General features: G+C 43.8%; 15 non-coding genes and 61 pseudogenes across 15 annotated transcripts; all 76 read right to left on the bottom strand.

Moving 5' to 3' along the window:
- Nucleotides 1-14,275: 14,275 nt before the first annotated feature.
- On the bottom strand, nt 14,276-14,390 carry LOC136739947 (U5 spliceosomal RNA). Its single transcript, XR_010813020.1, has one exon. It is a non-coding gene; the product is annotated as a U5 spliceosomal RNA (small nuclear RNA).
- A 6,493-nt stretch (nt 14,391-20,883) lies between these two features.
- LOC136739718 (uncharacterized) lies at nt 20,884-21,002 on the bottom strand (annotated as a pseudogene).
- Nucleotides 21,003-21,223: 221 nt separating this feature from the next.
- Nucleotides 21,224-21,342, bottom strand: LOC136739837 (uncharacterized; annotated as a pseudogene).
- Nucleotides 21,343-21,551: 209 nt separating this feature from the next.
- Nucleotides 21,552-21,670, bottom strand: LOC136739910 (uncharacterized; annotated as a pseudogene).
- A 206-nt stretch (nt 21,671-21,876) lies between these two features.
- LOC136739756 (uncharacterized) lies at nt 21,877-21,995 on the bottom strand (annotated as a pseudogene).
- A 216-nt stretch (nt 21,996-22,211) lies between these two features.
- On the bottom strand, nt 22,212-22,330 carry LOC136739885 (uncharacterized; annotated as a pseudogene).
- Nucleotides 22,331-22,543: 213 nt separating this feature from the next.
- On the bottom strand, nt 22,544-22,662 carry LOC136739904 (uncharacterized; annotated as a pseudogene).
- Nucleotides 22,663-22,878: 216 nt separating this feature from the next.
- On the bottom strand, nt 22,879-22,997 carry LOC136739916 (uncharacterized; annotated as a pseudogene).
- Nucleotides 22,998-23,220: 223 nt separating this feature from the next.
- Nucleotides 23,221-23,339, bottom strand: LOC136739726 (uncharacterized; annotated as a pseudogene).
- A 210-nt stretch (nt 23,340-23,549) lies between these two features.
- LOC136739968 (5S ribosomal RNA) lies at nt 23,550-23,668 on the bottom strand. The gene has a single exon (XR_010813040.1). It is a non-coding gene; the product is annotated as a 5S ribosomal RNA (ribosomal RNA).
- Nucleotides 23,669-23,883: 215 nt separating this feature from the next.
- Nucleotides 23,884-24,002, bottom strand: LOC136739802 (uncharacterized; annotated as a pseudogene).
- A 224-nt stretch (nt 24,003-24,226) lies between these two features.
- LOC136739872 (uncharacterized) lies at nt 24,227-24,345 on the bottom strand (annotated as a pseudogene).
- A 210-nt stretch (nt 24,346-24,555) lies between these two features.
- On the bottom strand, nt 24,556-24,674 carry LOC136739821 (uncharacterized; annotated as a pseudogene).
- Nucleotides 24,675-24,890: 216 nt separating this feature from the next.
- LOC136739656 (5S ribosomal RNA) lies at nt 24,891-25,009 on the bottom strand. The gene has a single exon (XR_010812977.1). It is a non-coding gene; the product is annotated as a 5S ribosomal RNA (ribosomal RNA).
- Nucleotides 25,010-25,233: 224 nt separating this feature from the next.
- LOC136739908 (uncharacterized) lies at nt 25,234-25,352 on the bottom strand (annotated as a pseudogene).
- A 222-nt stretch (nt 25,353-25,574) lies between these two features.
- LOC136739699 (5S ribosomal RNA) lies at nt 25,575-25,693 on the bottom strand. Its single transcript, XR_010812986.1, has one exon. It is a non-coding gene; the product is annotated as a 5S ribosomal RNA (ribosomal RNA).
- Nucleotides 25,694-25,933: 240 nt separating this feature from the next.
- Nucleotides 25,934-26,052, bottom strand: LOC136739725 (uncharacterized; annotated as a pseudogene).
- Nucleotides 26,053-26,262: 210 nt separating this feature from the next.
- On the bottom strand, nt 26,263-26,381 carry LOC136739967 (5S ribosomal RNA). The gene has a single exon (XR_010813039.1). It is a non-coding gene; the product is annotated as a 5S ribosomal RNA (ribosomal RNA).
- Nucleotides 26,382-26,585: 204 nt separating this feature from the next.
- LOC136739801 (uncharacterized) lies at nt 26,586-26,704 on the bottom strand (annotated as a pseudogene).
- Nucleotides 26,705-26,928: 224 nt separating this feature from the next.
- Nucleotides 26,929-27,047, bottom strand: LOC136739871 (uncharacterized; annotated as a pseudogene).
- Nucleotides 27,048-27,257: 210 nt separating this feature from the next.
- On the bottom strand, nt 27,258-27,376 carry LOC136739788 (uncharacterized; annotated as a pseudogene).
- A 216-nt stretch (nt 27,377-27,592) lies between these two features.
- On the bottom strand, nt 27,593-27,711 carry LOC136739760 (uncharacterized; annotated as a pseudogene).
- A 224-nt stretch (nt 27,712-27,935) lies between these two features.
- Nucleotides 27,936-28,054, bottom strand: LOC136739907 (uncharacterized; annotated as a pseudogene).
- A 222-nt stretch (nt 28,055-28,276) lies between these two features.
- LOC136739686 (5S ribosomal RNA) lies at nt 28,277-28,395 on the bottom strand. The gene has a single exon (XR_010812985.1). It is a non-coding gene; the product is annotated as a 5S ribosomal RNA (ribosomal RNA).
- A 241-nt stretch (nt 28,396-28,636) lies between these two features.
- LOC136739717 (uncharacterized) lies at nt 28,637-28,755 on the bottom strand (annotated as a pseudogene).
- Nucleotides 28,756-28,979: 224 nt separating this feature from the next.
- Nucleotides 28,980-29,098, bottom strand: LOC136739925 (uncharacterized; annotated as a pseudogene).
- A 209-nt stretch (nt 29,099-29,307) lies between these two features.
- On the bottom strand, nt 29,308-29,426 carry LOC136739778 (uncharacterized; annotated as a pseudogene).
- Nucleotides 29,427-29,650: 224 nt separating this feature from the next.
- On the bottom strand, nt 29,651-29,769 carry LOC136739815 (uncharacterized; annotated as a pseudogene).
- Nucleotides 29,770-29,980: 211 nt separating this feature from the next.
- On the bottom strand, nt 29,981-30,099 carry LOC136739651 (5S ribosomal RNA). Its single transcript, XR_010812972.1, has one exon. It is a non-coding gene; the product is annotated as a 5S ribosomal RNA (ribosomal RNA).
- Nucleotides 30,100-30,308: 209 nt separating this feature from the next.
- Nucleotides 30,309-30,427, bottom strand: LOC136739749 (uncharacterized; annotated as a pseudogene).
- Nucleotides 30,428-30,647: 220 nt separating this feature from the next.
- On the bottom strand, nt 30,648-30,766 carry LOC136739819 (uncharacterized; annotated as a pseudogene).
- A 558-nt stretch (nt 30,767-31,324) lies between these two features.
- LOC136739784 (uncharacterized) lies at nt 31,325-31,443 on the bottom strand (annotated as a pseudogene).
- Nucleotides 31,444-31,649: 206 nt separating this feature from the next.
- LOC136739932 (uncharacterized) lies at nt 31,650-31,768 on the bottom strand (annotated as a pseudogene).
- Nucleotides 31,769-31,989: 221 nt separating this feature from the next.
- On the bottom strand, nt 31,990-32,108 carry LOC136739640 (5S ribosomal RNA). The gene has a single exon (XR_010812962.1). It is a non-coding gene; the product is annotated as a 5S ribosomal RNA (ribosomal RNA).
- A 209-nt stretch (nt 32,109-32,317) lies between these two features.
- On the bottom strand, nt 32,318-32,436 carry LOC136739851 (uncharacterized; annotated as a pseudogene).
- Nucleotides 32,437-32,650: 214 nt separating this feature from the next.
- LOC136739899 (uncharacterized) lies at nt 32,651-32,769 on the bottom strand (annotated as a pseudogene).
- A 219-nt stretch (nt 32,770-32,988) lies between these two features.
- Nucleotides 32,989-33,107, bottom strand: LOC136739897 (5S ribosomal RNA). The gene has a single exon (XR_010813007.1). It is a non-coding gene; the product is annotated as a 5S ribosomal RNA (ribosomal RNA).
- A 546-nt stretch (nt 33,108-33,653) lies between these two features.
- On the bottom strand, nt 33,654-33,772 carry LOC136739736 (uncharacterized; annotated as a pseudogene).
- Nucleotides 33,773-33,978: 206 nt separating this feature from the next.
- On the bottom strand, nt 33,979-34,097 carry LOC136739865 (uncharacterized; annotated as a pseudogene).
- Nucleotides 34,098-34,317: 220 nt separating this feature from the next.
- Nucleotides 34,318-34,436, bottom strand: LOC136739705 (uncharacterized; annotated as a pseudogene).
- A 209-nt stretch (nt 34,437-34,645) lies between these two features.
- Nucleotides 34,646-34,764, bottom strand: LOC136739810 (uncharacterized; annotated as a pseudogene).
- A 215-nt stretch (nt 34,765-34,979) lies between these two features.
- LOC136739884 (uncharacterized) lies at nt 34,980-35,098 on the bottom strand (annotated as a pseudogene).
- Nucleotides 35,099-35,323: 225 nt separating this feature from the next.
- On the bottom strand, nt 35,324-35,442 carry LOC136739779 (uncharacterized; annotated as a pseudogene).
- Nucleotides 35,443-35,666: 224 nt separating this feature from the next.
- On the bottom strand, nt 35,667-35,785 carry LOC136739729 (uncharacterized; annotated as a pseudogene).
- A 209-nt stretch (nt 35,786-35,994) lies between these two features.
- Nucleotides 35,995-36,113, bottom strand: LOC136739874 (5S ribosomal RNA). The gene has a single exon (XR_010813005.1). It is a non-coding gene; the product is annotated as a 5S ribosomal RNA (ribosomal RNA).
- Nucleotides 36,114-36,334: 221 nt separating this feature from the next.
- On the bottom strand, nt 36,335-36,453 carry LOC136739859 (uncharacterized; annotated as a pseudogene).
- A 559-nt stretch (nt 36,454-37,012) lies between these two features.
- On the bottom strand, nt 37,013-37,130 carry LOC136739663 (uncharacterized; annotated as a pseudogene).
- Nucleotides 37,131-37,350: 220 nt separating this feature from the next.
- Nucleotides 37,351-37,469, bottom strand: LOC136739776 (uncharacterized; annotated as a pseudogene).
- A 220-nt stretch (nt 37,470-37,689) lies between these two features.
- Nucleotides 37,690-37,808, bottom strand: LOC136739661 (5S ribosomal RNA). The gene has a single exon (XR_010812982.1). It is a non-coding gene; the product is annotated as a 5S ribosomal RNA (ribosomal RNA).
- Nucleotides 37,809-38,028: 220 nt separating this feature from the next.
- Nucleotides 38,029-38,146, bottom strand: LOC136739909 (5S ribosomal RNA). The gene has a single exon (XR_010813008.1). It is a non-coding gene; the product is annotated as a 5S ribosomal RNA (ribosomal RNA).
- Nucleotides 38,147-38,355: 209 nt separating this feature from the next.
- Nucleotides 38,356-38,474, bottom strand: LOC136739709 (uncharacterized; annotated as a pseudogene).
- Nucleotides 38,475-38,698: 224 nt separating this feature from the next.
- On the bottom strand, nt 38,699-38,817 carry LOC136739823 (uncharacterized; annotated as a pseudogene).
- A 210-nt stretch (nt 38,818-39,027) lies between these two features.
- LOC136739708 (uncharacterized) lies at nt 39,028-39,145 on the bottom strand (annotated as a pseudogene).
- A 224-nt stretch (nt 39,146-39,369) lies between these two features.
- On the bottom strand, nt 39,370-39,488 carry LOC136739822 (uncharacterized; annotated as a pseudogene).
- A 210-nt stretch (nt 39,489-39,698) lies between these two features.
- Nucleotides 39,699-39,817, bottom strand: LOC136739743 (uncharacterized; annotated as a pseudogene).
- A 220-nt stretch (nt 39,818-40,037) lies between these two features.
- Nucleotides 40,038-40,156, bottom strand: LOC136739830 (uncharacterized; annotated as a pseudogene).
- Nucleotides 40,157-40,370: 214 nt separating this feature from the next.
- On the bottom strand, nt 40,371-40,489 carry LOC136739806 (uncharacterized; annotated as a pseudogene).
- A 218-nt stretch (nt 40,490-40,707) lies between these two features.
- LOC136739723 (uncharacterized) lies at nt 40,708-40,826 on the bottom strand (annotated as a pseudogene).
- A 225-nt stretch (nt 40,827-41,051) lies between these two features.
- Nucleotides 41,052-41,170, bottom strand: LOC136739696 (uncharacterized; annotated as a pseudogene).
- A 227-nt stretch (nt 41,171-41,397) lies between these two features.
- On the bottom strand, nt 41,398-41,517 carry LOC136739780 (uncharacterized; annotated as a pseudogene).
- A 211-nt stretch (nt 41,518-41,728) lies between these two features.
- LOC136739682 (uncharacterized) lies at nt 41,729-41,847 on the bottom strand (annotated as a pseudogene).
- Nucleotides 41,848-42,057: 210 nt separating this feature from the next.
- On the bottom strand, nt 42,058-42,176 carry LOC136739712 (uncharacterized; annotated as a pseudogene).
- Nucleotides 42,177-42,381: 205 nt separating this feature from the next.
- On the bottom strand, nt 42,382-42,500 carry LOC136739828 (uncharacterized; annotated as a pseudogene).
- Nucleotides 42,501-42,715: 215 nt separating this feature from the next.
- On the bottom strand, nt 42,716-42,834 carry LOC136739898 (uncharacterized; annotated as a pseudogene).
- Nucleotides 42,835-43,049: 215 nt separating this feature from the next.
- Nucleotides 43,050-43,168, bottom strand: LOC136739710 (5S ribosomal RNA). Its single transcript, XR_010812987.1, has one exon. It is a non-coding gene; the product is annotated as a 5S ribosomal RNA (ribosomal RNA).
- A 210-nt stretch (nt 43,169-43,378) lies between these two features.
- Nucleotides 43,379-43,497, bottom strand: LOC136739730 (uncharacterized; annotated as a pseudogene).
- Nucleotides 43,498-43,707: 210 nt separating this feature from the next.
- On the bottom strand, nt 43,708-43,826 carry LOC136739704 (uncharacterized; annotated as a pseudogene).
- Nucleotides 43,827-44,035: 209 nt separating this feature from the next.
- Nucleotides 44,036-44,154, bottom strand: LOC136739689 (uncharacterized; annotated as a pseudogene).
- Nucleotides 44,155-44,372: 218 nt separating this feature from the next.
- LOC136739863 (uncharacterized) lies at nt 44,373-44,491 on the bottom strand (annotated as a pseudogene).
- A 216-nt stretch (nt 44,492-44,707) lies between these two features.
- On the bottom strand, nt 44,708-44,826 carry LOC136739762 (uncharacterized; annotated as a pseudogene).
- A 220-nt stretch (nt 44,827-45,046) lies between these two features.
- LOC136739840 (uncharacterized) lies at nt 45,047-45,165 on the bottom strand (annotated as a pseudogene).
- Nucleotides 45,166-45,375: 210 nt separating this feature from the next.
- Nucleotides 45,376-45,494, bottom strand: LOC136739745 (5S ribosomal RNA). Its single transcript, XR_010812990.1, has one exon. It is a non-coding gene; the product is annotated as a 5S ribosomal RNA (ribosomal RNA).
- Nucleotides 45,495-45,718: 224 nt separating this feature from the next.
- LOC136739839 (uncharacterized) lies at nt 45,719-45,837 on the bottom strand (annotated as a pseudogene).
- A 210-nt stretch (nt 45,838-46,047) lies between these two features.
- Nucleotides 46,048-46,166, bottom strand: LOC136739886 (5S ribosomal RNA). The gene has a single exon (XR_010813006.1). It is a non-coding gene; the product is annotated as a 5S ribosomal RNA (ribosomal RNA).
- Nucleotides 46,167-46,381: 215 nt separating this feature from the next.
- LOC136739735 (uncharacterized) lies at nt 46,382-46,500 on the bottom strand (annotated as a pseudogene).
- A 216-nt stretch (nt 46,501-46,716) lies between these two features.
- Nucleotides 46,717-46,835, bottom strand: LOC136739812 (uncharacterized; annotated as a pseudogene).
- Nucleotides 46,836-65,679: the final 18,844 nt, after the last annotated feature.

The raw sequence follows: 65,679 nt of genomic DNA, 5'->3' as shown, positions 1-65,679 counted from the left end.
CTTGGTTGTTGTGTACAAAACGATACATAGAAAATGGGAAAACGTGTTACTGTGTGGGAACAGCTCTAGTAAGACGGGCGACCCGCCACTTAAAGGTACACATGTAAGGTACATGTATGATAACTATGGAGTGAAGCGGTGCGTTTGACTGGACAATAGGTGACAGAAAATTAAGGTTTCCAGAAGATGGGACTTTTGATTCAGATAGACTTGAGCACCTAAAAACGGTTTTGCAAAATAGGAATACAAAGCATTAAGAAATGAGAAACCAAAGCTAGCTATCTTAAAACATTTGTTAGAGAAAAGAAAGAAAAGACAACAGGCATAATTCAATCTGAATGCCCCGAAGACAAATTAAAAATATATATATACAGTGAGGGAAAAAAGTATTTGATCCCCTGCTGATTTTGTACGTTTGCCCATTGACAAATAAATGATCAGTCTATAATTTTAATGGTAGGTGTATTTTAACAGTGAGAGACAGAATAACAACAACAAAATCCAGAAAAACGCATTTCAAAAAAGTTATAAATTGATTTGCATGTTAATGAGGGAAATAAGTATTTGATCCCCTATCAATCAGCAAGATTTCTGGCTCCCAGGTGTCTTTTATACAGGTAACGAGCTGAGATTAGGAGCACTCTCTTAAAGGGAGTGCTCCTAATCTCAGCTCATTACCTGTATAAAAGACACCTATCCACAGAAGCAATAAATCAATCAGATTCCAAACTCTCCACCATGGCCAAGACCAAAGAGCTGTCCAAGGATGTCAGGGACAAGATTGTAGACCTACACAAGGCTGGAATGGGCTACAAGACCATCGCCAAGCAGCTTGGTGAGAAGGTGACAACAGTTGGTGCGATTATTCGCAAATGGAAGAAACACAAAATAACTGTCAGTCTCCCTCAATCTGGGGCTCCATGCAAGATCTCACCTCGTGGAGTTTCAATGATCATGAGAACGGTGAGGAATCAGCCCAGAACTACACAGGAGGATCTTGTTAATGATCTCAAGGCAGCTGGGACCATAGTCACCAAGAAAACAATTGGTAACACACTACGCCGTGAAGGACTGAAATCCTGCAGCGCCCGCAAGGTCCCCCTGCTCAAGAAAGCACATGTACAGGCCCGTCTGAAGTTTGCCAATGAACATCTGAATGATTCAGGGGAGAACTGGGTGAAAGTGTTGTGGTCAGATGAGACCAAAATCGAGCTCTTTGGCATCAACTCAACTCGCCGTGTTTGGAGGAGGAGGAATGACCCCAAGAACACCATCCCCACCGTCAAACATGGAGGTGGAAACATTATGCTTTGGGGGTGTTTTTCTGCTAAGGGGACAGGACAACTGCACCGCATCAAAGGGACGATGAACGGGGCCATGTACCGTCAAATCTTGGGTGAGAACCTCCTTCCCTCAGCCAGGGCATTGAAAATGGGTCGTGGATGGGTATTCCAGCATGACAATGACCCAAAACACACAGCCAAGGCAACAAAGGAGTGGCTCAAGAAGAAGCACATTAAGGTCCTGGAGTGGCCTAGCCAGTCTCCAGACCCTAATCCCATAGAAAATCTGTGGAGGGAGCTGAAGGTTCGAGTTGCCAAATATCAGCCTCGAAACCTTAATGACTTGGAGAGGATCTGCAAAGAGGAGTGGGACAAAATCCCTCCTGAGATGTGTGCAAACCTGGTGGCCAACTACAAGAATCGTCTGACCTCTGTGATTGCCAACAAGGGTTTTGCCACCAAGTAATAAGTTGAAGGGCTCAAATACTTATTTCCCTCATTAACATGCAAATCAATTTATAACTTTTTTGAAATGCATTTTTCTGGATTTGTTTGTTGTTATTCTGTCTCTCACTGTTAAAATACACCTACCATTAAAATTATAGACTGATCATTTCTTTGTCAGTGGGCAAACGTACAAAATCAGCAGGGGATCAAATACTTTTTTCCCCCACTGTATATGTTTTTCAGTATAAATGACAGTCCTCAAGATACTGAAGGAAAATTACTAGATAAGTAATAAATAAGGGTAGTTTGAGACACTGCAGGTCAATATAACATGCCAACCAAAACCATGGTATCTGAATTTACTATGGATATAAATTAATATGTGTCTCTTTGTATGTTTGTACGTTTTCAGTTTGCGCAAGGTAAATGTCCATATTTTGACTTTTTCATGTACTGTATAGTCCAGAATATGACTAAGAGAGTCATAAGTCACAAATAGTTACAGAATGATAGCTAAAAAACGCCAGTTAAATATGTTGTAATAACAGACCTACAAGAAAGTCAGCATTTAACTGTACACAGAATGCTATTGCAAACAGAAATAATAATACAAAATTAAGTTATTTAAATAGGTCTTACGAATACAGAAGTTAAAAGTAACATGTTAGAAATGGAATTAGAGCCAAATTTAGAAATAGGAATCCGAGGCAACCACAAACATTCGGTGAAGGTTTCTTACATATTGATAAATAGATAACCAGATACTCCAGGAAATTAACGATGTGCTCATTTGGAAGCTATGAGTTCCACAATGAAGAGTTTTTAAATCCCTAGTAATAGATCCCTAAATACAATGTGTAGGTAAGAAATTAACTATTGATCAGTTCAATCTGGATTCGGGAACAGTTCTTCTGAACCTGTACTGGTGTAGATTGGACTTCAATAGGAGGAAGTGACACAATAAAGACATGAGCCGCGCAGGAGGACAGTCTTAGTGCCCACGCAGGTTCTTAGTTGGGGAAATCATTGACTGAACACATTTTTTGAAAATGTGCTTTCCTGAAGTACCTGGACATCATTATTGAGATCAATGAAAAGGCTTATTTTCCAAAGATTAAATACATTCATTAACTACAATAATGTAGTGAAATGTATATAAATAGTAATAATACAAATCGATCAAATATAACTTGCATTTTCTTGTAAGAAATTAGGAATAGGAGAAAGAACAGCTGTTGGGATGCAGTGCGATGTTATCCAAAATTGAAAGCGGTTGAGAAAGGAGAGTTTGTTCTGTGTGAGACAAATGTACTGCCACGAGAGACTCTGATGGTGATTGACTGGAATATGAGGGAAAATAATGAAGTTACTACAGGTATAACTAAAGGTGTAACATAACTAATTTAATGAAACATAGTCATGGCAAGTTATAAAACTGTTTGGAAATAGTCCTTTCACAAACAGAAATACCCTATCAATTAGGAAGAGGGGGGCAGGGGGCAAGGGCCGTATGTGCTCCTCTGCTCCCCCTGTTCGCCTGAGCAGACAAGCAGCCTGAGATGAGAGAGAGAGAGAGAGAGAGAGAGAGAGAGAAGTCAGAGACAAGGCAGAGACTGTAAGTACGTGTAAGGGTTCATAACTTATTACAAACAGAGCAAGAGTGTAATGAATGGTAATTTACACTGCTTGTATTAATAATGATAATAATATTGATGTTGATACAGACGAATACGTCACATACTAGATGACAACCGCATAAAACTAATAATAATGAAAATAGGAATAATAGGAGTATGGAAATAATTTCAAATTATGGTTTATTGGTAAAAAATGAATTGAGAAACAAAGATTAATAACTGCCATCATTTACCCAACTACTATTAACTATGGTGTTGAAGGAGCTGCTGTAATAGTTATTGTAATGGTCTCAGGTATTTAAGTTAGATAAAAGGACAAAGATAAGCACATTGTTTTGAAACTTTGACAACTCCACACAAAAAGAGTATCTACACTAGGAAGTAAAGCTGATTCAATAAACACAGGAGATATGATGCTGCTGACGACAGCTGAGTGCTGTACTGAAATAATTTGATAAATGAGATAAATTGGAATCAAGATTATTATTATTTTGAATTGTCCCTTTACTAGAAACCTTATAGATTGTGCGACTGTCAACTAATGTGATAGAGATGCCTTTTATAAGGACGATCTCTGATGTTGTGTGAACCACACATTGTGTCTTCAGACTGATTTATTCCACATGGCAGATATGCATATTATGAATCGTGTCCTGAAGGAACCGATGTCTGACCCATATGGAGAAGATGCTGGTGTTCTTGTTGAGACACAGTAGGCCGAGGGCGCGGCTTTAAAGACAGCCTCACAGCAACTTGAACAGACCAATGCTGAGGTCCACTACGCTGAAGTGATGCTTGACTCAGTGGAGAAATAAGTTAAAATACTATAATTAAAGGTTTTCCAGATTATAGGAATCTACAATATATTGTGAAACTGCTCAGATGACGTCCGCAGTAGCACATATTCTTCTATTGATAGTTTAATTTATAATGTACTATTAGTGGAGATGTCACATTATTCAAATGAATAGAATGACAGCCATGAAGTCAGAATCAGTCCATTGCCCTTCACTTAAGATTTGTACAATGTATAATGTTTATAAATCAAAACGCAACAAATATATGTACAATACAGTTTACAAACTGAATTTGTAAAAAAGAATGTTTTGCTGACTTTTGTATTCTCTTTGAAGCAACAAAATGTATGTGTTATGTATGTCGTAACTAGGGTTTGACTTTTATGACCTGGGGCTGGATGAAATTTAATTTGAGATGCACTGTAAAAGCTCCAGGAAATTGCAACTGGCCACTGCACCTTCCATAAGAGAGCTCAAACATTTGCTAATGCATTGGTTGCCTCACAGGCACTCTTTCCCTGGTTTGCCCATGTGGCGCATGGTGTTGGCCACACGGGCAAAGGGGGGATGTGTGCATCAGTCTTTTAAATTGGTTTGCCCCAGGTTTTATAGTAACAGCTTAGCAATATTGTAGAACTTGCCACATTTGTCAAGCTCATAATCCTGCAATATGCAAATAGATTGTGTTCAAGAGCTTAAATGTTGTGGATATGAATATATACTTGTAATAATATATAGGTGTTCTAAATGGGTTGAAGCCTATCCCGTAGGAAGGCTGAAGTAGTAAAAGTAGCAAAAATACAGTTAAGGGATGTTATATGTAGATTTCGCATTCCAGGGAAATTTCCAGTGATAGGAACACTCACTTCACTGGGACAATAGTGCAGGAACTATGCAAAGCCCTGCGAGGTAAACAACATTTTCACTGCCCCATCAGGCTCAGTCAGCTGGAGCAGTGGAGAAACAAAATGGGATATTAAAGAATAAGCTGTCTAATATATGCAAACAAACAGGACTCAAACGTCCAGATCCCCTTCCTATAGTCCTAATGACAATGAAATCGTCAGCAAATTGAGAAAAACAGGTCTTTCTCCGTGTGAGATTATTATGGGATGACTTATGAGACTCTCCATCACTCCTCCATTGTCTGTAAGGGAAATGGACATCCACTTGATGGATGATGCTATGTTGTCTTTTTGTATGGGACTAACACGTGCTTTCGAAGCTGTCCATTCACAGATGAAAGCCGCCCAGACTGAACCATCCCAGCAGGTTTACCACCCCTTCCAGCAAGATGACTGTGTATATCAAAGCACACAAGAGAAAGTCCTCCCAACAGCCCAGGTGGACAGGGCCCTACCAGGTGCTCCTGACCACCCACACAGCTGTGAAGTGCCTAGGAACGACGACATGGATCCACTCCTCACACTGCAAACTTGCCAATCGAGGCGATCAGCACAACCCTGGTGGAGAACAGAGGGATAAAGGAATTGTTCTTCCACATCAGATTTGACATTACTGTATGTATGCAGGCCCTTGTAATTGCTTTTCCAATACTGCCAACTGGTTATTGATGATTGATTTCACATTGTGGTACGAGTATCGAGTGAAATGCGTGCTATCCACCTCAACAACACAGCGATAACATGGAGCCGGCAGGTGATCCAGGTCACAATAGAGGTCAAGCAGTGGGAGGAGGAAGACGTGGTGGTCAAAGGTGTAGCGTAAGGTACACTTATAAAATTCAATTAAAGAAGTGAATTTATAGTATCACCTTATCACGAATCCTGGAATCTTGTAGAACTCATTTTCTGTAATAATTGGATGCAGACACCAATTCCAAAGATATAAATTGTCAAATTTATTCAAAAACAAAGACTAAATGTAGCACTACACTAATTATACAAAAGGGAAAAACTAATTAAAATTCAACTCTAGATCAACAAATCAAAGACAAATCACTTCCGTGACCAAATCAAAGACCATGGGATCGCATATGATAACACACAAATCATTAAACAAAAAAGGTTATAAACACATTGACTACAATACCGGTTAGTAAGACGAAGGCGAGTCTCTCATTAGTATTGTTAGTCAGACATTCAATAACTATGCAGGTTAGTATTTATGTCAGGTAACTTCTCGTTATATATATATCAGTCTCATTAACGTTTAGGTGGAGAGAAAGATCCTATCATTACTTGTTACCACAATTTCCCTTAACTGATTATTATTCAATGATTAAGGATAGGCAGGGCCACCTATAATCTGGTGTCTATTAACTTGTGTCAATTTCAGACTAAACAGTTAAACAGGAATGAGAAGATATTTCTCGGCGTTGACAGATTTTATTTCAAAAATTATCAACAAAACAGTTGAATGCAACACACATTTATGTTTAAGAAAACTAAATGATATTACACATTCTAGAGTTATGAATCACAGATTAACATTTCTAATTGATTTCTCAAATGTCATGAATCACAAACTCCAAACTGTTAAACTTATGTGAACTTCGTCGCAGAGAGGCCTCTCTGGCTTCGGGCTCAGATAACAGCACACGGCACGAGGTCCGTGTGGTTTGGAACAAAGGCAGTCCGGTTCGGCTTTGTCCAAGAACTTCCACTCAGTCGATGCACCTGGAAGTTGGGGTTTCGCGAATGTAGAGTCTTTTCCAAACAGATTTTCCACTGGTTTGAAGGCTCCAAGGTTGTGCACAAAATCTTCTTTGTAAGCAGGGTTCCACCGTAGTTACTTGAAGACAAAGTCTTTGAGGAAAGCAGGGCCCTGTTCGTTCCAAGGGTCAAGTTTCTTAAGACTCAAATAGCTATTTAAATGACTTTCGTATTCAATCGACTTAGTCAATTGTCCAGCTGGATGGCTGGGCACAGGCGGGCAGCGCAGTCTGTAAAGTTCTTTATTTAATAAAGTCCTTTAAAAGAATTCTTCGTACGGCTCAATCTCCTTCTCCCAGTTTAACCCTTCTGTTGCTGGTAAAGACTTAGTTGGTTTCTGGTTCCGGTTCTGGCAACAGAGATACAAGTTGAGCTGTGGCAGCGAGTTACTGGTTTAGGTGAGAGAGAGAGAGAGATGCCGTGCATTACCCTTTATACGCCTGTCAGATCAATAGGTGATTGGTTCTTTAGTTTGTGAGATTGGATTTCGGCTTCAGCCCCCAGTGTCCTATTGGAGGGGGGCTTGATTTATGACTGATGTCAATCCATGCCATCTTTTGGAAATGCCGGTTGGCACGGGTTCGTAGCTCTGTGTCGGGATTTCGGCTCTCGTCCATTTCAAAGAGTTTTTATTTCCTACAGGCCCCCTTCCCCAGACATCTCACAGCAGGGATTCCAAGCTATTTGGCCCATTCTTGGTGCCATCCTCCCAAGACTGTCACTTTGATGTAAACCAGTTCACATGCTGATGAGTTAAGGAAATCTGATAAATTTGGGGGGGAGAGGTCTTCTTTAGATCAGTGCTTCAGCTCAGAGCTAAAATGCTCTTATCAGAATACACCCAACATAACGCTACACTGGTTAATTCTGTTCTGGGAAAACCACAATCCTGCAGGTTTAATAAGTCTCTCTACACATCAGTCCCTGAGTACCTTCAACCAATGGTCATTTTGACCAATTAAGCCCAAGAATTGAGTCAATTAAGTTGTCATGGACTACCCAGTGAAGACGTGAACTCACGACTAGGTCACACTGTGAGCTCACCAGAGCAGACATTACACTGAGCTCACTGTGAGCTCACTTAGCGCTTTTCCAGCGACATGGTGCCGGTGCTGGAGCCGGAGCTGCTGCTCGGCCTGGGATCCAGCTGATCTTTTTTGAACCGGCCCGCTTTTCCACCGGTTTTGACGTCACTGGATGTGGGCGTTCCCAAGCATGGAGTAGAAGTGGAGAAACACAGCAATAGTAATCAGCACCGAGGCGACTGCGTCTTTAAACCCCATTTAACATCACAATCAAACTCATTCCGCGTCTATGGCAAATCGTAACCCTAATGTTACAAATGTTCCCTAAACACCTATTTTGCAGGATCAATAAAAAATTATTAGGATTTTTTAAACTTTTACTGACACACATAGTTAATAGCAATGTGTTATAACTTTACCGAAAATAATAATCTGTATATCTGTAATTGTTTAGACGTTATTAAGATATAATGCATCTTTCACATAGGGATCATTTGTAACATGTTAGGAAAAACAAACAAATGATTTGAAAATATTCATAATTACAGCATACAATTTGTCAGGCTTCATAACAATGGTATTTATAACATACTCTGTAAAAATCAAGCAAATAGCATTTGTGGTTCACGAGAAAATATATATATATATAATCAAAGCTATCAGACTATAGCAGCCGGTGTATGAAGACACATACGATTATACAGCATTATTTGGCAGCTTCGCAAGACCTAATTTTAAACGTTGTTGGTAAGTTAGATAATTAGTGGGGACCCGCTATTTGCAGTTCTTCCCCTCCATAATTGCTAAAATAAAGTTTTACTGACATTTTATTGACCCTACCACTGCATAGGGCACATCTGTAACATGAACGCTACTGAATGGCACATACATTGAAAACTACGGAGAACTGAGACAAATCCACTTTACACTTCATAAATAATCTTAAAACGTTTCCAACCAAGGCAACACCCACTTGAAATACGTTCATTCTCATTTTTGGTAAACAAAAAGAGAGATTGTTACATATGTTCCCTATGATGCATCTACAGAGAGAGAGAGACAGACAGACACTAACTCTCTCTCTCTCTCTCTCTCTCTCTCAGCTGGGAGTGTGTGGGAGGGGTCTGCAGTGAGCGGGAGTGCTGCTGAGAGCTCTGTCCTTTGGCTGCGTTTTTTTGTTGCTTTACTTTTTTCAGTTTGTTTATTTTGTCTTCTGTTTTCAGTGCTTTTCTTATTGTGGGGGAACAGGGGAGGGGAGGGGGGAGTACCGGTAGTTCTTCCCGGGTCGGGGGGTCGGACCCCCTGAATGCGTCTTTTGAAAAACTGACCCGACGCCATGGAGTCAAGATCGCTCCGGTGCAGTTCTGCCCCCTAGAGCAGTGTGTGTTAGCGGTTGGGGAGGTAGCAGGGTGTGAAAATATCAAGTCTGCTGCCATTGTTATCTTCTTAAAAACCACTGATCTGCTCAATCAGCTAGTGGCTAATGGCACAGTGTTAGACGACACTTTCACCCCGGTGTTGCCGCTCGCTGCTCCTGCCCGGAAGGTAACGCTGTCTAACGTCCCTCCGTTCATCCGCACCGGCTCGGGCAGCTGATGTCCGGCATTAAGAGGGTCCCGCTGGGCTGCAAAGCCCCGCAACTGAAACACGTCGTGTCCTTCCGAAGGCAGCTGTATATGATCCTCAATAACATCAATGAGGATCTTAATGTCTCCGAAGTTGGATCTCTCTTGCTGCCACCACCACGAAGATTGCTCTTTAGTAATGTTGGAAAGTCAAAGACAGCAACCGTCAGGGTTCTTGCATATGACGTATTCGTGCTGCACCTCTCTGCAAGGATCCAGGACAGTTTGTCAATGTAAACTCCAGTGCCTGGGAATATTTCCACCTAAAAGACAATGGTAAATAAAAAACAAGTTTATCCCCAAACTATTCTTATATTATGTTAAGTGGAATACATTATCAGTAAGGCTGTGATTTTGTTACAGAAATGTGTTATTAAAGACCACAGTATGTCTCAATTCTAAGTTTATTAATTTACAGACATAATAAAGTCAGTGAATCTGTGACACCCATAATTCAATTACATTCTTATTATCAACTATAACTATGAATATAACTGATAATGTAGCATCATTAGATTGTTTACAACCAATATTTGTTTTCAATATATATATTTTTACCTTGTCTTTGTAATATTGTAGACCAAGAGTGTTATACCTGTTTTGGTGATTCTTTGTCAGATTCAGAACAATTTGCTGTGGGGCTGTCAGAACCACTTGATGGTGACACACTTTTGTCTTCATTGCTGATAAATGTGGCTTTTGTTACAATTTTTTTCAGATTGTCCAAAAGGTCTGGAATCTCTGGAGAAAAAAACCTTAGTATTAAATGATAATCATTTCTAGTAATATATTTAATACAAAGTGAAAACAAAACCATCAATGCCTGCAATTATACTTGAGAGACTTGCTCTATGTTATTGGCAAACTGACCTTTTTGTGGGTCATTAACATTATCTACGAAAAAAATAAAAGAGATAAAATACAAGAATTACCAGGTCTAATGTAATGCATATAGTCATTAATGTAGGATTATGAAGTTATGTTGAAAAACTTTATTTAATAATCAGTATTATTAAACTATTAGACAGTGCACATTAAGAGTCTGTATTGTGGTTCTAGATTACTTCAGTATGATCAACTATAATACATTACTCTGGAATCTAAATTACTGAAGAATAACATTTATCAAGGTAAGGAATTATTTGCTATAAATAAAAAAACTTACCATCAACCATACGGTTTCGAAGACATTGGTTTTCATTTTTAAGTCTTGTGTTTTCCTTTTCGAGCTGCTTAACGTTTTGCTGTAGCTCAACTTCACTGGACTCTTTAAATGTCTGTAGAATATGACGGGATCTAATTCTTGAAGCTCCATCGGTTTTCTTTCTTATTTTGTGCTGTATTCAGAGAGAAAAAGAGTTTAAAATGAATATATATATATATATATATATATATATATGAAAATGATTTAAAAAACACAATCCTGCAATACATTTATTATCGTCACTGTAATTATCTCACCGGTAACTGTGGTTCATCAAGGTCACTATCATCTGAAATTTGAAGTTTTTTGTTTGGTTTAGGTACTGTCTTCATTTTAGGACAGGGCATTTTTGTTAGGTCATTAAGTTTTCTTCTTAGTTCGCCTTCTTTTCCTAAAATAAAAATAAAATAAATAAAACCCTGCATTATGTCCACAGATATTTGGGGATTATATTTATTTGTCATAAAAATACTGTGCTTTGACCATACAAATTAAGATGAACAGCCAACAGTGAATCAAAACTGAAGTTAAATTATATCTGGTTTAATTTATTTTGTGATTTGGGGGATTTTATTGTAAAGCACAACACACAATAAATCGTTCTTACAAATGCCAGTCAAGTATGACGAGTTTTTAGCGCCCTCACCACCACCTACCATGTTATAAGAGTATGTTAGAAGTACAACACATTAATAACTTAAACATTCATTTCAAATATACTGTGATTGTATATATCAAATAGCATGTAAAGACTTTAATGTTTTTTTTTTTAAATAAACATTGTTACCAGTCATAATGATCTGCGCTTCATGGACAGGCCATCCACCTTTTGGAGGTTTGTTCGTGTCTCTCCACTCTGCTCTGAAGTTTCGAGTCGTCTCTTCGTCATCATCAGCAATGCTGAATAAATCAAAATTGCGAAAGCAAGCAGTGGGAATCACGCTGTAAGAGTCTTTGTCGACCCCGCTTTCCCACTTCACCAACGCGTGCATCACCGCCATACTACCTTCACCTTCTCGTCCGTTTTTTCTGCGCGTTTTTCCCCCGACAAGTCACGGCACAAAAAACAGTCCCGCTCTGCATTCTGGTACTTGGCGTTCTTAATAACACCAACAGGGTGTAATCGCATAGACCACTCGAGTATAAAGTACTACATATCCCATCTGTTACAGTTTTTTTTCTTCTTCTGAAACTGCAAGCGCACTACATAAAGTTTGGCAAATGAAGAAATTTGGATGATGAGTTTACAATCTTATAAACAGTATTTAAGTAAACCTAGATATGCAATTCCAAAAAGAACAGCATCGAGATGGAGAAACAGGATACAAAAATAATAATACAATGTTTATACTTTTTGTATTTTAATTACAGTATGTAATTATTGCCTTTTGATTTACATTTACAGAAAAAGAACGGCGGCAAACGTGGACTACCCAACAAGAAGCAACAAAGTTACTAAAATATCAGATTCTCAGGTAAGCTTCATGCAGCCATACATGTATAATTATAAAATCAATCCAAAAAATAGACCTTGTTTACCCTACAACTGATTTGAGTGTTAATTCTATTTAAGATATAAAAAAATATTTTGTTTTCTGAACTAATAATCTGTGAACATTCTATTATCTCTATAATTTTAATTAATACATTTATTTTATTATTGGTGGAACATTATATTTTTCAGCTCAGATGATTTCACGTACCATCAATTTTTCTGTTAATAAATGTGCAAAAACAAATCAGATGGATAGGCCCCTACATATGAACATTAAGTTAAAGGCCTAGAGTGAGTGTTCTTCACTTCCAGTCATGGCGGGCCACAATCCAGCTCTTTGTAACTCATCAACAACCAAAGACCTGGGAAAAGGGTTAAATGGCTTCAGTTAAGCCAATTAGGTAATTAAGAGCTCAACTGGAAAAAAAACAGCAGGCATAGGGGTACTTTAGGACCACAGTCACTGATATAACCTACAATGTTGTTGTAATGAAAATCAGCAGACAGTGGGCCTCCTCCAGGACTAAGGTTGAGAAGCACTGGTCTTGAAGACCACAATAACAATCGACCTCAAGGGCTAGGGATATTCGAGGTGATGCTAAACCAGTCCTGAATGTTTAAATATAATGTTATTTTCTTGTAGTGTGCCGTTGCTGTTAATGCAACCAGTTATATTGAGCCATCAAATACAGAAGCTGACGAAAGACATCAACATGTAAATTTAGTTGTAAATTTAAAGTGTGTGTGAAAAGTATTTTGTATATGGAGATTAACCCATAGTTTCACAGATAAATTGTGGACCAGTGATATTCAGGATCTTCAAAACAAGTCCTGAATGCTCAAACTTAACACTTATTTTTTTAGAGTGTCGTTGCTGTCAATCCAGCCAGTGATGTGGAGCCATCAGATACAGAAGCTGATGAAAAACAACATGTAAATTTCCTAAATTAATATGGTGCATCAAAATACTTATTTAGCACTTTCAACTGTTTCTTTGTGATTCCTAAAATTACTTTACAGGCTGGGGCTGGGGGAAGACACTGCGCCCGCCTGGAGAAGCCTGTACAAGCCCCCCTCAATAAGAGAGCTGGCAATCTGCAGTGGAGGGTGTTACACACCATTATTGCTGTCAATTCTTTTATTACTGTTCTTAACCCTGCTGTGTCCGACGCCTGCCCATTCTGTGCTCAGAGAGAGACCGTGTTTCACTGTTTCAGCACTTGCTCTCGGTTGTCACCCATTTTTAGTCTTTTAACTCGTCTTTTTACTGATCTTAACCTGATTTTTAACACAAAGGTTTTTATTTTAGGGGCGCGATACACCAGAAGGACCAAACATGTGGACCAGCTGGTAAACTTCTTGCTGGGCCAGGCTAAAATGGCCGTCTATAAGACTAGGAAGAACAGAGTGTGTGGGGAGGGCAGTGAGGATGCAGTGAGAGTGTTTGCCATGCTGGTCAAGTGCAGAGTCAGACTAGAGTTTAACTATTACAGGCTGATGAATGATTTGGAGAGTTTTGAACAGGTCTGGTGTATTAATGATGCCCTTTGTGAATTGTATGACGGGGAGTTGGTTTTTATTATGTAATTCATTTATAGGGTTTAGTATTTGATGGTTGTTTTGTTGTGTGTATTGGGTTGCTTTCTTTAAAAGTGTACAGATCAGTGGCGGAGTTAATGCTTGTTGGGGGGAGACAAACAAAGGGGAACACTATTTTTTATTTATTTATTTATTTTCTTTTGTATGAATTATTGCGTGTTGCAAACAGGCAATGAAGTCTGATAAAAGTCAAAAAGTCTCTCTCTCTCTCACACACACACACAGAGACACACAGAGCCAGCCAGCTCAGCGATGACATCACAAACATCTCTCTCAGGTGACTCCTATGACATCACAGAGCACGTACATTCCGTTGCTTGCCGTCTGTCAACCACTCAGTCACTGCCAGCCAGACTGGCTGGCTGACTGGATGGTGGGGCTGCTTGCTGCTGCTGCGTACCTTAGCAAGCTTATTTGCTTGACCGGCCTTCCTCCTCCGCCCACATGCCCACCTATGTCCGATCTGCTGTTCACCTGGATCACAGCTCCGCCCCAACAAGGCAGAGCCTCCCAAGAATGGTACAAACTCACCCACGATCCCCTCCACGGAAAGCTATAGCAAAAGGCAAAAGCATTATACGTAATGAAGAGGAACCCGAGTCCAAGACGCATCCGACCAGCCATACATATTTGTGTGTATTAAAGATCACATTTTATTACATTTAGATTTTCTGTACTTTATTACATCTTTTTGTGATTTTTAAATGTATTGTTTCTTTTCCTTATGTATGTATGTATGTATGTATGTATGTATGTATGTGTGTGTGTGTCTGTGTGAAAGTGTATGTGTTTGTGTGTCTCTGTGTGAAAGTGAGTGTGTGTGTGTCTGTCTCTGTGTTTGTGTGTCTGTCTCTGTGTGAAAGTGAGTGTGTGTGCGTGTGTCTGTCTGTGAAAGTGTGTGTGTGTGTGTGGGTGTGACAGTGTGTATGAGTGTCTGTCTGTCATGTAACTCGCACATCTGTGAGGGCACCATTTTTGCAGAAAGAGATGTACACATTTTGGAGCAACATATGCTGCCATCCAGACATCGTCTTTTCCAGGGACGTCCCTGCATTTTTCAGCAGGATAACGCCAAACCACATTCTGCCCAGATTTCAAGCGCATGGTTGCATAGGCAGAGAGTGCGGGTGCTAGCATGGCCTGCCTGCAGTCCTGACCTGTCTCCGAATTGAGAATGTGTGGCGCACTATGAAGTGCAAATTAAGACAACGAAGGCCCTGTGCAGTTGCGCAGCTGAGGAAATGCATAATGGATGAATGGGGGGAAATCCCACTTGCTAAACTTAACCAAGTGGTGTCTTCAGTGCCCAAGTGCTTAATAAGTGTTATTAAAAGAAAAGGTGATGTTACATAGTGGTAAACAGTCGACTGTCCCAACTTTCTTGGTTTCTTTTCACTGCTAATGAGATGCTGTAGAGTGAGTTAGTTATATTGCTTTCAGGAGCTCTAATCGTATTGATGAGTTCATGCAGCATTTGTAATTGAATTTCAAAAAGAAATCCTTGCTGTCTGGCCTGTGTGTATGAGATGTACTCTGTCAATCTTTGGCTAACAACTGAAACATTGGTAGAACAGAAATGGCAACATAAAAAAGAAAAGTACATTTTAAAAGAGCACATTAAATAGGATGAATATACAGTTTTTTACAATCACTTTGTCACTAATTTCAGAACCTTGATGTCATTTTTCAAAACTCTAGACACAAAACTCAAAACGGTCATCACTTGTAACACAGGCTGTCCAATGTTCAAAACATTGCATTGTGCATTCATATCTTTAAAGAAACCTTGCACTTGCAGACTTGTTGGTTCAAATAATTCATTTATCATGAAATACCATAGTAACATTTATTTAGATCACCCACACAGAAGATACCGATAGTTTCACTGTGTAGTTGTTCGTACAATCATTAAATATTGTAGTACAAAATATGTGATACATGTTTCATTATGGTACTACACATAAATACATCACTGTAAAAGGACTAGTAGAGAGAATACTACAGACACAGTGGAATCATTGAACAAAATCTGAAATGTATTGATGCAATACAATCAAATCACACCATAGGTTTCTTTGAAGCCATGCAACAATAATTAGCTACAAAAAAGAACAAAACTACAGTAAAATGTCAACTGCAGTGTTCCTCACCTGGCTTAGTGTAAAACAAAGGATTGATTACTGTACTTCTGAATTTCCATCAGCCCTGTGTTCAGGTTCAGGTTCTCACAACCATTTTTCACAAGAGGCATCTTGAAACTGAACATACCTGAACATACTCAGTCATCAGCTGCTTCACTCTGTCTGCATTTCTTTCAAAAGGCACACTATACTCTGTGCTACACATTGGTATGCAGTATACAGTCATTTGACAATTGAGAGTAGCCTAATGTTTAGTGCATGCTGAAGACTTGCCGCTTCTCAGTACGGAAATTTCTGATGATTGAGGCCACAGTTGATCCTGAGTTGATTCTGAGGTTTGATTGAATCATTGTAGCTGCCTCAGTCATGGTCATGCCATGATTTACAACATGCTCTACAACTATTTCTCGGATTTCACTGGACACTATTTGCTGTTGCTGCCGCTGTCTGGTCCGTGGCCTTGTCCTCTACCACGTTCCCCCAACACCTCTCAAATGAGGCCCATGGCTGCCTCTCTGGTGAGGCCTAAGCCCTCCTCTATGACGAGGCCCACGACCACCTCTCAGAAGGGGTGCATGTCCCCTTCCATTCCTTTGACCACCACGTCTTCCTCCTCCCACTGCTTGACCTCTATTGTGACCTGGATGACTTGCCGGCTCCATGTTATCACTGTGTTGCTGGGGTGGATAGCACTCATTTCACTCGATACTCGTACCACAATGTGAAATCAATCATCAATAACCAGTTGGCAGTATTGGAAAAGCAATTACAAGGGCCTGCATACATACAGTAATGTCAAATCTGATGTGGAAGAACAATCATCTTCAACCAGGTTGGAGCGTTAGTTGCAATGCCTTTAATACACGCAGCGTGGAGAGGAACAGTGACTCAAGTAGATCCCAAAGTCGCTCTGCCTTCATTTTAACAGTCAGAGCTTTTATACACAAAAATCAAAGAGCTGGTTATAATCAGAAAGTCATTACTATGTTATCTTAAAAGTTAGCTAAGCAGAATTTATATCATTATAGGACAGAGTTCATAGATCAACACATGGATTAGGGAGCAGGCACTTCAATCATACTGTTTGACATTGTCTCCAAGATTCTCATCGTAAATAACAAACAGAAATCAAACTACCTTCTGGCCTGACCTTCTAGCTTGACCTTATCTTTCTTAAGTATACAAGAGAGAAAAACAGGTATTAGAGAAAAAAATTCTAACTTTCCTTCCACACTGCAAACATGGTGTGGAAAAGTGCTACATGATGATGAATGATGATGAAATATTACATCCATAGATAATGTAGTCCAACTGGTTCATGCTCCTCGTTTATTGATGTCAATGGATCTCATTATCCTGAAACTTTCATGATCGAAACATGGAATATTGTTTGTCAGTTTCCATAAAATTATGCATTAAGAGTAATGCAACAGTCACTTATCATTTTGAGCAGCTGTATCAATTGATAGTTAGATCTTTGTAATGAAATGAATAGACAGTGATCTCAGATGTAATGTGTGAATTGCATTTTGAAATGGTAATACTTTGATGTTAAGTTGTGTCATTTTAGTTCAATGAACAAATGATCTGAGGTTGATGTGTATTGTATCCAAGCAATTGTAAAAAAGTGTTAGAGTTTTGAAAAATGTGCATTTTGATCATCGGGTGTGAGTTTAGTGTCTAGAGTTTTGAAAAATGACATCAAGGTTCTGAAATGAGTGCCAAAGTGATTGTAAAAAAGTGTAATATCAGGGGACAGTGGCTATTAGTGATCTGGCCTTCCGTGGCCTCTGTATTAATGTAACAGGTCACATTGTATGTGTACACTGATACTTGATAGTATAATATAGTACAAGTAAAAAACATACATAGGTATCATAGAAGTATTTTGCAGAAATGATTATGGATAGTTATCAAAATGGAGAGGAAATGCTAAATCCAGTCTCCCCAGGCTGAGCTTCTATTGCTGCACCTGCTAGCCCCACTATATGGATAGAGCCACACCAAGTACAAGAGTCTCCCCATTGCTATTTATATCTCCCTATCCAGTCTTCTTTCTGTCAGGGTGGGGTGCCTATTCCCCTGCATGCTTTGAAACCTATAGCACCTGGGACGCACACTTGGGATCCGGTTCCTCTGCCCCTCACATACACATGAGGAATCCTAGGTGCTCAACACGTCATACTGTCTCTTTCATCTCATGTGTAAACTATGGACAAATACATGACTAAACGTGTTTAGTTGCTTTTCCCAGAATGCTTTGCGCCACGATATGCAAATAACGGGGACTATGATTGGCTCCCTGACATTACCCACACTGCGACTGATGCTACCCATTTCACTACCCAACAAAGACCCATAATATGCGTGTGTCTGTCTGTCTGTCTGTCAAAGTATGTGTGTGTGTGTCTGTGTGTGTCTGTGTCTGTCTGTCTGTGTGTGAAAGTGTGTGTGTGTCTGTCTGTCTGTCTGTCATGTAACTTGCACATCTGTGAGGGCACCACTAATGCAGAAAGAGATGTACACATATTGTTTATTTTCCATATATATGTATGTATGTATGTATGCATGTCCAATTGCTTTGACAATACAAATGAATTGAATTGAGAGGGAGAGAGAGAGAGTAAGAGAGAGAGAGAGAGAGACAGACAGACAGACAGAGAGACACACACACACACACACACACACACAGAGAGCCAGCCAGCCAGCTCAGCGATGACATGACGATCCTCTCTCAGCTTACTGCTATGACATCACAGAGCACGTAAATTTCGTTTAACAAATCGTTAAACAAAAAAGGTTATAAACACATTGACTACAATACCGGTTAGTAAGACGAAGGTGAGTCTCTCGTTAGTATTATTAGTCAGACATTAAATAACTACGCAGGTTAGTATTTATGTCAGGTAACTTCTCGTTATATATATATCAGTCTCATTTACGTTTAGGTGCCGAGAAAGATCCTATTTGTTACCACAATTTCCCTTAACTGATTATTATTCAATGATTAAGGATAGGCAGGGCCACCAATAATCTAATGTCTATTAACTTGTGTCAATTTCAGACTAAACAGTTAAACAGGAATGAGAAGATATTTCTCGGCGTTGACAGATTTTATTTCTAAAATTATCAACAAAACAGTTTAATGCAACTCACATTTATATTTAAGAAAACTAAATGATATTACACATTCTAGAGTTATGAATCACAGATTAACATTTCTAATTGATTTCTCAAATGTCATGAATCACAAACTCCAAACTGTTAAACTTATGTGAACTTCGTCGCAGAGAGGCCTCTCTGGCTTCGGGCTCAGATAACAGCACACGGCACGAGGTCCGTGTGGTTTGGAACAAAGGCAGTCCGGTTCGGCTTTGTCCAAGAACTTCCACTCAGTCGATGCACCTGGAAGTTGGGGTTTCGCGAATGTAGAGTCTTTTCCAAACAGATTTTCCATTGGTTTGAAGGCTCCAAGGTTGTGCACAAAATCTTCTTTGTAAGCATGGTTCCACCGTAGTTACTTGAAGACGAAGTCTTTGAGGAAAGCAGGGCCCTGTTTGTTCCAAGGGTCAAGTTTCTTAAGACTCAAATAGCTATTTAAGTGACTGACACTTTCGTATTCAGTCGACTTAGTCAATTGTCCAGCTGTAAAACTCCACTGATCAGGTGGGTCTGTGAAGTTATTTATTTAATAAAGTCCTTTAAAATAATTCTTCGCTCAATCTCCTTCTCCCAGTTTAACTCTTCTGTTGCCGGCAAAGACTTGGTTGGTTTCTGATTCCATCTCTGGCAACAGAGCTACAGGTTGAGCTGTGGCAGCGAGTTTCTGGTTCAGGTGAGAGAGAGAGAGAGAGAAAGACTGTCCGCTGTTCCTTATAGTCTGTCAGATCAGTAGGTGATTGGTCCCTGAGTTCTTGAGATTGGATTTCGGTTTCAGCCCCCAGTGTCCTATTGGAGGGAGGCTTTATTTATGACTGATGTCAATCCATGCCATCTTTTGGAAATGCCGGTTGGCCTGGGTTCGTAGCTCTATGTCGGGATTTCGGCTCTCATCCACTTCAAAGAGTTTTTATCACCTACAGGCCCCTTTCTCCAGACATCTCATAGCAGAATTCCAAACTATTTGGCCTCTTCTCGGTGCCATCCTCCCCAAAACTGTCACTTTGATGCAAACCAGTTCCAAGCTGATGAGCTAAGGAAATCTGATAACTTTGGGGGGGGGAGAGGTCTTCTTTAGATCAGTGCTTCAGCTCAGAGCCCAAATGCTCTTATCCAAATACACCCAACATAACGCTACATATGTATGTATGTATGTATATATGTGTAGAAGGAAAATTAGAAATTATTTTCTTACACCTGTTTTTCTCTCTTGTATACTTAAGAAAGATACGGTCAAGCTAGAAGGTCAGCCCAGAAGATAGTTTGATTTCTGTTTGTTATTTACGATGAGAACCTTGGAGACATTGTCAAACGGTATGACCTACGTGCCTGTTCCCTAAAACCATGTGTTGACCTATGAACTCTGTTCTATAATGATATATGTTCTGCTTAGTTAGCCTTTAAGATAACATTGTAATGACTTTCTAGCATGTATGGATGTATGTATGTATGTATATATATATATATATATATATATATATATATATGTATGTATGTATGTCCAATTGCTTTGACAATACAAATGAATTGAATTGAGAGGAAGAGAGAGAGAGAGAGAGAGAGACAGACAGACAGACAGACAGACAGACAGCTCAGCGATGACATCACGAGCCTCTCTCAGCTGACTGCTATGACATCACAGAGCACGTACATTCCGTTGCTTGTCGTCTGTCAACCACTCAGTCACTGCTAGCCAGACTGTCCCTAAGACAAAGTGTACAATACTTCAATTATATCTCCTCCAGACAGATAAAGAGTATTAAGAGTTACGATGAAGTTACCCAGGAGACGTAAAAAGCTTGCATCACCTGGTATTTCCTGGAGGTCACCCATCCAAGTACTAACCAGGCCCTGGCCCGTTTAGTTTCCAAGGTCTGACGAGATCGGGCACGTTCAGGACGGTGTGGCCGCAAGCCGAGATGCCTGGCTGCATGATGTCTCTTAAAGGCTGGCGGGTATTGACGGAATTTCCAGCAAAAAATAAAAAATAAAAAAATAAAAAAATGGAGGGAAAAATAACAGTGCAGGAAAGGGTGTTGAAAGTAGCCGGGAACGTGTACAATTCTTCAATTATATCTCCTCCAGACAGAAAGAGAGTATTAAGAGCTACGATGAAGTTACCCAGGAGACGTAAGAAGCTTGCAGCACCTGGTATTTCTAGGAGATCTCCCATCCAAGTACTGACCAGGCCATGCCCCGTTTAGCTTCCGAGATCTGACGAGACGGGGTGCGTCCAGGACGGTGTAGCCGCAAGCCGAGAGGCCTGGCTGCATGATGTCTCTTAAAGGCTGACGGGTGTTGACGGAACTTCCAGCAAATAAAAAAAGAAAAATGGAGGGAAAAATATCAGTTCAGCAAAGGGTGTTGAAAGTAGCCGGGTACGTGTACATTTCTTCAATTATATCTCCTCCAGACAGAAAGAGAGTATTAAGAGCTACGATGAAGTTACCCAGGAGACGTAAAAAGCTTGCAGTACCTAGTTTTTCCAGGAGGTCACCAATCCAAATACTGACCAGGTCCTGCCACGTTTTGCTTCCTAGATCTGACAAGATCGGGCGCGTTCAGGACGGTGTGGCCGCAAGCCAAAAAGCCTGGCTGCATGATGTCTCTTAAAGGCTGGCGGGTATTGACGGAACTTCCAGCAAAAAAAAGAAAAATGGAGGGAAAAATACCAGTGCAGCAAATGGTGTTGAAAGTAGCCGGGAACGTGTACAATTCTTCAATTATATCTCCTCCAGACAGAAAGAGAGTATTAAGAGCTACGATGAAGTTACCCAGGAGACGTAAAAAGCTTGCAGCACCTGGTATTTCCAGGAGGTCTCCCATCCAAGTATTGACCAGGCCCTGCCCCGTTTAGCTTCCGAGATCTGACAAGATCGGGCACGTTCAGGTCAGTGTGGCCGCAAGCCTAGAGAGCTGGCTGCATGATGTCTCTTAAAGGCTGGAGGGTATTGACGGAACTTCCGGCAAAAAAAAAAAGAAAAAAGAAAAATGGAGGGAAAAATATCAGTGCAGCAAAGGGTGTTGAAAGTAGCCGGGTACGTGTACAATTCTTCAATTATATCTCCTCCAGACTGAAAGAGAGTATTACGAGCTACGATGAAGTTACCCAAGAGACGTATAAAGCTTGCAGCACCTGGTATTTCCAGGAGGTCACCCATCCAAGTACTGACCAGGACCTGCCCCATTCAGCTTACGCGATCTGACGAGATCGAGCGCGTTCAGGACGGTGTGGACACAAGCCGAGAGGCCTGGCTGCATGATGTCTCTTAATGGTTGGCGGGTATTGACGGAACTTCCAGCAAAAAAAAAAAAAAAAGAAAAACGGAGGGAAAAATATCAGTGCAGCAAAGGATGTTGAAAGTAGCCAGGTACGTGTACAATACTTCAATTATATCTCCTCCAGACAGAAAGAGAGTATAAAGAGCTACGATGAAGTTACCCAGGAGACGTAAAAGCTTGCAGCACCAGGTTTTTCTAGGAGGTCTCACATTCAAGTACTGACCAGGTCCTGCCCCGTTTAGCTTCCGAGATCTGATGAGTTCGGGCGCGTTCAGGACAATGTGTCCGCATGCCAAGAGGCCTGGCTGCATGATGTCTCTTAAAGGCTGGAGGGTATTGACGGAACTTCCAGCAAAATAAAAAAGAAAAAAGAAAAATGGAGGGAAAAATACCACTGCAGCAAAGGGTATTGAAAGTAGTCGGGTACGTGTACAATACTTCAATTATATCTCCTCCAGACAGAAAGAGAGTATAAAGAGCTACGATGAAGTTCCCCAGGTGACGAAAAAAGCTTGCAGCGCCTGGAATTTCCAGAAGGTCTCACATTCAAGTAATGACCAGGCCCTGCCCAGTTTAGCTTCCGAGAGCTGACGAGATGGGGCGCGTTCAGGACGGTGTGGCCGCAAGCCAAGACGCCTGGCTGCATGATGTCTCTTAAAGGTTGGCGGGTATTGACGGAACTTCCAGCAGAAAAAATAAATAATAATAAAAATAAAAAAATTGATGGAAAAATATCAGTGCAGCAAAGGGTGTTGACAGTAGCTGGGTACGTGTACAATACTTCAATTATATCTCCTCCAGACAGAAAGAGAGTATTAAGAGCTACGATAAAGTTACCCAGGAGACGTAAAAGCTTGCAGCACCAGGTATTTCCAGGAGGTCTCACATTCAAGTACTGACCAGGTCTTGCCCCGTTTAGCTTCCGAGATCTGATGAGATCGGGCGCGTTCAGGACGGTGTGGCCGCAAGCCGAGATGCCTGGCTGCATGACGTCTCTTAAAGGCTGGCGGGTATTGACGGAACTGCCAGCAAAAAAAAAAAAGAAAAATAGAGGGAAATATACCAGTGCAGCAAAGGGTGTTGAAAGTAGCCGGGTACGTGTACAATTCTTCAATTATATCTCCTGGAGACAGAAAGAGAGTATTAAGAGCTACGATGAAGTTACCCAGGAGACGTAAAAAGCTTGCAGCACCTGGTATTTCTAGGAGGTCTCCCATCCAAGTACTGACCAGGCCCTGCCCCGTTTGGCTTCCGAGATCTGACGAGATCGGGCGCATTCAGGACGGTGTGGCCACAAGCCGAAAGGCCTGGCTGCATGATGTCTCTTAAAGGTTGGCGGGTATTGACGGAACTTCCAGCAAAAAAAAAAAAAAAAAAGAAAAATGGATGGAAAAATATCAGTGCAGCAAATGGTGTTGACAGTAGCTGGGTACGTGTACAATACTTCAATTATATCTCCTCCAGACAGATAGAGAGTATTAAGAGCTACGATAAAGTTACCCAGGAGACGTAAAAGCTTGCAGCACCAGGTATTTCCAGGAGGAATCACATTCATGTACTGACCAGGTCCTGCCCCGTTTAGCTTCCGAGATCTGACGAGATCGGGCGCGTTCAGGACGGTGTGGCCGCAAGCCGAGATGCCTGGCTGCATGATGTCTCTTAAAGGCTGGCGGGTATTGACGGAACTTCCAGCAAAAAAAATAAATAAAAAAATAAAAAAGAAAAATGGATGGAAAAATATCAGTGCAGCAAAGGGTGTTGACAGTAGCTGGGTACGTGTACAATACTTCAATTATATCTCCTCAAGACAGATAGAGAGTATTAAGAGCTACGATAAAGTTACCCAGGAGACATAAAAGCTTGCAGCACCAGATATTTCCAGGAGGTCTCACATTCATGTACCGACCAGGTCCTGCCCCGTTTAGCTTCCAAGATCTGACGAGATCGGGCGAGTTCAGGATGGTGTGGCCGCAAGCCGAGATGCCTGGCTGCATGATGTCTCTTAAAGGCTGGCGGGTATTGACGGAATTTCCAGCAAAAAAAAAAAAGAAAAATAGAGGGAAACATACCAGTGCAGCAAAGGGTGTTGAAAGTAGCCGGGTACGTGTACAATTCTTCAATTATATCTCCTGGAGACAGAAAGAGAGTATTAAGAGCTACGATGAAGTTACCCAGGAGACGTAAAAAGCTTGCAGCACCTGGTATTTCCAGGAGGTCACACATCCAATTACTGACCAGGCCCTGCCCCGTTTAGCTTCCGAAATCTGATATGATCGGGCGCGTTCAGGACAGTGTGACTACAAGCCAAGAGGCCTGGCTGCATGATGTCTCTTAAAGGCTGGCGGATATTGACGGAACTTCCAGCCAAAAAATAAAATAAAAAGAAAAATGGAGGGAAAAATATCAGTGCAGCAAAGGGTGTTGAAAGTAGCCTAGTACGTGTACAATTCTTCAATTATATCTCCTCCAGACAGAAAGAGAGTATTAAGAGCTACGATGAAGTTACCCAGGAAACGTAAAAGGCTTGCAGCACCTGGTATTTCTAGGAGGTCTCCCATCCAACTACTGACCAGGCCCTGCCCCGTTTAGCTTCAGAGATCTGACGAGATCGGGCGCATTCAGGACGGTGTGGCCGCAAGCCGAGAGGCCTGGCTGCATGATGTCTCTTAAAGGTTGGCGGGTATTGACGGAACTTCCAGCAAAAAAAAAAAAGAAAAAAAGAAAAAAGAAAAATGGATGGAAAAATATCAGTGCAGCAAAGGGTGTTGACAGTAGCTGGATACGTGTACAATACTTCAATTATATCTCCTCCAGACAGAGAGAGAGTATTAAAAGCTACGATAAAGTTACCCAGGAGACGTAAAAGCTAGCAGCACTAGGTATTTCCAGGAGGTCTCACTTTCATGTACTGACCAGGTCCTGCCGCGTTTAGCTTCCGAGATCTGACGAGATCGGGCGCGTTCAGGACGGTGTGGCCGCAAGCCGAGAGGCCTCGCTGAATGATGTCTCTTAAAGGTTGGCGGGTATTGACGGAACTTCTAGCAAAAAAAAAAAAAAAAAAAAAAAAGAAAAATGGATGGAAATATACCAGTGCAGCAAAGGGTGTTGAAAGTAGCCGGGTACGTGTACAATTCTTCAATTATATCTCCTGGAGACAGAAAGAGAGTATTAAGACCTACGATGAAGTTACCCAGGAGACGTAAAAAGCTTGCAGCACCAGGTATTTCCAGGAGGTCTCCCATCCAAGTACTGACCAGGCCCTGCCCCGTTTAGCTTCCGAGATCTGATGAGATCGGGCGCATTCAGGACGGTGTGGCCACAAGACGGTTTGGCCACAAGCCGAAAGGCCTGGCTGCATGATGTCTCTTAAAGGTTGGCGGGTATTGACGGAACTTCCAGCAAAAAAAAAAAATAAAAAAAGAAAAAAGAAAAATGGATGGAAAAATATCAGTGCAGCAAAGGGTGTTGACAGTAGCTGGGTACGTGTACAATACTTCAATTATATCTCCTCCAGACAGAAAGAGAGTATTAAGAGCTACGATAAAGTTACCCAGGAGACGTAAAAGCTTGCAGCACCAGGTATTTCCAGGAGGTCTCACATTCAAGTACTGACCAGGTCTTGCCCCGTTTAGCTTCCGAGATCTGATGAGATCGGGCGCGTTCAGGACGGTGTGGCCGCAAGCCGAGATGCCTGGCTGCATGACGTCTCTTAAAGGCTGGCGGGTATTGACGGAACTGCCAGCAAAAAAAAAAAAGAAAAATAGAGGGAAATATACCAGTGCAGCAAAGGGTGTTGAAAGTAGCCGGGTACGTGTACAATTCTTCAATTATATCTCCTGGAGACAGAAAGAGAGTATTAAGAGCTACGATGAAGTTACCCAGGAGACGTAAAAAGCTTGCAGCACCTGGTATTTCTAGGAGGTCTCCCATCCAAGTACTGACCAGGCCCTGCCCCGTTTGGCTTCCGAGATCTGACGAGATCGGGCGCATTCAGGACGGTGTGGCCACAAGCCGAAAGGCCTGGCTGCATGATGTCTCTTAAAGGTTGGCGGGTATTGACGGAACTTCCAGCAAAAAAAGAAAAATGGATGGAAAAATATCAGTGCAGCAAATGGTGTTGACAGTAGCTGGGTACGTGTACAATACTTCAATTATATCTCCTCCAGACAGATAGAGAGTATTAAGAGCTACGATAAAGTTACCCAGGAGACGTAAAAGCTTGCAGCACCAGGTATTTCCAGGAGGAATCACATTCATGTACTGACCAGGTCCTGCCCCGTTTAGCTTCCGAGATCTGACGAGATCGGGCGCGTTCAGGACGGTGTGGCCGCAAGCCGAGATGCCTGGCTGCATGATGTCTCTTAAAGGCTGGCGGGTATTGACGGAACTTCCAGCAAAAAAAATAAATAAAAAAATAAAAAAGAAAAATGGATGGAAAAATATCAGTGCAGCAAAGGGTGTTGACAGTAGCTGGGTACGTGTACAATACTTCAATTATATCTCCTCAAGACAGATAGAGAGTATTAAGAGCTACGATAAAGTTACCCAGGAGACATAAAAGCTTGCAGCACCAGATATTTCCAGGAGGTCTCACATTCATGTACCGACCAGGTCCTGCCCCGTTTAGCTTCCAAGATCTGACGAGATCGGGCGAGTTCAGGATGGTGTGGCCGCAAGCCGAGATGCCTGGCTGCATGATGTCTCTTAAAGGCTGGCGGGTATTGACGGAATTTCCAGCAAAAAAAAAAAAGAAAAATAGAGGGAAACATACCAGTGCAGCAAAGGGTGTTGAAAGTAGCCGGGTACGTGTACAATTCTTCAATTATATCTCCTGGAGACAGAAAGAGAGTATTAAGAGCTACGATGAAGTTACCCAGGAGACGTAAAAAGCTTGCAGCACCTGGTATTTCCAGGAGGTCACACATCCAATTACTGACCAGGCCCTGCCCCGTTTAGCTTCCGAAATCTGATATGATCGGGCGCGTTCAGGACGGTGTGACTACAAGCCAAGAGGCCTGGCTGCATGATGTCTCTTAAAGGCTGGCGGATATTGACGGAACTTCCAGCCAAAAAATAAAATAAAAAGAAAAATGGAGGGAAAAATATCAGTGCAGCAAAGGGTGTTGAAAGTAGCCTAGTACGTGTACAATTCTTCAATTATATCTCCTCCAGACAGAAAGAGAGTATTAAGAGCTACGATGAAGTTACCCAGGAAACGTAAAAGGCTTGCAGCACCTGGTATTTCTAGGAGGTCTCCCATCCAACTACTGACCAGGCCCTGCCCCGTTTAGCTTCAGAGATCTGACGAGATGGGGCGCATTCAGGACGGTGTGGCCGCAAGCCGAGAGGCCTGGCTGCATGATGTCTCTTAAAGGTTGGCGGGTATTGACGGAACTTCCAGCAAAAAAAAAAAAGAAAAAAAGAAAAAAGAAAAATGGATGGAAAAATATCAGTGCAGCAAAGGGTGTTGACAGTAGCTGGATACGTGTACAATACTTCAATTATATCTCCTCCAGACAGAGAGAGAGTATTAAAAGCTACGATAAAGTTACCCAGGAGACGTAAAAGCTAGCAGCACTAGGTATTTCCAGGAGGTCTCACTTTCATGTACTGACCAGGTCCTGCCGCGTTTAGCTTCCGAGATCTGACGAGATCGGGCGCGTTCAGGACGGTGTGGCCGCAAGCCGAGAGGCCTCGCTGCATGATGTCTCTTAAAGGTTGGCGGGTATTGACGGAACTTCCAGCAAAAAAAAAAAAAAAAAAAAAAAAGAAAAATGGATGGAAATATACCAGTGCAGCAAAGGGTGTTGAAAGTAGCCGGGTACGTGTACAATTCTTCAATTATATCTCCTGGAGACAGAAAGAGAGTATTAAGACCTACGATGAAGTTACCCAGGAGACGTAAAAAGCTTGCAGCACCAGGTATTTCCAGGAGGTCTCCCATCCAAGTACTGACCAGGCCCTGCCCCGTTTAGCTTCCGAGATCTGATGAGATCGGGCGCATTCAGGACGGTGTGGCCACAAGACGGTTTGGCCACAAGCCGAAAGGCCTGGCTGCATGATGTCTCTTAAAGGTTGGCGGGTATTGACGGAACTTCCAGCAAAAAAAAAAAATAAAAAAAGAAAAAAGAAAAATGGATGGAAAAATATCAGTGCAGCAAAGGGTGTTGACAGTAGCTGGGTACGTGTACAATACTTCAATTATATCTCCTGGAGACAGAAAGAGAGTATTAAGAGCTACGATGAAGTTACCCAGGAGACGTAAAAAGCTTGCAGCACCTGGTATTTCTAGGAGGTCTCCTACCCAAGTACTGACCAGGCCCTGCCCCGTTTAGCTTCCGAGATCTGACAAGATCGGGCGCATTCAGGACGGTGTGGCCACAAGCCGAAAGGCCTGGCTGCATGATGTCTCTTAAAGGTTGGCGGGTATTGACGGAACTTCCAGCAAAAAAAAAATAAAAAAAAATAAAAATGAAAAATGGATGGAAAAATATCAGTGCAGCAAAGGGTGTTGACAGTAGCTGGATACGTGTACAATACTTCAATTATATCTCCTCCAGACAGAGAGAGAGTATTAAGAGCTACGATAAAGTTACCCAGGAGACGTAAAAGCTTGCAGCACTAGGTATTTCCAGGAGGTCTCACTTTCATGTACTGACCAGGTCCTGCACCGTTTAGCTTCCGAGATCTGACAAGATCGGGCGCGTTCAGGATGGTGTGGCCGCAAGCCGAGATGCCTGGCTGCATGATGTCTCTTAAAGGCTGGCGGGTATTGACGGAACTGCCAGCAAAAAAAAAAAGAAAAATAGAGGGAAATATACCAGTGCAGCAAAGGGTGTTGAAAGTAGCCGGGTACGTGTACAATTCTTCAATTATATCTCCTGGAGACAGAAAGAGAGTATTAAGAGCTACGATGAAGTTACCCAGGAGACGTAAAAAGCTTGCAGCACATGGTATTTCTAGGAGGTCTCCTATCCAAGTACTGACCAGGCCCTGCCCCGTTTAGCTTCCGAGATCTGACGAGATCGGGCGCATTTAGGACGGTGTGGCCACAAGCCGAAAGGCCTGGCTGCATGATGTCTCTTAAAGGTTGGCGGGTATTGACGGAACTTCCAGCAAAAAAAAAAAAGAAAAAAAGAAAAAAGAAAAATGGATGGAAAAATATCATTGCAGCAAAGGGTGTTGACAGTAGCTGGATACGTGTACAATACTTCAATTATATCTCCTCCAGACAGAGAGAGAGTATTAAGAGCTACGATAAAGTTACCCAGGAGACGTAAAAACTTGCAGCACTAGGTATTTCCAGGCGGTCTCACATTCATGTACTAACCAGGTCCTGCCCCGTTTAGCTTCCGAGATCTGACGAGATCGGGCGCGTTCAGGATGGTGTGGCCGCAAGCCGAGATGCCTGGCTGCATGATGTCTCTTAAAGGCTGGCGGGTATTGACGGAACTGCCAGCAAAAAAAAAAAAAGAAAAATAGAGGGAAATATACCAGTGCAGCAAAGGGTGTTGAAAGTAGCCGGGTACGTGTACAATTCTTCAATTATATCTCCTGGAGACAGAAAGAGAGTATTAAGAGCTACGATGAAGTTACCCAGGAGACGTAAAAAGCTTGCAGCACCTGGTATTTCTAGGAGGTCTCCCATCCAAGTACTGACCAGGCCCTGCCCCGTTTAGCTTCCGAGATCTGACGAGATCGGGCGCGTTCAGGATGGTGTGGCCGCAAGCCAAGATGCCTGGCTGCATGATGTCTCTTAAAGGCTGGCGGGTATTGACGGAACTGCCAGGAAAAAAAAAAAGAAAAATAGAGGGAAATATACCAGTGCAGCAAAGGGTGTTGAAAGTAGCCGGGTACGTGTACAATTCTTCAATTATATCTCCTGGAGACAGAAAGAGAGTATTAAGAGCTACGACGAAGTTACCCAGGAGACGTAAAAAGCTTGCAGCACCTGGTATTTCTAGGAGGTCTCCCATCCAAGTAATGACCAGGCGCTGCCCCGTTTAGCTTCCGAGATCTGACGAGATCGGGCGCATTCAGGACGGTGTGGCCACAAGCCGAAAGGCCTGGCTGCATGATGTCTCTTAAAGGCTGGCGGGTATTGACGGAATTTCCAGCAAAAAAAAAAAAAAAAAAAATAGAACAATGGAGGGAAAAATATCAGTGCAGGAAAGGGTGTTGAAAGTAGCCGGGTACGTGTACAATTCTTCAATTATATCTCCTGGAGACAGAAAGAGAGTATTAAGAGCTACGATGAAGTTACCCAGGAGACGTAAAAAGCTTGCAGCACCTGGTATTTCTAGGAAGTCTCCCATCCAAGTACTGATTAGGCCGCGCCCCGTTTAGCTTCCGAGATCTGACGAGATCGGGCGCATTCAGGACGGTGTGGCCACAAGCCGAAAGGCCTGGCTGCATGATGTCTCTTAAAGGTTGGCGGGTATTGACGGAACTTCCAGCAAAAAAAAAAAAAAAAAAAAATAGAAAAATGGAGGGAAAAATATCAATGCAGGAAAGGGTGTTGAAAGTAGCCGGGTACGTGTACAATTCTTCAATTATATCTCCTCCAGACAGATAGAGAGTATTAAGAGCTACGATAAAGTTACCCAGGAGACATAAAAGCTTGCAGCACCAGGTAGTTCCAGGAGGTCTCACATTCATGTACCGACCAGGTCCTGCCCCGTTTAGCTTCCAAGATCTGACGAGATCGGGCGAGTTCAGGATGTTGTGGCCGCAAGCCGAGATGCCTGGCTGCATGATGTCTCTTAAAGGCTGGCGGGTATTGACGGAATTTCCAGCAAAAAAAAAAAAAAAAAAATCGAAAAATGGAGGGAAAAATATCAGTGCAGGAAAGGGTGTTGAAAGTAGCCGGGTACGTGTACAATTCTTCAATTATATCTCCTGGAGACAGAAAGAGAGTATTAAGAGCTACGATGAAGTTACCCAGGAGACGTAAAAAGCTTGCAGCACCTGGTATGTCTAGGAGGTCTCCCATCCAAGTACTGACCAGGCACTGCCCCGTTTAGCTTTCGAGATCTGACGAGATCGGGCGCATTCAGGACGGTGTGGCCACAAGCCGAAAGGCCTGGCTGCATGATGTCTCCTAAAGGTTGGCGGGTATTGACGGAACTTCCAGCAAAAAAAAAAAAAAATGGATGGAAAAATATCAGTGCAGCAAAGGGTGTTGACAGTAGTTGGGTACGTGTACAATACTTCAATTATATCTCCTCCAGACAGATAGAGAGTATTAAGAGCTACGATAAAGTTACCCAGGAGACGTAAAAGCTTGCAGCACGAGGTATTTCCAGGAGGTCTCACATTCATGTACTGATCAGGTCCTGCCCCGTTTAGCTTCCGAGATCTGACAATATCGGGCGCGTTCAGGACGGTGTGGCCGCAAGCCGAGATGTCTGGCTGCATGATGTCTCTTAAAGGCTGGCGGGTATTGACGGAATTTCCAGCAAAAAAAAAAAAAAAAAAAAAAAGAAAAATGGAGGGAAAAATATCAGTGCAGGAAAGGGTGTTGAAAGTAGCCGGGTACGTGTACAATTCTTCAATTATATCTCCTGGAGACAGAAAGAGAGTATTAAGAGCTACGATGAAGTTACCCAGGAGACGTAAAAAGCTTGCAGCACCTGGTATTTCTAGGAGGTCTCCCATCAAAGTACTGACCAGGCCCTGCCCCGTTTAGCATCCGAGATCTGACGAGATCGGGCGCGTTCAGGATGGTGTGGCCGCAAGCCAAGATGCCTGGCTGCATGATGTCTCTTAAAGGCTGGCGGGTATTGACGGAACTGCCAGCGAAAAAAAAAAAGAAAAATAGAGGGAAAAATACCAGTGCAGCAAAGGGTGTTAAAAGTAGCCGGGTAAGTGTACAATACTTCAATTATATCTCCTCCAGACAGAAAGAGAGTACTAAGAGCTACGATGAAGTTACCCAGGAGACAAAAAAGCTTGCAGCACCAGGTATTTCCAGGAGGTCACCCATCCAAGTACTGACCAGGCCCTGCTCCTTTTACCTTCCGAGATCTGACGATATCGGGCGCGTTCAGGACGGTGTGGCCGAAAGCCAAGAGGCCCGGCTGCATGATGTCTCTTTAGGCTGGTGGGTATTGACGGAACTTCCAGCAAAAAAAAAAAAAAAAAAGAAAAATGGAGGGAGAAATATCAGTGCAGCAAAGGCTGTTGAAAGTAGCCAGGTACGTGTACAATTCTTCAATTATATCTCCTCCAGACAGATAGAGAGTATTAAGAGCTACGATAAAGTTACCCAGGAGACGTAAAAGCTTGCAGCACTAGGTATTTCCAGGCGGTCTCACATTCATGTACTAACCAGGTCCTGCCCCGTTTAGCTTCCAAGATCTGACGAGATTGGGCGAGTTCAGGATGTTGTGGCCGCAAGCCGAGATGCCTGGCTGCATGATGTCTCTTAAAGGCTGGCGGGTATTGACGGAATTTCCAGCAAAAAAAAAAAAAAAAAAATCGAAAAATGGAGGGAAAAATATCAGTGCAGGAAAGGGTGTTGAAAGTAGCCGGGTACGTGTACAATTCTTCAATTATATCTCCTGGAGACAGAAAGAGAGTATTAAGAGCTACGATGAAGTTACCCAGGAGACGTAAAAAGCTTGCAGCACCTGGTATTTCTAGGAGGTCTCCCACCCAAGTACTGACCAGGCCCTGCCCCGTTTAGCTTCCGAGATCTGACGAGATCGGGCGCATTCAGGACGGTGTGGCCACAAGCCGAAAGGCCTGGCTGCATGATGTCTCTTAAAGGTTGGCGGGTATTGACGGAACTTCCAGCAAAAAAAAAAAGAAAAATGGAGGGAAAAATATCAGTGCAGCAAAGGCTGTTGAAAGTAGCCGTGTACGTGTACAATACTTCAATTATATCTCCTCCAGACAGAAAGAGAGTACTAAGAGCTACGATAAAGTTACCCAGGAGACGTAAAAGCTTGCAGCACTAGGTATTTCCAGGCGGTCTCACATTCATGTACCGACCAGGTCCTGCCCCGTTTAGCTTCCAAGATCTGACGAGATCGGGCGAGTTCAGGATGTTGTGGCCGCAAGCCGAGATGCCTGGCTGCATGATGTCTCTTAAAGGCTGGCGGGTATTGACGGGATTTCCAGCAAAAAAAAAAAAAAAAAAATCGAAAAATGGAGGGAAAAATATCAGTGCAGGAAAGGGTGTTGAAAGTAGCCGGGTACGTGTACAATTCTTCAATTATATCTCCTGGAGACAGAAAGAGAGTATTAAGAGCTACGATGAAGTTACCCAGGAGACGTAAAAAGCTTGCAGCACCTGGTATGTCTAGGAGGTCTCCCATCCAAGTACTGACCAGGCCCTGCCCCGTTTAGCTTCCGAGATATGACGAGATCGGGCGCATTCGGGACGGTGTGGCCACAAGCCGAAAGGCCTGGCTGCATGATGTCTCCTAAAGGTTGGCGGGTATTGACGGAACTTCCAGCAAAAAAAAAAAAAAATGGATGGAAAAATATCAGTGCAGCAAAGGGTGTTGACAGTAGCTGGGTACGTGTACAATACTTCAATTATATCTCCTCCAGACAGATAGAGAGTATTAAGAGCTACGATAAAGTTACCCAGGAGACGTAAAAGCTTGCAGCACGAGGTATTTCCAGGAGGTCTCACATTCATGTACTGACCAGGTCCTGCCCCGTTTAGCTTCCGAGATCTGACAAGATCGGGCGCGTTCAGGACGGTGTGGCCGCAAGCCGAGATGTCTGGCTGCATGATGTCTCTTAAAGGCTGGCGGGTATTGACGGAATTTCCAGCAAAAAAAAAAAAAAAAAAAATAGAAAAATGGAGGGAAAAATATCAGTGCAGGAAAGGGTGTTGAAAGTAGCCGGGTACGTGTACAATTCTTCAATTATATCTCCTGGAGACAGAAAGAGAGTATTAAGAGCTACGATGAAGTTACCCAGGAGACGTAAAAAGCTTGCAGCACCTGGTATTTCTAGGAGGTCTCCCATCAAAGTACAGACCAGGCCCTGCCCCGTTTAGCTTCCGCGATCTGACGAGATCGGGCGCGTTCAGGATGGTGTGGCCGCAAGCCAAGATGCCTGGCTGCATGATGTCTCTTAAAGGCTGGCGGGTATTGACGGAACTGCCAGCGAAAAAAAAAAAGAAAAATAGAGGGAAAAATACCAGTGCAGCAAAGGGTGTTAAAAGTAGCCGGGTACGTGTACAATACTTCAATTATATCTCCTCCAGACAGAAAGAGAGTACTAAGAGCTACGATGAAGTTACCCAGGAGACAAAAAAGCTTGCAGCACCAGGTATTTCCAGGAGGTCACCCATCCAAGTACTGACCAGGCCCTGCCCCTTTTACCTTCCGAGATCTGACGATATCGGGCGCGTTCAGGACGGTGTGGCCGAAAGCCAAGAGGCCCGGCTGCATGATGTCTCTTTAGGCTGGTGGGTATTGACGGAACTTCCAGCAAAAAAAAAAAAGAAAAAAGAAAAATGGATAGAAAAATATCAGTGCAGCAAAGGGTGTTGACAGTAGCTGGGTACGTGTACAATACTTCAATTATATCTCCTCCAGACAGAAAGAGAGAATTAAGAGCTACGATAAAGTTACCCAGGAGACGTAAAAGCTTGCAGCACCAGGTATTTCCAGGAGGTCTCACATTCATGTACCGACCAGGTCCTGCCCCGTTTAGCTTCCAAGATCTGACGAGATCGTGCGCATTCAGGACGGTGTGGCCACAAGCCGAAAGGCCTGGCTGCATGATGTCTCTTAAAGGTTGGCGGGTATTGACGGAACTTCCAGCAAAAAAATAAAAAGAAAAAAAGAAAAAAGAAAAATGGATGGAAAAATATCAGTGCAGCAAAGGGTGTTGACAGTAGCTGGATACGTGTACAATACTTCAATTATATCTCCTCCAGACAGAGAGAGAGTATTAAGAGCTACGATAAAGTTACCCAGGAGACGTAAAAGCTTGCAGCACCAGGTATTTCCAGGAGGTCACCCATCCAATTACTGACCAGGCCCTGCCCAGTTTTTCTTCCGAGATCTGACGAGATCTTGCGTCTTCAGGACGGTGTGGCCGCAAGCCGAGATGCCTGGCTGCATGATGTCTCTTAAAGGTTGGCGGGTATTGACGGAACTTCCAGCAAAAAAAATATATAAAAAAAGAAAAAAGAAAAATGGATGGAAAAATATCAGTGCAGCAAAGGGTGTTGAAAGTAGCCGGGTACGTGTACAATTCTTCAATTATATCTCCTGCAGACTGAAAGAGAGTATTAAGAGCTACGATAAAGTTACCCAGGAGACGTAAAAGCTTGCAGCACCTGGTATTTCCAGGAGGTCTCACATTCATGTACTGACCAGGTCCTGCCCCGTTTAGCTTCCGAGATCTGACGAGATCGGGCGCGTTCAGGATGGTGTGGCCGCAAGCCGAGATGCCTGGCTGGATGATGTCTCTTAAAGGCTGGCGGGTATTGACGGAACTGCCAGCAAAAAAAAAAAAGAAAAATTTAGGAAATATACCAGTGCAGCAAAGGGTGTTGAAAGTAGCCGGGTACGTGTACAATTCTTCAATTATATCTCCTTGAGACAGAAAGAGAGTATTAAGAGCTACGATGAAGTTACCCAGGAGACTTAAAAAGCTTGCAGCACCTGGTATTTCTAGGAGGTCTCCCATCCAAGTACTGACCAGGCCCTGCCCCGTTTAGCTTCCGAGATCTGACGAGATCGGGCGCGTTCAAGACGGTGTGGCCGCAAGCCAAGAGGCCTGGCTGCATGATGTCTCTTAAAGGCTGGCGGGTATTGACGGAACTTCCAGCAAAAAAAAATAAATAAATAAATAGAAAAATGGAGGGAAAAATATCAGTGCAGGACAGGGTGTTGAAAGTAGCCGGGTACATGTACAATTCTTCAATTATATCTCCTCCAGACTGAATGAGAGTATTAAGAGCTACGCTGAAGTTACCCTGGAGATGTAAAAAGCTTTCAGCACCTGGTATTTCCAGGAGGTCACCCATCCAATTACTGACCAGGCCCTGCCCAGTTTTTCTTCCGAGATCTGACGAGATCTTGCGTCTTCAGGACGGTGTGGCCGCAAGCCAAGATGCCTGGCTGCATGATGTCTCTTAAAGGTTGGCGGGTATTGACGGAACTTCCAGCAAAAAAAAAATATAAAAAAAGAAAAAAGAAAAATGGATGGAAAAATATCAGTGCAGCAAAGGGTGTTGAAAGTAGCCGGGTACGTGTACAATTCTTCAATTATATCTCCTGCAGACTGAAAGAGAGTATTAAGAGCAACGATAAAGTTACCCAGGAGACGTAAAAGCTTGCAGCACCTGGTATTTCCTGGAGGTCTCACATTCAAGTACTGACCAGGTCCTGCCCCGTTTAGCTTCCGAGATCTGACGATATCATGCGCATTAAGGACGGTGTGGCCGAAAGCCGAGAGGCCCAGCTGCATGATGTCTCTTTAAGGCTGGCGGGTATTGACGGAACTTCCAGCAAAAAAAAAAAGAAAAAAGAAAAATGGAGGGAAAAATATCAGTGCAGCAAAGGGTTTTGAAAGTAGCCGGGTACGTGTACAATTCTTCAATAATATCTCCTACAGACTGAAAGAGAGTATTAAGAGCTATGATGAAGTTACCCAGGAGACGTAAAAAGCTTGCAGCACCTGGTATTTCTAGGAGGTCTCCCATCCAAGTACTGACCAGGCCCTGCCCCGTTAGCTTCCGAGATCTGACGAGATCGGGCGCGTTCAGGATGGTGTGGCCGCAAGCCGAAAGGCCTGGCTGCATGATGTCTCTTAAAGGCTGGCGGGTATTGACGGAACTTCCAGCAAAAAAAAAAAAAAAAAAAAATGGAAAATGGAGGGAAAAATATCAGTGCAGCAAAGGCTGTTGAAAGTAGCCGGGTAAGTGTACAATACTTCAATTATATCTCCTCCAGACAGATAGAGAGTATTAAGAGCTACGATGAAGTTTCCCAGGAGACGTAAAAAGCTTGCAGCACCAGGTATTTCCAGGAGGTCTCCCATCCAAGTACTGAAGAGGCCCTGCCCCGTTTAGCTTCCGAGATCTGACGAGATCGGCCGTGTTCAGGACGGTGTGGCCACAAGCCAAGAGGCCGGGCTGCATGATGTCTCTTAAAGGCTGGCGGGTATTGACAGAACTTCCAGCAAAAAATAAAAAATAAATAAATAGAAAAATGGAGGGAAAAATATCAGTGCAGCAAAGGGTGTTGACAGTAGCTGGGTACGTGTACAATACTTCAATTATATCTCCTCCAGACAGATAGAGAGTATTAAGAGCTACGATAAAGTTACCCAGGAGATGTAAAAGCTAGCAGCACCAGGTATTTCCAGGAGGTCTCCCATCCATGTACTGACCAGGCCCTGCCCCGTTTAGCTTCCGAGATCTGACGAGATCGGGCGCATTCAGGACGGTGTGGCCACAAGCCGAAAGGCCTGGCTGCATGATGTCTCTTAAAGGTTGGCGGGTATTGACGGAACTTCCAGCAAAAAAAAAAAAAAAAAAAATAGAAAAATGGAGGGAAAAATATCAGTGCAGCACAGGGTTTTGAAAGTAGCCGGGTACGTGTACAATTCTTCAATTATATCTCCTACAGACTGTAAGAGAGTATTAAGAGCTATGATGAAGTTACCCAGGAGACGTCAAAAGCTTGCAGCACCTGGTATTTCCAGGAGGTCACCCATCCAAGTACTGACCAGGCCCTGCCCCGTTAGCTTCCGAGATCTGATGAGATCGGGCGCGTTCAGGACGGTGTGGCCGCAAGCCAAGAGGCCTGGCTGCATGATGTCTCTTAAAGGCTGGCGGGTATTGACGGAACTGCCAGCAAAAAAAAAAAGAGAAATAGAGGGAAATATACCAGTGCAGCAAAGGGTGTTGAAAGTAGCCGGGTACGTGTACAATTCTTCAATTATATCTCCTGGAGACAGAAAGAGAGTATTAAGAGCTACGATGAAGTTACCCAGGAGACGTAAAAATCTTGCAGCACCTGGTATTTCTAGGAGGTCTCCCATCCATGTACTGACCAGGCCCTGCCCCGTTTAGCTTCCGAGATCTGACGAGATCGGGCGCATTCAGGACGGTGTGGCCACAAGCCGAAAGGCCTGGCTGCATGATGTCTCTTAAAGGTTGGCGGGTATTGACGGAACTTCCAGCAAAAAAAAAATATATAAAAAGAAAAAAGAAAAATGGATGGAAAAATATCAGTGCAGCAAAGGGTGTTGACAGTAGCTGGATACGTGTACAATACTTCAATTATATCTCCTCCAGACAGAGAGAGAGTATTAAGAGCTACGATAAAGTTACCCAGGAGACGTAAAAGCTTGCAGCACTAGGTATTTCCAGGAGGTCTCACATTCATGTACTGACCAGGTCCTGCCCCGTTTAGCTTCCGAGATCTGACGAGATCGGGCGCGTTCAGGATGGTGTGGCCACAAGCCGAGATGCCTGGCTGCATGATGTCTCTTAAAGGCTGGCGGGTATTGACGGAACTGCCAGCAAAAAAAAAAAAGAAAAATAGAGGGAGATATACCAGTGCAGCAAAGGGTGTTGAAAGTAGCTTGGTACGTGTACAATTCTTCAATTATATCTCCTGGAGACAGAAAGAGAGTATTAAGAGCTACGATGAAGTTACCCAGGAGACGTAAAAAGCTTGCAGCACCTGGTATTTCTAGGAGGTCTCCCATCCGAGTACTGACCAGGCCCTGCCCCGTTAGCTTCCGAGATCTGACGAGATCGGGCGCATTCAGGACGGTGTGGCCACAAGCCGAAAGGCCTGGCTGCATGATGTCTCTTAAAGGTTGGCGGGTATTGACGGAACTTCCAGCAAAAAAAAAATATATTTAAAGAAAAAAGAAAAATGGATGGAAAAATATCAGTGCAGCAAAGGGTGTTGACAGTAGCTGGATACGTGTACAATACTTCAATTATATCTCCTCCAGACAGAGAGAGAGTATTAAGAGCTACGATAAAGTTACCCAGGAGACGTAAAAGCTTGCAGCACTAGGTATTTCCAGGAGGTCTCACATTCATGTACTGACCAGGTCCTGCCCCGTTTAGCTTCCGAGATCTGACGAGATCGGGCGCGTTCAGGATGGTGTGGCCACAAGCCGAGATGCCTGGCTGCATGATGTCTCTTAAAGGCTGGCGGGTATTGACGGAACTGCCAGCAAAAAAAAAAAAGAAAAATAGAGGGAGATATACCAGTGCAGCAAAGGGTGTTGAAAGTAGCTTGGTACGTGTACAATTCTTCAATTATATCTCCTGGAGACAGAAAGAGAGTATTAAGAGCTACGATGAAGTTACCCAGGAGACGTAAAAAGCTTGCAGCACCTGGTATTTCTAGGAGGTCTCCCATCCGAGTACTGACCAGGCCCTGCCCCGTTTAGCTTCCGACATCTGACGAGATCGGGCGCATTCAGGACGGTGTGGACACAAGCCGAAAGGCCTGGCTGCATGATGTCTCTTAAAGGTTGGCGGGTATTGACGGAACTTCCAGCAAAAAAAAAAAAAAAAAAAAATGGAAAATGGAGGGAAAAATATCAGTGCAGCAAAGGCTGTTGAAAGTAGCCGGGTACGTGTACAATACTTCAATTATATCTCCTCCAGACAGATACAGAGTATTAGGAGCTACGATGAAGTTTCCCAGGAGACGTAAAAAGCTTGCAGCACCAGGTATTTCCAGGAGGTCTCCCATCCAAGTACTGACGAGGCCCTGCCCCGTTTAGCTTCCGAGATCTGACGAAGACGGGCGTGTTCAGGACGGTGTGGCCACAAGCCAAGAGGCCGGGCTGCATGATGTCTCTTAAAGGTTGGCGGGTATTGACGGAACTTCCAGCAAAAAAAAAAAAAAAAAAGAAAAATGGATGGAAAAATATCAGTGCAGCAAGGGTGTTGACAGTAGCTGGGTACGTGTACAATACTTCAATTATATCTCCTCCAGACAGATAGAGAGTATTAAGAGCTACGATAAAGTTACCCAGGAGACGTAAAAGCTTGCAGCACCAGGTATTTCCAGGAGGTCTCACATTCATGTACTGACCAGGTCCTGCCCCGTTTAGCTTCCAAGATCTGACGAGATCGGGCGATTTCAGGATGGTGTGGCCGCAAGCCGAGATGCCTGGCTGCATGATGTCTCTTAAAGGCTGGCGGGTATTGACGGAATTTCCAGCAAAAAAAAAAAAAAAAAAATAGAAAAATGGAGGGAAAAATATCAGTGCAGCAAAGGGTGTTGACAGTAGCTGGGTACGTGTACAATACTTCAATTATATCTCCTCCAGACAGATAGAGAGTATTAAGAGCTACGATAAAGTTACCCAGGAGACATAAAAGCTAGCAGCACCAGGTATTTCTAGGAGGTCTCCCATCCATGTACTGACCAGGCCCTGCCCCGTTTAGCTTCCGAGATCTGACGAGATCAGGCGCATTCAGGACGGTGTGGCCACAAGCCGAAAGGCCTGGCTGCATGATGTCTCTTAAAGGTTGGCGGGTATTGACGGAACTTCCAGCAAAAAAAAAAATATATAAAAAGAAAAAAGAAAAATGGATGGAAAAATATCAGTGCAGGAAAGGGTGTTGACAGTAGCTGGATACGTGTACAATACTTCAATTATATCTCCTGCAGACTGAAAGAGAGTATTAAGAGCTACGATAAAGTTACCCATTAGACGTAAAAGCTTGCAGCACCAGGTATTTCCAGGAGGTCTCACATTCAAGTACTGACCAGGTCCTGCCCCGTTTAGCTTCCGAGATCTGACGAGATCGGGCGCGTTCAGGACGGTGTGGCCGCAAGCCGAGATGTCTGGCTGCATGATGTCTCTTAATGGCTGGCGGGTATTGACAGAACTTCCAGCAAAAAAAAAAAAAAAAAAAAAAAGAAAAAGAAAAATGGAGGGAAAAATATCAGTGCAGTAATGGGTTTTGAAAGTAGCCGGGTACGTGTACAATTCTTCAATTATATCTCCTCCGGACAGAAAGAGAGTATTAAGAGCTACGATGAAGTTACCCAGGAGACGTAAAAAGCTTGCAGCACCTGGCATTTCCAGGAGGTCACCCATCCAAGTACTGACCAGGCCCTGCCCCGTTTAAATTCCAAAGATCTGATGAGATCGGGGGCGTTCAGGACGGTGTGGCTGCAAGCCAAGAGGCCTGGCTGCATGATGTCTCTTAATGGATGGCGGGTTTTGACGGAACATCCAGCAAATAAAAAAAAAGAGAAATGGTGGTAAAAATATCAGTGCAGCAAAGGGTGTTGAAAGTAGCCAGGTACGTGTACAATTCTTCAATTATATCTCCTCCAGACTGAAAGAGAGTATTAAGAGCTACGATGAAGTTACCCAGGAGACGTAAAAAGCTTGCAGCACCTGGTATTTCCAGGAGGACACCCATCCAAGTACTGACCAGGCCTTGCCCCGTTTAGCCTCCGAGATCTGACGAGATCGGGCGCGTTCAGGATGGTGTGGCCGCAAGCCGAGATGCCTGGCTGCATGATGTCTCTTAAAGGCTGGTGGATATTGACGGAACAGCCAGCAAAAAAAAAAAAGAGAAATGGAGGGAGAAATACCAGTGCAGCAAAGGGTGTTAAAAGTAGCCAGGTACGTGTACAATTCTTCAATTATATCTCCTGCAGACAGAAAAAGAGTATTAAGAGCTACGATGAAGTTACCCAGGAGACGTAAAAAGCTTGCAGCACCTGTTATTTCTAGGAGGTCAGCCATCCAAGTACTGACCAGGCCCTGCCCCGTTTAGCTTCCGAGATCTTACGAGATCGGGCGCATTCAGGACGGTGTGGCCACAAGCCGAGAGGCCTGGCTGCATGATGTCTCTTAAAGGTTGGCGGGTATTGACGGAACTTCCAGCAAAAAAAAAAAAATGGAGGGAAACATATCAGTGCAGCAAAGGGTGTTGTATGTAGCCGGGTACGTGTACAATACTTCAATTATATCTCCTCCAGACAGATAGAGAGAATGAAGAGCTACGATAAAGTTACCCAGGAGACGTAAAAAGCTTGCAGCACAAGGTATTTCCAGGAGTTCTCACATTCAAGTACTGACCAGGCCCTGGCCCGTTTAGCTTCCGAGATCTGATGAGATCGGGCGCGTTCAGGACAATGTGTCCGCAAGCCAAGAGGCCTGGCTGCATAATGTCTTTTAAAGGCTGGACGGTATTGACGGAACTTCCAGCAAAAAAAAAAGAAAAAAGAAAAATGGAGGGAAAAATATCAGTGCAGCAAAGGGTGTTGAAAGTAGCCGGGTACGTGTACAATTCTTCAATTACATCTCTTCCAGACAGAAAGAGAGTATTAAGAGCTACGGTGAAGTTACTCAGGAGACGTAAGATGCTTGCAGCACCTTTTATTTCCAGCAGGTCTCCCATGCAAGTACTGAACAGGCCCTGCCCCGTTCAGCTTCCGAGGTCTGACGAGATTGGGGGTGTTCAGGGCGGTGTGGCCGCCAGCCGAGAGGCCTGGCTGCATGATATGTCTTAATGGTTGGCAGGTATTGACGGAACTTCCAGCAAAAAAAAAAAAAAAAAGAAAAATGGAGGGAAAAATATCAGTGCAGCAATGGGTGTTGAAAGTAGCCGGGTACGTGTACAATACTTCAATTATATCTCCTCCAGACAGAAAGAGAGTATTAAGAGCTACGATAAACTTACCCAGCAGACGTAAAAAGCTTGCAGCACCTGGTATTTCCAGGAGGTCTCCCATCCAAGTACTGACCAGGCCCTGCCCCGTTTAGCTTTCGAGATCTGACGAGATCGGGCGCGTTCAGGATGGTGTGGCCGCAAGCCAAGGCGCCTGGCTGCATGATGTCTCTTAAAGGCTGGCGGGTATTGACGGAACTGCCAGCAAAAAAAAAAAAAAAAAATAGAGGGAAAAATACCAGTGCAGCAAAGGCTGATGAAAGTAGCCGGGTACGTGTACAATTCCTCAATTATAACACCTCCAGACAGATAGAGAGTATTAAGAGCTACGATGAAGTTTCCCAGGAGACGTAAAAAGCTTGCAGCACCAGGTATTTCCTGGAGGTCTCCCATCCAAGTACTGACGAGGCCCTGCCCCGTTTAAATTCCGAGATCTGACGAGATCGGGCGCGTTCAGGACGGTGTGGCTGCAAGCCAAGAGGCCGGGCTGCATGATGTCTCTTAATGGTTGGCGGGTTTTGACGGAACATCCAGCAAAAAAAAAAAAGAGAAATGGAGAGAGAAAAACCAGTGCAGCAAAGGGTGTTGAAAGTAGCCGGGTACGTGTACAATTCTTCAATTATATCTCCTGCAGACAGAAAGAGAGTATTAAGAGCTACGATGAAGTTACCCAGGAGACGTAAAAAGCTTGCAGCACCTGGTATTTCTAGGAGGTCAGCCATCCAAGTACTGACCAGGCCCTGCCCCGTTTAGCTGCCGAGATCTTACGAGATCGGGCGCATTCAGGACGGTGTGGCCACAAGCCGAGAGGCCTGGCTGCATGATGTCTCTTAAAGGTTGGCGGGTATTGACGGAACTTCCAGCAAAAAAAAAAAAGAAAAATGGAGGGAAAAATATCAGTGCAGCAAAGGCTGTTGAAAGTAGCCGTGTACGTGTACAATACTTCAATTATATCTCCTCCAGACAGAAAGAGAGTACTAAGAGCTACGATGAAGTTACCCAGGAGACAAAAAAGCTTGCAGCACCAGGTATTTCCAGGAGGTCACCCATCCAAGTACTGACCAGGCCCTGCCACTTTTACCTTCCGAGATCTGACGAGATCGGGCGCGTTCAGGATGGTGTGGCCGCAAGCCAAGAGGCCTGGCTGCATGATGTCTCTTAAAGGCTGGCGGGTGTTGACGGAACTTCCTGCAAAAAAAAACAAAAAAAAAAGGAAAATGGAGGGAAAAATATCAGTGCAGGAAAGGGTGTTGAAAGTAGCCGGGTACGTGTACAATACTTCAATTATATCTGCTCCAGACAGATAGAGAGTATTAAGAGCTACGATGAAGTTTCACAGGAGACGTAAAAAGCTTGCAGCACCAGGTATTTCCAGGAGGTCTCCCATCTAAGTACTGACCAGGCCCTGCCCCGTTTAGCTTCAGAGATCTGACGATATCGTGCGCGTTCAGGACGGTGTGGCCGAAAGCCAAGAGGGCCGGCTGCATGATGTCTCTGTAGGCTGGTGGGTATTGACGGAACTTCCATCAAAAAAAAAAAAAAAAAAAAAAAAATGGAGGGAATAATATCAGTGCAGCAACGGCTGTTGAAAGTAGCCGGGTACGTGTACAATTCTTCAATAATATCTCCTCCAGACTGAAAGAGAGTATTAAGAGATACGATGAAGTTACCCAGGAGACGTAAAAAGCTTGCAGCACCTGGTATTTCCAGGAGGTCACCCAACCAAGTACTGACCAGACCCTGACCCGTTTAGCTTCCGAGATATGATGAGATCAGGCGCGTTCAGGACGGTGTGGCCACAAGCCAAGAGACCTGGCTGCATGATGTCTCTTAAAGGCTGGCAAGTATTGACGGAACTTCCAGCAAAAAAAAAAAAAAAAAAAAATACGAAAAGGGAGGGAAAAATATCAGTGCAGCAAAGGGTGTTGAAAGTAGCCGGGTACGTGTACAATTCTTCAATTATATCTCCTGGAGACAGAAAGAGAGTATTAAGAGCTACGATGAAGTTACCCAGGAGACGTAAAAGCTTGCAGCACTAGGTATTTCCAGGAGGTCTCACTTTCATGTACTGACCAGGTCCTGCCCCGTTTAGCTTCCGAGATCTGACGAGATCGGGCGCGTTCAGGATGGTGTGGCCGCAAGCCGAGATGCCTGGCTGCATGATGTCTCTTAAAGGCTGGCGGGTATTGACGGAACTGCCAGCAAAAAAAAAAAAGAAAAATAGAGGGAAATATACCAGTGCAGCAAAGGGTGTTGAAAGTAGCCGGGTACGTGTACAATTCTTCAATTATATCTCCTGGAGACAGAAAGAGAGTATTAAGAGCTACGATGAAGTTACCCAGGAGACGTAAAAAGCTTGCAGCACCTGGTATTTCTAGGAGGTCTCCCATCCAAGTACTGACCAGGCCCTGCCCCGTTTAGCTTCCGAGATCTGACGAGATCGGGCGCATTCAGGACGGTGTGGCCACAAGCCGAAAGGCCTGGCTGCATGATGTCTCTTAAAGGTTGGCGGGTATTGACGGAACTTCCAGCAAAAAAAAAAAATAAAAAAAGAAAAAAGAAAAATGGATGGAAAAATATCAGTGCAGCAAAGGGTGTTGACAGTAGCTGGATACGTGTACAATACTTCAATTATATCTCCTCCAGACAGAGAGAGAGTATTAAGAGCTACGATAAAGTTACCCAGGAGACGTAAAAGCTTGCAGCACTAGGTATTTCCAGGAGGTCTCACTTTCATGTACTGACCAGGTCCTGCCCCGTTTAGCTTCCGAGATCTGACGAGATCGGGCGCGTTCAGGATGGTGTGGCCGCAAGCCAAGATGCCTGGCTGCATGATGTCTCTTAAAGGCTGGCGGATATTGACGGAACTGCCAGCAAAAAAAAAAAAGAAAAATAGAGGGAAATATACCAGTGCAGCAAAGGGTGTTGAAAGTAGCCGGGTACGTGTACAATTCTTCAATTATATCTCCTGGAGACAGAAAGAGAGTATTAAGAGCTACGGTGAAGTTACCCAGGAGACGTAAAAAGCTTGCAGCACCTGGTATTTCTAGGAGGTCTCCCATCCAAGTACTGACCAGGCCCTGCCCCGTTTCGCTTCCGAGATCTGACGAGATCGGGCGCATTCAGGACGGTGTGGCCGCAAGCCGAGAGGCCTGGCTGCATGATGTCTCTTAAAGGTTGGCGGGTATTGACGGAACTTCCAGCAAAAAAAAAAAAAAAAAAGAAAAATGGATGGAAAAATATCAGTGCAGCAAATGGTGTTGACAGTAGCTGGGTACGTGTACAATACTTCAATTATATCTCCTCCAGACAGATAGAGAGTATTAAGAGCTACGATAAAGTTACCCAGGAGACATAAAAGCTTGCAGCACCAGGTATTTCCAGGAGGTCTCACATTCATGTACTGACCAGGTCCTGCCCCGTTTAGCTTCCGAGATCTGACGAGATCGGGCGCGTTCAGGATGGTGTGGCCGCAAGCCAAGGGGCCTGGCTGCATGATGTCTCTTTAAGGCTGGCGGGTATTGACGGAACTTCCAGCAAAAAAAAAAAGAAAAAAGAAAAATGGAGGGAAAAATATCAGTGCAGCAAAGGGTTTTGAAAGTAGCCGGGTACGTGTACAATACTTCAATTATATCTCCTCCAGACAGATAGAGAGTATTAAGAGCTACGATGAAGTTTCCCAGGAGACGTAAAAAGCTTGCAGCACCTGGTATTTCCAGGAGGTCTCCCATCCAAGTACTGACGAACCCTTGCCCCGTTTAGCTTCCGAGATCTGACGAGATCGGGCGTGTTCAGGACGGTGTGGCTGCAAGCCAAAAAGCCTGGCTGCATGATGTCTCTTAAAGGCTGGTGGGAATTGACGGAACTTCCAGCAAAAAAAAAAAAAAAAAGAAAAAAAAATGGAGGGAAAAATATCAGTGCAGCAAAGGGTGTTGAAAGTAGCCGGGTATGTGTACAATTCTTCAATTATATCTCCTCCAGACAGAAAGAGAGTATTAAGAGCTACGATGAACTCACCTAATGGATTATTAGGAACACCATACTAATATTGTGTTTGACCCCCTTTCGCCTTCAGAACTGCTTTAATTCTACGTGGCATTGATTCAACAAGGTGCTGAAAGCATTCTTTAGAAATGTTGGCCCATATTGATAGGATAGCATCTTGCAGTTGATGGAGATTTGTGTGATGCACATCCAGGGCACGAAGCTCCCGTTCCACCACATCCCAAAGATGCTCTATTGGGTTGAGATCTGGTGACTGTGGGGGCCAGTTTAGTACAGTGAACTCATTGTCATGTTCAAGAAACCAATTTGAAATGATTCGACCTTTGTGACATGGTGCATTATCCTGCTGGAAGTAGCCATCAGAGGATGGGTACATGGTGGTCAAAAAGGGATGGACATGGTCAGAAACAATGCTCAGGTAGGCCGTAGCATTTAAACGATGCCCAATTGGCACTAAGGGGCCTAAAGTGTGCCAAGAAGACATCCCCCACACCATTACACCACCACCACCAGCCTGCACAGTGGTAACAAGACATGATGGATCCATATTCTCATTCTGTTTACGCCAAATTCTGACTCTACCATCTGAATGTCTCAGCTCTTTTTCCTATTTGTAGTGGAGATGAGTGGTACCCGGTGGGGTCTTCTGCTGTTGTAGCCCATCCGCCTCAAGGTTGTACGTGTTGTGGCTTCACAAATGCTTTGCTGCATACCTCGTTTGTAACGAGTGGTTATTTCAGTCAAAGTTGCTCTTCTATCAGCTTGAATCAGTCGGCCCATTCTCCTCTGACCTCTAGCATCAACAAGGCATTTTCGCCCACAGGACTGCCGCATACTGGATGTTTTTCCCTTTTCACACCATTCTTTGTAAACCCTAGAAATGGTTGTGCGTGAAAATCCCAGTAACTGAGCAGATTGTGAAATACTCAGACCGGCCCGTCTGGCACCAACAACCATGCCACGCTCAAAATTGCTTAAATCACCTTTCATTCCCATTCAGACATTCAGTTTGGAGTTCAGGAGATTGTCTTGACCAGGACCACACCCCTAAATGCATTGAAGCAACTGCCATGTGATTGGTTGATTAGATAATTGCATTAATGAGAAATTGAACAGGTGTTCCTAATAATCCTTTAGGTGAGTGTATATGTATGTATGTGTATGTATGTCCAATTGCTTTGACAATACAAATGAAATGAATTGAGAGAGAGAGAGAGAGAGAGAGAGGAATATGAGCTCCTAAAAAACATTTGTTTTTATACATAAGCGGATTTAATTTGTGATTTACAAATGAATTTATAGCACTATAAACATACACAGAAGACATGGAATAGAAATTCAGAAGAAAAAGTATTCAAAAAATAATAATTTTAAGAGAAACACAAAAAGAAGAAAGCAGAGAGACAGTTCAGGAAGAAAAGTCAGAAAAGAAAAGCTGAAGACAAGAATTGGAGGTAAGAGACAAATAATTAAACAAAAAAATATGTATTAATAAAATAAATAAGCATTCTCAGTAGTTGACTCAGCCAATGAAAATGCAGAGCTCCGATTTGAATAGAGTGACAGTAGGAGAGAGCCCAACTGCCACTGAGACTGATAGAAATCTATCGAACAGCAGTCTGACTGCAGAGCTGCCTTTTGAAATCCGATACCCTGAAGACATTCGCTCTGCACAGGCTAAGAAGGACTACAAACAAGCTGTGATGAGAGCATCTCCTGAGACCCTCATCCTAGACTACACCGGTAAAGGAGAAAACAGGGTCAAGAACAATCTACTGTTCTACAGCGCCTTTCACAAAACCCTGTGCCAGACATACCCCAATAACAACAAGAGGGGCATTAGCAGAGGCAGGCAGATCTCAGTGCTGGTAGAGAAAGACACAGACTGTGTGATGCTCACTTTTAATGTATACCACAACGGGACCATCATGGTGCAGGGCAGCGAGAGCAGCCTGGACCAATTAGCTCTCGGCTTCCACACCTCAAAGCAGCAGACTGAGGTAGAGAAACAAGAGCCAGAGCCGGCCACCCTGCAGTCTGCCCCCAGCCACACGGAGCCAGACAGTGCCCCATCTCCCACAGACTGCCCCCCTGTCTCCCCAAAACTCTCCAGCAACATTAAAACACTAAAGGAATGCCTATCAGTGCTGGAGCTGGAGTTTGCGGAGTTCAGGGAGCAGACCTTGAGCACCCTGGCCCAGACCTCCTTGTGTGATCAGCTCCGGGATGAGATGCACAGACTAAAGATGCAGCACAAGGCTGAGATCCATGAGCTGAGAGCAGCAGTGAGAGACCTGGAGGAGCAGAGACAAACCCTGAGGACGGAGCTGCGCAGAGCGAGGGAGGAGCTGACCAGGACACCCCAGCACAGCCAGCTAAGGAGCCTGCAGAGCCAGCTGGAGGAGCTAAGAGAGGAGCTACACATCACTGGAGCACAGAGACTGCACTGCACTGACCCCACAACACCTCCAACCCCTGACGCACCCACTGATCCACCCACACTCCCCACCACTCCTGACACACCCACTATCACCAGACCTGCCACTAATACACAACCCCCTGAAACGCCACTCCCCCAAAACACACCAGCTGCCCCCACCACTCCCGACGCAAACCCGGAGTGGCAGGTCAACGCAGAGGTGGTCATTCTGAGCGAATCCAATGGGAAGTTCCTGGTTGAGAGGCGCCTCTTCCCTGGGCGAAAAGTGAAAAAGCTTTGGTGCTCCACAGCACAGAGAGCCCTGGAGCTGCTCTCCAAGAGGAGGCTTTGCCAAGTCAAACACATCCTCATCCACACCGGCACTAACGACCTGAGTGCCCGCAGGGGCGATGTGGCCTCAGCCCTGAGACAGGTAGCAACGAAAGCCACAGAGGAATTCCCAACTGCCAAAATTTCCATCTCCACACTGCTGCCCCGCACAGACGTGCCCCTGCACATCATCCAGGCCATCAACGCAGAAGTGTCCCGAAGATGTGCCCTCCTCCCCAACGTCCACCTGGCACACCACTGAGACATCCAGCCACATCACCTGTATGACCACGTCCACCTCAACAAGACGGGTGTGAGGATCATCTCAAAGGTCCTCAAGGACACAACCCTGGGCCGAAACCCCACACACCCCCACCTCGAGACCAGGAGCAAACCCCCCAGCCCCCGGCCACATCCCCAGCCACCGGCTCCACCCCAGCCCCAGCCCCTGAGACCCCGCGGCCCCATTCCCCATCCCCCCATCCCCAGAGGGCCCGTCCAGCACAGCAGAGCGGACAGCCGGGGACCAGCACAGCCACACAGCCACGCAGCAGCGGCTTCCAGAGCCTGGAGGCCCGATGCTGCCCAGCTGGCCCAGATAAGGCAACTCCTCAGTGTCATCTGTACCACACTGCTGAGTTAACTGAGCCTCAACACACATATATATGGTTGTGGAGATGGAGAGTAAGAAAAAATGTGATTTAATTATTCTGATATTTTGATGCAAAGATAAAATCTGTGAGTGATTATTATGTATATCCATATATAATTATGAATAGTAATATAATATCAGTTGTAGACCACAAATTAAACTTTCTTATGTAGAAGAGACAAGTATAATAAAATATATTAACATGTCCTTTAAAATAAGCAGTTGGAATATGCAGGGTTTACGCTCCTCAACTTTTGGAATGAAGAGCACAGGCCCTGAACTGATCAACACTGTAAATAGTTCAGATGTTTTCATTCTTGTAGAGACTTGGTGCTGTGCAGATATGTCTATACACTGGATGGATACAATGGATACAGGGAGCTGATTGTGCCCTCCTATAAAAAACCCAAAGTCAGGTGTGGCAGGGCCTCGTGGGGGATTATCGTGTGGTACAGGGAGGAGCTCCGAGCAGCCCTATGCCCAGTACAGAGAGGAGACACACACCTGTGGATGAAAATCAGAAAAGACACCCTACAAAATAACACAGATATATACCTATGTGCAATTTATATGCCACCCGCAGACTCCCCCTACTATAATGAGGAAGGCTTTCATGAGCTTCAAAACGAAATCTGCCACTTCCAGACCCTGGGCTCTGTACTGCTGTGTGGCGATCTCAATGCCAGGACTGGCAGAGAGATGGACTACATCAATACAGAGGGGAACACACACCTGTTCGGAGACTCCCCGCTGTGCCACACACACACCTCCACACTGACACAGCCACGACAGCGTGGTAAACAAGAGCAGGAAGCAGGTAGTGCGCCTATGTAAAAGCCTGGGTCTATATATCATCAATGGCAGGACCAGGGGGTACTCTCTGGGGAGATTCACATACTGCTCGGCTCTGGGCAGCAGTGTGGTGGACTACGCCATAACTGACCTGGACCCACAAGCCAACAATGCGTTTATAGTCAGACAACAATCTCCACTATCAGACCACAGCCAAATAACACTTTACCTAAAAAGATCAGCGCAGCCACAAGTCAGAGCCAAACTTCCCACAAAACTGGTCTCCCTGCCACCCAGTTAGAGATGGTCAGAGCCCAGCACAGAGAACTACACAAGAGCCCTGAATAGTGATGAGATTGAAAACATGTTAGACAGATATCAATCCTCACACTATCAAATAAACCAAAACGGAATAAACTCAGCCACCAAAACACTGAATGAAATATTTGAGAGACTGGCTTTAAAATCAAACATTAAAACAATTAAAAACCAAAATATGAAATCGTCTAAAAGAAAAAAAGAACAGTGGTGTGACCAGGAGTGTGAAACTTCTAGGAAACACCTGAGACATCTCTCCAACACTAAACACAGAGAGCCCGACAACCAGGAGGCTCGCCTCAGCTACTGCCAGGCCCTGCGGCACTACAAGCAACTCCTCAGTAAGAAAAAAGACCACTATATGGGCAGAATAAATACCCCAAAAACAAAAAATGAAATACCAATTCAAAATGGAGAAATCTGGAAAACACACTTTGAAAAACTTTACCAAAATGTTGAAAACAATCCAAAGCCAGAACAGGTTAAAATATTAAAAAACCTAAATAAATTGGAAGAAATCATTAAGAATAACCAAAATCCCTTAGATAACCCATTTACAATACAGGAACTAAAACATCAACTCAAAATCCTCAAACCCAGGAAAGCCAGCGGCCCCGACAGCATCAGCCCTGAGATGCTGAAGCACAGCAGCCCGCAGCTGCAGGAGGCTCTGCTCAAACTCTTTAACCTGGTGCTGAGAGCCGGGTGTTTCCCTGAGGTCGGGAATCAAGGATTGATCACCCCGATTTTTAAAAGTGGAGACAAATTAGACCCCAATAACTACTGGGGCAGCTGTGTGAGCAGTAACCTGGGGAAGGTGTTCTGCAGTATCATCAACGCCCAGATACTGGCCTTCCTTACCAAGCACAGTGTCCTGAATAAGAGTCAGATTGGCTTCCTACCAAAACACCGCACAACCGATCATATTTACACTCTACACACCCTCATAAATAAATATACCCAAAACAATAAAGGAAAAATATTTGCCTGTTTTGTAGACTTTAGAAAGGCATTTGACTCAATCTGGCACAAGGGATTATTTTATAAACTTCTACAGAGTGGTGTAGGGGGTAAAGTTTATGACATCATTAAATCAATGTATTCTGAAAACAAATGCGGAGTTCAAATTGGCAACTCAAGAACAGAGTTCTTCACTCAGGGGCGGGGAGTGAGACAGGGCTGCAGTCTGAGTCCAACACTGTTCAACATCTACATCATCGAGTTGGCCACAGTGTTGGAGCAGTCTGACGCCCGCAGCCTAACTCTCCATGACACAGAGATCAAGTTCCTGCTCTATGCAGACGACCTGGTGCTGCTGTCGCCCACAGAGCAGGGGCTTCAGCAGAACCTGGCGCTGCTAGAGCAGTACTGTCAGAAATGGGCCCTGGCAGTCAATCTGGACAAGACCAGAGTTATGGTTTTCCAGAAAAAAGCCCCATCTCAGGGAAACAGGTACCGCTTCACTCTGGGCAGCACTGGATTAGAGCACTGCACCAGATACAACTACCTTGGCCTGACCATCAGTGCGTCAGGGAGCTTCAGCCTGGCTATAAACGCATTAAAAGACAAGGCACGCCGGGCATTTTATGCCATAAAGACACAATTTGGGAAAACAACAATACCAATAACTATTTGGATTAAAATATTAAACTCCATCATCCAACCAATCCTGCTATATGGGAGCGAAGTGTGGGGTCCCCTCATGAACCTCAATAACAACAATTGGGACAAAAGCCCCATGGAAATATTCCACCTAGAATTTAATAAAAACATCTTACACGTACACAGAAACGCCCCCACGGCTCTGAGGCTCACAGAGCCCGAACACACAATGACCAAAACAACAACAATTGGGAAAATTGACATGTACCTGAAAAGCAAATACACAAAAGATTAGAGACACGAATTAGAATTACAAAACAAATTGGAATGCTACCAGGCCCTGAATAGAAACATTACATTGGCTGAATACTTAAAAATCCAAAATATAAAAGAGAGACAAAATCTAACTAAATACAGGCTCAGTGACCACAGCCTCGCCATTGAAAAAGGCCGCTACAGAAAATTCTGGGTTGCCAGAGAAGAGCGGCTGTGCAGCCAGTGTGACCTAGGGGAGGTCGAAACACAGGCGCATTTCCTGCTGTCCTGCCCTAAATACACAAAAATCAGGGAGACATACTTTAAAATATTAAAAATGCATATCCCTGAGTTCAGCATGATCCCCGATTGCTGCAAACTCCCCGTCCTGCTGGGAGAGGAGGAGCGCACTGCCTTCTTAGCAGCGCAATATGCATCCACCTGCCACAGCCTGCGAGACAGTGTGTAGACACCAGCCTGTGGCACTCCATTTGCAAAACAAAATAAAAACAGTGATTTTTCTGATGTCATGACACAAATTTTGATACAAACAACAAATATGGTTTATATCCTACTTAATTTTATTTCAATGTGTACTATATTTGTTCCACTGAATCTTGTATTGCAATGTTTTGTCTTGATTGATAGAACATTTGTATCTGCTTTGGCAATATTGTGATAGATCATGCCAATAAAGCACCTTTGAATTGAATTGAAATGAATTGACAGACAGACAGACACACGCACACACACACACACACACACACAGAGCCAGCCAGCCAGACAGCCAGCCAGCTCAGCCATGACACCACGAGCCTCTCTCAGCTGACTGCTATGACATCACAGAGCACGTACATTCCGTTGCTTGCCGTCTGTCAACCACTCAGTCACTGCCAGCCAGACTGGCTGGCTGGCTGGATGGGGGGGCTGCTTGCTGCTGCTGCGTACCTTAGCAAGCTTATTTGCTTGACCGGCCTTCCTACTCCTCTGCCCACATGCCCACCTATGCCCGATCTGCTGTTCACCTGGATCACAGCTCCGCCCCAACAAGGCAGAGCCCCCCAAGAATGGTACAAACTCACCCACGTTCCCCTCCACAGAAAGCTTTAGCCCAAAATAAGGGACACATTCTGCCCAATATGTCAGCGCCAACCACAGCCTGAGGGACACAGTGACACACGAGCACCGGCTGTAAATATAATGTAAATACTCGTTTGTAATGCATGTCATTGTATTTCAAAAAAGGAATCTGGAAATGGTATACCTATTTTCTTTATTTGTATGTATTAAAGATCACATTTTATTACATTTTCTTTTTCTGTACTTCATTACATCTTATTGTGATTCATAATTCTATTATTTATTTTCCGTGTATATGTATGTATGTATGTATTGTGACAAACCAAGGGGCAGGGTCATACATGGCAGATATGTCAGGCCAGGTCTGCTGCAAGGTGTGTACTCTAGGGTAGAATACCGACCCTAGGCAACTACACTCCCCAGAAACCCTCAGGCAGCCATTCTAGCACCTAATGTGGTCACTTGGTGTTACTTCCTCAATTATTCACCAGGTATATAAGGCGGGCCTGAGAGAGAGAGAAGTGAGAGACAATAGGGTGAGTTATCTGGAAAACAGAGGTAGCTCATAAGGAGAAAGCCAAGACTTATTTATTCCAGACTTTGTTTAAAATAGAATGATTATGTAAGATTAGTTACAACTCCAGTGTGAGTTAGGTTTTGTTTTCAGATTTGTTTTGTTTGAAGTAAACATACAGGCACAGCCCTGTATTTGCAACCTCCTCCCTGGGTCATGACTGGTTTTTACTCCTAAGAAGATCACAGAGAAGACCCGCACATGTGTACAGCCAAGGCGTTTTGTCACATTTGGTGTAGAATGCGGGCAGCACCTCATGAAACCCAGACTGGCTGAGTGAATTTTTTTATCCAAAAAAAAAAAAACTACAGGCTGTAATAGCCCAACAGGAAGCGACCAGGGTGCAGCAGGTGGCTCACCAGGATGCTATGCGGATGCATCAGGAAGCACTGCAGGTCCAGCATGATACAAATAAAATGTTTAGAGAAGAGCAGGAAAAGGTGACTAAAGAGCTGAAAGAGAGTGTTGAAGCACTTGCAACCAGGATTGGGCCACAGGGGGCTGCAACCCATTCCACTCCCCGCACCAATCACTTTCTGCAGAAAATGACAAAACAGGACGATGTTGAGGCCTTCCTTATGACCTTTGAGAGGACAGCAGAGAGAGGGATGGCCAAAAGATTCCTGGGCAGGGCTTGTGGCACCTTATCTGGCAGGGGATGCACAGAAAGCGTACTTTGATCTGGAGCTGAAGGACGCCCAGGACTATGATAAATTGAAAGCGGAGATAATGACCCGATTGGGCGTGACCACCGCAGTGAGGGCACATCGGTTTCAGCAGTGGGCCTACCAACCAGGACAACCAATCCGAACGCAGATGTTTGATCTGATCCATCTGGCCAGGAAATGGCTACAGCCAGAGGTCCATTCATCAGCCGAGGTGGTGGAGGCCATAGTCCTTGACAACTACCAACGCTGTTTGCCCAAGGACGTTCGACGCTGGGTTGGCCAGAATGAGGTGCTGTCCGCTGACACCTTGGTGGCCATTGTAGAGCGGTTCTATACAGCCGGAGCAGCAGAGCATGTACCGGAGGTTAAAAACTCATTCCCCAGGCCATGACGAACCAGCGGACCGGGTAAGATGGTTCCAAAGTACTCTGGGAAACATGACGCGCTGGGTTGGAAGAAAAGAGCAAGACTGGGGGGGGCAAAGGTGGGGCCTAAAGCCGAGACTAAGGGTTATAGGGGGTCACCATCACAACCAATTGTCTGCTACAATTGTGACAAAGTAGGACATATTGCGGCCCACTGCCCAGGTAGAGAGGAACCAATGCAATGTAATGTGTGTGATATGGGGAAAGAGAAACCGGTATTTTATGCCTGCCCTGTTGGGACGGATGTTTTCATAGGCGGAGTACCTAATCCAAAACACATGTGTACAGTGATAGTCGATGAGAAAGAAGTGGCTGCTCTACTCGACTCTGGCAGTATGGTTACACTGGTCACAGAAAAATTAGTAGCGACCAACAAGCTGGATAGACATCAGGAGCTCAGTATCACATGCACACATGGTGACACACGCCCCTATCCCACAGCCCTTGTAAACATACAGACAGAGGCCGGGAAACTAGATTACGAAGTCGGTGTGGTACCCAACATGCCATATGATGTGATACTGGGACGATATTTTCCTAATTTTGGAAAACTAGATAGAAAACATAGTAAATTGGAAATGCACACTGAAAACTGTAAGCCAGAAGTTGCCTCGATCCCACAACTAGAGCTAAAAGTAGACCTGGTTCCAGTTGAGTCGACAGTGAAGGTTTTGGTTGGGGAAAATTAAACTGAAAACATAGGGGTGGAATGTAGTGACGTAGATGACCCTATGGAGGGTGAGGAACCCAGCACTAGCAGGGTGGGTGAGAATCCATTCATAGAGACCCCTGAAGCTGACAATGTAGAAGTGTCAGTGTTAGAGGGACTCCCCACTGATTTTGGCAGCGCACAGGTGCGAGATCTCACTCTACACTATGCTAAAGAAAATGTGAAGGTAGTAAATGGGACCCCTATGACTACTGCAGACCCGCCAACAGCTTATCCTTATTTTATGGTAAAAAATGACCTATTGTACCGTGTAAATAAGATAGGGGTGGACATTGTGGAGCAATTGCTAGTTCCCACCCCATTCAGACGAACAGTTCTCAATCTGGCACATGGGCATATCCTGGGGGGACATCTGGGGATGGACAAAACCAAGGATAGACTCCTGAGGAGGTTTTACTGGCCAGGCGTACATGCAGACGTGACAGAACATTGTAGCTCATGTCCTGAATGTCAACTACATGCTCCTAAACCAGCCTTCAGAAGCCCACTGGTCCCTTTGCCCATCATAGAGACCCCCTTTGCTAGGATAGCTATGGATGTGGTGGGACCTCTCCCGAAATCAGCCAGAGGGCATCAGTATATACTGGTTATTTTGGATTATGCCACCAGGTACCCAGAAGCCATTCCACTGCGGACCATGGCTTCAAAAGGTATTGCAAAAGAGCTAATGTTGATGTGTAGTAGGGTGGGGATACCGAGGGAGATATTAACAGATCAGGGCACACCCTTTATGTCTAAGGTTATGACCGATCTGTGTAAATTGTTGCAGGTTAAGCAGTTGAGAACATCAGTCTACCACCCACAAACAGATGGGTTGGTTGAGAGATTTAATAGGACCCTGAAGTCCATGCTAAGAAAGGTAATCGATAAGGATGGGAAAAATTGGGAATTCATGCTGCCCTACTTGATGTCTGCCATTAGGGAAGTCCCACAGGCTTCCCTGGGCTTTTCGCCTTTTGAACTGTTATATGGGAGGCACCCCAGGGGGATATTAGACATAGCCCGTGAAACGTGGGAACACGAGTCCACTCCTTTCCGGAGTGTAGTCGAGCACATCAATGCTATGCAAGAGAGAATAGCCACAGTCACTCCCATTGTGAGAGAGCACCTAAGGCAGGCACAGGAACACCAACAATTCGCCTATAATCGTCAGGCTACACTGAGGGTGTTCCAGCCTGGTGATAGGGTGTTGGTGTTGGTTCCCACTGTAGAATGTAAATTTCTGGCTACGTGGATGGGACCTTATGAGATTATAGAGCGAATACGGGAAGTGAACTATAAGGTTCAGCAACCCGGCCGCCGACCCCCAGAACAAATATATCATGTCAACTTAATAAAAGCCTGGAAGGACAGGGAAGTGTTGATGTTGACTTACCCCCCTCAGCCACTAGGGACACCGAAGGTGAATATTGCAGCTGCCTTGTCACCTGACCAGTTGAAGGAGGTGAACGACTTGATAATACGTAATAGGGAAGTTTTCTCAGGCATACCGGGGCGTACCCATTTAGTCTCTCACAACATTGTGTCTCTCCCAGGAAAGAAGGTAAATATGAGGCCTTACAGGGTACCAGAAGCTCGCAGGAACACTATTAGAAATGAGGTTAAGGAAATGCTGGAGGCAGGGGTTATTGAAGAATCCCACAGTGAGTGGTCCAGCCCTATAGTCATGGTTTCCAAACCTGATGGCTCCTGGAGATTCTGTAATGATTTTAGAAAGGTTAATGAAATTTCAAAGTTTGATGCATACCCAATGCCCCGAGTAGATGAATTGTTAGAGAATATTGGGAATGCTCGCTATATTTCAACTATTGACTTAGCCAAGGGCTACTGGCAGATTCCCTTGACCCCGGGTGCCAAAGAAAAAACAGCCTTTGCAACCCCAGATGGTCTGTTTCACTACACAGTGATGCCCTTTGGCCTGCATGGTGCTCCTGCCACCTTTCAAAGGTTGATGGACCACATACTTAGACCACACAGGACGTATGCGGCAGCATATTTAGATGATGTGGTCATTCACAGTCCAGATTGGGAATCACATTTGTCTCAGCTCCAAGCGGTATTGGATTCAATACATGCAGCAGGCCTGATGGCTAATCCAACCAAATGCAATTTGGGGTTGGAAGAGGCCAAATACTTGGGCTATACAGTAGGGAGGGGTATGGTGAAACCCCAAATATCCAAGGTTGAAGCCATAAACTCTTGGCCTAGGCCTGTCAATAAAAAGCAGGTTAGGGCATTTTTAGGGTTAACTGGGTATTACCGGAGGTTTATTCCCAACTATGCTACCTTAGCGGCCCCTCTGACTGATATGACTAAGGCTACAGAACCCAATATGGTTAGATGGGGTGATACAGCAAACCGGGCTTTCCGGAGCCTACAGGAGGCGCTCTGCCGCAACCCCGTTTTAATGGTACCTGACTTTCAGAAAGAATTTATAGTCCAGACGGACGCCTCTGAGGTGGGGATCGGAGTGGTTTTGTCCCAAAGAATGGGTGATCACGAACACCCGGTGTTGTTCCTTAGCAGAAAGTTGGAATCCAATGAAATAAATTATTTGGTAGTTGAAGAAGAATGTTTGGCAGTGAAGTGGGCTTTGGACAGTCTTCGATACTATTTGTTGGGCAGGCACTTCACCCTGATCACTGACCATGCCCCCCTCACTTGGATGCATCGTTCGAAAGACAGGAATGCCCGTGTGATGAGGTGGTTTTTGAGTCTCCAACATTTTCATTTCACCCTGCAGCACAGGCCAGGGAAGGCCATGGGGAATGTTGATGGGCTGTCCCGGGTGCATGCTTTTTTGCGGCTGTCGCTCGACCTATGGGGTCGCAGCTGGGGGGGAGGATGTGGGACAAACCAAGGGGCAGGGTCATACATGGCAGACATGTCAGGCCAGGTCTGCTGCAAGGTCTGCACTCTAGGGAAGAAAACCGACCCTAGACAACTACACTCCCCAGAAACCCTCAGGCAGCCTAATGTGGTCACTTGGTGCTACTTCCTCAATTATTCACCAAGTATATAAGGCGGAAAGATAGAGTCAAGCTAGAAGGTCAGGCCAGAATCTAGTTTGATTTCTGTTTGTTATTTACGATGAGAACCTTGGAAACAATGTCAAACGGTATGACCTACGTGCCTGTTCCCTAAAACCATGTGTAGACCTATGGACTCTGTTCTATAATGATATATGTTCTGCTTAGTTAGCCTTTAAGATAACATAGTAATGACTTTCTAGCATGTATGCATGTATGTATGTCCAATTGCTTTGACAATACAAATGAATTGAATTGAGAGGGAGAGAGAGAGAGAGAGAGAGAGAGAGAGAGAGAGAGACAGACAGACTGAAAAACAGACAAACAGACACACACACACACACACACAGACATACACACACACACACAGAGCCAGCCAGCCAGCCAGCTCAGCGATGACATCACGAGCCTCTCTCAGCTGACTGCTATGACATCACAGAGCACGTACATTCCGTTGCTTGCCGTCTGACAACCACTCAGTCACTGCCAGCCAGACTGGCTGGCTGGCTGGATGTGGGGGATGCTTGCTGCTGCTGCGTACCTTAGCAAGCTTATTTGCTTGACCGGCCTTCCAACTCCTCTGCCCACATGCCCACCTATGCCCGATCTGCTGTTCACCTGGTCACAGCTCCGCCCCAACAAGGCAGATTCTCCCAAAAATGGTACAAACTGATCCACGTTCCCCTCCACGGAAAGCTTTAGCCCAAAATAAGGGACAAATTCTGTAACAACATAATGGATGCCCACCCAACCTGTGACAAAACTGAGAAAAAAGAAAAACGCCAGTCCTCCTGGGGGAGGGACACACAGCCACCCTGGCTGCCCAATATGTCAGCGCCTACCACAGCCTGAGGGACACAGTGACACACGAGCACCGGCTGTAAATATAATGTAAATACTTGTTTGTTATGCATGTCATTGTATTTCAAAAAAGGAATCAGGAAATTTTTTTACATTTTCATTTTCTGTACTTCATTACATCTTATTGTGATTCATAATTCTATTATTTATTTTCCGTGTAGATGTATGTATGTATGTATGTATGTATGTATGTATGTATGTATATGTATGTATGTCCAATTGCTTTGACAATACAAATGAATTGAATTGAGAGGGAGAGAGAGAAAGAAATCTTGTAAGAAATTAAGAATAGGAGAAAGAATAGCTGTTAGAATGCAGAGCAATGTTAACCAAAGTTGAAGAGGGTTTGAGTAAGTTGACGAGGGTCTGAGTAAGTTGATAAGGCTTGGGAAGCAGGAAAAGGCGAGTTTGATGTGTGTGAGACAAATGTGCTGCCACTTTTAGCACAGAGAGCTTCTGATGGTGATTGAATGAAACGTGGGAAAATAAATAAACTTGATGTAGGATAAATGAATAAATAATTGAATGAGATATGAGCCGCAGAGACCTCCCACATTGGAAAGTGGACTACAGCAGATAATCCTCTCCTCTCCCAGGGCAGGGTGATTAAGTGGGGACGCGTGTGAAGAGTGCAGGTGGACCCAGGTGAGTTGTGAAAGAAAGAAGAAACAAAAATAATAAGGCACGCGTGCAAACAATCAAAATAATACGTGAATAACAAATTAAACAATAAAGTGAAAGATAATCAACACACAAAATAATGGCAATATAGAACCAAACAAAATACACAAGCCATATTGCATAAAGTGAAGTGAAATATAAATATAATAAGTAATGGTGATTAAGGAGCTAATTAACACCGTCCGTGACATTTACATTGGTTGGGTGTGTGGATACCAGTAATAATTTTTGTTTTATTGAAATACAAAATAATTCTATTTTTCCGAAGTGCTGAACTTTAATACAGTCTAGAAAGATTAATATTTTTTGTCTTGGGCTATATTATTATTACCATAGTTTTTCTATTGTATAAGTATCTTGGAGTAGAGGCATAGGTGGGCATGTGGGCAGAGGAGTAGGAAGGCCGGTCAAGCAAATAAGCTTGCTAAGGTACGCAGCAGCAGCAAGCAGCCCCCACATCCAGCCAGCCAGCCAGTCTGGCTGGCAGTGACTGAGTGGTTGACAGACGGCAAGCAACGGAATGTACGTGCTCTGTGATGTCATAGCAGTCAGCTGAGAGAGGCTCGTGATGTCATCGCTGAGCTGGCTGGCTGGCTGGCTGGCTGGCGGACTGGCTGGCTCTGTGTGTGTGTGTGTTTGTGTGTGTGTCTGTTTTTCTGTTTGTCAGTCTGTCTGTCTGTCTCTCTCTCCCTCTCAATTCATTTGTATTGTCAAAAGCAATTGGACATACATACATTCATACATATATATATATATATATATATATATATATATATATATATATACATACATACATACATGCTAGAAAGTCATTACTATGTTATCTTAAAGGCTAACTAAGCAGAACATATATCATTATCGAACAGAGTTCATAGGTCTATACATGGTATTAGGGAACAGGCACGTAGGTCATTCTGTTTGACATTGTATACAAGAGAGAAAAACAGTTGTGAGAAAAGAATTTCTAACTTTCCTTCCACACATACATACATACATACATACATACATACATACATACATACATACATACATACATACAAACCAGAGGCATGCAAAAAAATATAAAGAGGAAGAAAATGTTGTATAGCACATACAAAAGGGATGGTGATGAAACAAAATACATAGAATATGTTGAGCTGCAAAGAGATCTTAAGAAAGGGATCAGGAAAGCAAAGAGGGAAATAGAAAGAAACATAGCTCTTGGAGCTACAACCAATGCAATGAGCTTTTTTCAAAATTACAACAGCAAGCGGTCAATTAAGGAGGAGGTGAAACAGATAAAGGGCAAAAATGGAGGTATCTTGGAAAACGAACAAGATGTGGCAAATATTCTAAATGAGTATTTCACAGAGGTTTGTACAAAAGAAAAAACAGATGACATGCCACTGGTTGACAATCAATCCAGTCAAACCCTAAGAGAGATCAGGATAAATGAGGAGGAGGTACTAAAGGGACTAGCAGAATTAAAATCAAACAAATCACCTGGGCCAGATGGGATATTTCCAACAGTACTTAAAGAAATGAGGGAAATTATGTATAGGCCGTTAACTCGATTATTTCAAATGACACTTAGAACAGGGGATGTTCCCACTGACTGGAAGACAGCAAATTTCATACCAATCCACAAGAAAGGGGACAAAACTGAGCCAGGAAATTACAGACCAATCAGTCTCACCTGCATCACCTGTAAAATGTTGGAAAAAATGATTAGACAGAAAATAGAGGAGCATCTCAATGAAAACCATATTCTTGGAGATAGTCAACATGGGTTTAGACGAGGCAGATCATGTCTTACTAACTTAATACATTTTTTTGAACATGCAACTGCAGCTGTAGATCACGTGAAAGCATATGATATGATATACTTAGATTTCCAAAAAGCTTTTGATAAGGTTCCACACCAAAGACTGATCCTCAAATTGGAAGCTGTAGGCATTCAGGGTCATGTAAGTAGATGGATTATGAACTGGTTGATGTATAGGAAACAGATTAGAGGAGTCACTTCTAACTGGAGTGAGGTTGTTAGTGGAGTTCCACAGGGATCAGTACTAGGGCCTTTGCTTTTTCTAATCTATATTAATGATCTGGACTCTGGGATACTTAGCAACCTTGTCAAATTTGCAGATGATACTAAAATAGGTGGCTTAGCAGATACAATCTTGGCAGCACATGCTATTCAGAGGAACTTAGATAAATTCAGTTGTGGGCTGACACCTGGCAAATGAAATTCAATGTGGACAAGTGCAAGGTAATACATGCAGTAAAACAAAAATGTCCACTATAATTACACTATGGGAGGTACAGATCTAGATGAAGTAATGCATGAGAAAGACCTAGGAATCTATGTGGATTCACTTTCTCCATCCAAACAATGTGGGGAAGCAATACAAAAGGCATACAGAATGCTAGGGTATATCGTCAAAAGTGTAGAATTTAAGTAATGTTAAGACTGTACAATGCGCTAGACCTCATCTGGAATACTGTGTACAGTTCTGGGCACCACACTTCAAGAAGGATATTGCTGCTTTAGAGACAGTTCAGAGGAGAGCAACCAGACTTATTCCAGGTCTGAAGGGAAAGTCCTACTCGGAGAGACTGAGGGAACTGAACCTTTTCACCCTGGAACAGAGGAGATTACGTGGGGACTTGATCCAAGTCTTCAAAATCATGAAAGGTTCCTCAAACCAGAGGAGCTTTTCCAGATCAGCAGGGACACACGCACCAGGGGACAACAAATGGAAATTGGGCTTCAAGGCATTCAAGATGGAAAGTGGTAGAAGCTGAAAGTTTGGGAACATTTAAAAATAGACTGGATAGGATCCATGGATCACTTAGATATTAATGGACACCAAACGAGCATGATGGGTCGAATGGCCTCCTCTCGTGTGTAAACTTTCTTATGTTCTTATGTTCTTATGTTCTTATGAATGTTCCCTAAGCATGTTTCAAATGTTCCCTAATTTATGTTACAAATGTGCCTTAGCACCTCTCTCTCTCTCTCTCTCTCTCTCTCTCTCTGTCTCAATTCAGTGCATTTGTATTGTCAAAGCAATTGGACATGCATACATACATACATACATATATATGGAAAATAAACAATATGTGTACATCTCTGCATTAATGGTGCCCTAACAGATGTACAAGTTACATGACAGACAGACAGACAGACACTCACACACACTTTCACACACACACACACACACACACTTTCACAGACAGACAGACAGACAGACAGACACACACACACACACACACACACACACTTGTATACCTGACACCTATAGAAGACTGGATAGGGAGATATAAATAGCAATGGGGAGACTCTTGTACTTGGTGTGGCTCTATCCATATAGTGGGGCCAGCAGCCACTTAGCAGGTGTAGCAATAGAAGCTCAGCCTGGGGAGACTGGATTTAGCATTTCCTCTCCATTTTGATAAGTATCCATAATCATTTCTGCAAAATACTTCTATGATACCTATGTATGTTTTTTACTTGTACTATATTATACTATCAAGTATCAGTGTACACATACAATGTGACCTGTTACATTAATACAGAGGCCACGGAAGGCCAGATCAGTAATAGCCACTGTCCCCTGATATTACACTTTTTTACAATCACTTTGGCACTCATTTCAGAACCTTGATGTCATTTTTCAAAACTCTAGACACAAAACTCACACCCGATGATCAAAATGCACATTTTTCAATTGCTTGGATACAATACACATCAACCTCAGATCATTTGTTCATTGAACTAAAATGATACAACTTAACGTCAAAGTATTACCATTTCAAAATGCAATTCACACATTACATCTGAGATCACTGTCTATTCATTTCATTACAAAGATCTAACTATCAATTGATACAGCTGCTCAAAATGATAAGTGACTGTTGCATTACTCTTAATTCATAGTTTTATGGAAACTGACGAACAGTATTCCATGTTTCGATCATGAAAGTTTCAGGATAATGAGATCCATTGACACCAATAACCGAGGAGCATGAACCAGTTGGACTACATTATCTATGGATGTAATATTTCATCATCATTCATCATCATGTAGCACTTTTCCACACCATGTTTTCAGTGTGGAAGGAAAGTTAGAAATTCTTTCTCTAATACCTGTTTTTCTCTCTTGTATACTTAAGAAAGATAAGGTCAAGCTAGAAGGTCAGGCCAGAAGGTAGTTTGATTTCTGCTTGTTATTTACGATGAGAATCTTGGAGACA

This window comes from Amia ocellicauda, unplaced genomic scaffold, assembly GCF_036373705.1.
Source record: "Amia ocellicauda isolate fAmiCal2 unplaced genomic scaffold, fAmiCal2.hap1 HAP1_SCAFFOLD_62, whole genome shotgun sequence".
In the NCBI taxonomy this organism is placed as follows: domain Eukaryota; kingdom Metazoa; phylum Chordata; class Actinopteri; order Amiiformes; family Amiidae; genus Amia; species Amia ocellicauda.
Note: the sequence above shows the minus strand (reverse complement) of the source record. Positions and strands in the feature narration are given on the sequence as shown.